This window comes from Bolinopsis microptera, chromosome 10 (genome assembly GCF_026151205.1).
Source record: "Bolinopsis microptera isolate Bmic1 chromosome 10, MBARI_Bmic_1.0, whole genome shotgun sequence".
NCBI classification, from domain to species: domain Eukaryota; kingdom Metazoa; phylum Ctenophora; class Tentaculata; order Lobata; family Bolinopsidae; genus Bolinopsis; species Bolinopsis microptera.
Window position 1 is genome coordinate 14,797,039 of NC_087081.1, and position 70,407 is coordinate 14,867,445.

General features: G+C 38.6%; 7 protein-coding genes across 9 annotated transcripts; 2 read left to right on the top strand and 5 right to left on the bottom strand.

Annotated features, from left to right (window-relative positions):
* The first annotated feature begins 6,695 nt into the window (after nucleotides 1-6,695).
* Nucleotides 6,696-8,163, top strand: LOC134821661 (uncharacterized). The gene is made up of 2 exons (XM_063832365.1): nucleotides 6,696-7,935; nucleotides 8,108-8,163. Exons 1-2 carry the CDS (start codon nucleotides 6,696-6,698, stop codon nucleotides 8,161-8,163), a joined length of 1,296 nt encoding a protein of 431 aa, XP_063688435.1.
* Nucleotides 8,164-10,508: 2,345 nt separating this feature from the next.
* LOC134822070 (uncharacterized) lies at nucleotides 10,509-14,939 on the top strand. The gene is made up of 3 exons (XM_063832929.1): nucleotides 10,509-11,392; nucleotides 12,196-12,347; nucleotides 12,548-14,939. Exons 1-3 carry the CDS (start codon nucleotides 11,081-11,083, stop codon nucleotides 13,218-13,220), a joined length of 1,137 nt encoding a protein of 378 aa, XP_063688999.1. The 5' UTR covers nucleotides 10,509-11,080; the 3' UTR covers nucleotides 13,221-14,939.
* A 2,424-nt stretch (nucleotides 14,940-17,363) lies between these two features.
* LOC134822459 (uncharacterized) lies at nucleotides 17,364-19,337 on the bottom strand. The gene is made up of 4 exons (XM_063833557.1): nucleotides 19,280-19,337; nucleotides 18,634-18,806; nucleotides 18,089-18,219; nucleotides 17,364-17,490 (listed from the first exon to the last, which is right to left on the bottom strand). The coding sequence occupies exons 1-4, from the start codon at nucleotides 19,323-19,325 to the stop codon at nucleotides 17,364-17,366; spliced, it is 477 nt and encodes a 158-aa protein (XP_063689627.1). The 5' UTR covers nucleotides 19,326-19,337.
* Nucleotides 19,338-23,684: 4,347 nt separating this feature from the next.
* Nucleotides 23,685-37,335, bottom strand: LOC134822069 (uncharacterized). 3 transcript variants are annotated; one of them, XM_063832926.1, is made up of 10 exons: nucleotides 37,197-37,335; nucleotides 36,898-37,016; nucleotides 36,201-36,373; nucleotides 35,322-35,452; nucleotides 35,079-35,200; nucleotides 33,252-33,442; nucleotides 32,952-33,039; nucleotides 32,510-32,604; nucleotides 24,858-24,984; nucleotides 23,685-24,542 (listed from the first exon to the last, which is right to left on the bottom strand). In XM_063832926.1, the coding sequence occupies exons 1-10, from the start codon at nucleotides 37,292-37,294 to the stop codon at nucleotides 24,364-24,366; spliced, it is 1,323 nt and encodes a 440-aa protein (XP_063688996.1). In that variant the 5' UTR covers nucleotides 37,295-37,335; the 3' UTR covers nucleotides 23,685-24,363. The 3 variants fall into 3 exon arrangements, with proteins under 3 accessions (XP_063688996.1, XP_063688998.1, XP_063688997.1); XM_063832928.1 differs by lacking the exons at nucleotides 36,898-37,016; nucleotides 37,197-37,335 and adding an exon at nucleotides 36,738-36,796 and having other exon boundaries at nucleotides 23,836-24,542; XM_063832927.1 differs by lacking the exons at nucleotides 36,898-37,016; nucleotides 37,197-37,335 and adding an exon at nucleotides 36,658-36,715 and having other exon boundaries at nucleotides 23,836-24,542.
* A 2,121-nt stretch (nucleotides 37,336-39,456) lies between these two features.
* On the bottom strand, nucleotides 39,457-41,678 carry LOC134821768 (tubulin beta chain-like). Its single transcript, XM_063832534.1, has 3 exons — nucleotides 41,470-41,678; nucleotides 39,964-41,169; nucleotides 39,457-39,768 (listed from the first exon to the last, which is right to left on the bottom strand). Exons 1-3 carry the CDS (start codon nucleotides 41,533-41,535, stop codon nucleotides 39,703-39,705), a joined length of 1,338 nt encoding a protein of 445 aa, XP_063688604.1. The 5' UTR covers nucleotides 41,536-41,678; the 3' UTR covers nucleotides 39,457-39,702.
* A 3,436-nt stretch (nucleotides 41,679-45,114) lies between these two features.
* On the bottom strand, nucleotides 45,115-50,422 carry LOC134822411 (sodium channel and clathrin linker 1-like). The gene is made up of 8 exons (XM_063833456.1): nucleotides 50,263-50,422; nucleotides 49,509-49,630; nucleotides 49,193-49,311; nucleotides 48,098-48,158; nucleotides 47,727-47,837; nucleotides 45,910-46,116; nucleotides 45,533-45,619; nucleotides 45,115-45,331 (listed from the first exon to the last, which is right to left on the bottom strand). Exons 1-8 carry the CDS (start codon nucleotides 50,405-50,407, stop codon nucleotides 45,218-45,220), a joined length of 966 nt encoding a protein of 321 aa, XP_063689526.1. The 5' UTR covers nucleotides 50,408-50,422; the 3' UTR covers nucleotides 45,115-45,217.
* An 833-nt stretch (nucleotides 50,423-51,255) lies between these two features.
* Nucleotides 51,256-65,872, bottom strand: LOC134821663 (uncharacterized). Its single transcript, XM_063832366.1, has 5 exons — nucleotides 65,798-65,872; nucleotides 64,957-65,656; nucleotides 64,089-64,887; nucleotides 51,628-52,816; nucleotides 51,256-51,591 (listed from the first exon to the last, which is right to left on the bottom strand). The coding sequence occupies exons 2-4, from the start codon at nucleotides 65,633-65,635 to the stop codon at nucleotides 51,676-51,678; spliced, it is 2,619 nt and encodes an 872-aa protein (XP_063688436.1). The 5' UTR covers nucleotides 65,636-65,656; nucleotides 65,798-65,872; the 3' UTR covers nucleotides 51,256-51,591; nucleotides 51,628-51,675.
* Between the last annotated feature and the right edge of the window lie 4,535 nt (nucleotides 65,873-70,407).

Sequence of the window (70,407 nt, forward strand, 5' to 3'; positions counted from 1 at the left end):
GTCTATGTCCAGCGACCGATTATCGAGTTCAGTGTAAATAGAACAAAACATGATTGAGGTCAGAAGTAATGGAATAGCCATACTCATAGGATAAGTTTCCTTAATCATAGCAAAATTTGTTATCAGTATGCTTTATTATAGTGATATAAAAGTATAAATGAACGCGGATCAGTGAATACCGTGAACAGTAAACGCTGTAAACTTAAAGTTTTGTGGAAATTATACCTTATGAGTATTGCTGAAAGCACAGTGTAAGGCCTACACGGACCGCCTCTAACTAGTCAATCCCTGTTTACATGCCGTGTAGCAGGGGACTAGAAAGAGCTAAACTAGTAAGCGGGGCATAGCCAATACACTATACTTCCATCATTGAGTATATTACCAACCAGAAGGAAAATTTCCTTGTGTTTGGAATCTACCAAGACGAAAGTTGTACAATCCAGCGAAATTCCTTATATCTTAGACTTAACCGCAAACTATTAAATATGAGCTAAGGCCCTCGAACACTTTCACGGATAATGAATGGCGAATGAAAAATAAGGTAACCGTTGAGGATTGATCAAGCCCAAAGCGCAGGACGTAATCTCGTCACATGCACGCGTTCTCCATGGCAACAGACCAGGGCGCCATGAAAAGCTTCCCTCACACGTTAAACCTCAGTTTTTTATTCGTTTCTAATACATTCACTTATAGTGCGTCCGCCCTATCGTTTCGTTTGGAAAATTCAGGAAAATTCAAAGTTAAAAGATTATCTACAGTTGTCTGACATTCAAGTTACTAATACTATGGTGTATGGGTCAGACTTACAGTACACAACTTTTTAGTGATATTGTAAGTAAGATTTAAAGCCTTTACGGCCTTTTCAATTTCATTGTTTTTGACATCAACCTTCACTATTAGTTTTTTTGGCCGTGGTGCTTAGAGTAATTATTTTGTTTAAAAACCAGTAACCACAAAGACATTTTGTAGGTTTACAACCTACCAGGACGCGCACCGAGTTGGACCCAATATATGGAACAGATATTTTGGGAAAGTCACCCGTTAAAGACATTTATGCTTTTAATCTTTTAATCGATTTGTTAAGGCCGATTTTTCTGATTAATTTTTATGAAGAGCTGTATTAGTAAACTTTTCTACGTCATACATACTACGTTGCGTCCTGCAATTATGTATTCATCCAATTTCTCATCACTTGCCATAACTTTTACTTTTCGGTTGTTCCTGTCGGTTTTAGTCTCAAATATATAATAAAACAAATATTTAATAAAACAAATAATTATTTTTACGGCACAATCAAACAATATCAATAATAAATAAATCAGGGGAGGTTTGAAGAGGTTTTAAGTACCGAAGGCCACTGCTTATCTTTAGGATTTGAGAGTGACCTGTGCTTGAAACCCCCTCAACCATCCACTACGTCAATATACTTATTATACAAATATAGAAAAATATAATAATCTAAAATTACTTATTGGTTTAGTTTGGTGACAAAGGAGAGCCCAGTTGAGTTTTAGTTTAGCTTTAGGTTTTGAATCACAGTTTAAAAGGTTAGCCATGTTTCATGGCAGAGAGAGATATCATGTGTGCATAGCCGTACCGGATGTAGAGTTTGAGATATAATATAGATTAGTTACCATGTACTAGGGTCATCTCGATTTTGGAGGGATAGCAAGTGCTTTTTAAGGTTAGATTTAATAACACCTGACGAAGCTGATAAGTCTGAATTCTTGGAAGAACCCGGGATTATTATCCCATCTACATTAGCATCACATATTTCGAATACATAGGGGCAGGGGGCTGAGGTCATTCCAAATTTTCTTAGAGGTGTACAAAAAGTTCTGTTGGGAGATATCTAACCTCAGTAATGGGACAATCAGACGAAGTTTTTCATTTCTAGGACAGAACTTGAAAAGATCTTTAATCGACTGGGGGACATCAAATTTAAGAATTTTGAATAGTTCCATAAATGTATGGTACATGTGCAGATTCTCCAGGTTCATAATTTTCTGCTCGGTGAATAGCGGTTTAGTGTGTTCTAGACAGTAGTTCTTGCTAGCCATATGTTCGTTATAAGTTCTTGAACGTGCACAGGTTAAATAGTATTCTTTATGATCAAAATTGGGAATGTTACCAAATAGCAGTCTTATACATCGTTTTTGAATTGCAAAGATTTTATTCAGCTTATGTTTAGGGATCCCACCCCAGCAACTTATACAATAGCTAAGATGTGACATAAAAAGAGCATTGTATAGTTTCAAATATTCAGATTTGGGAATGAATTTGCAAATTCTCTTAATCGATACAATACTGGAGTTCAGCTTTAAAGATAAATGATTAAGATGTGGTTCCCAGCTTAGCTGTTCGTCTATTATCACCCCAAGAAACTTTGTACATTGAACTTTTTCAAGCTTTTTGCCATCTATTAAAATCGTTAGATTCCTGTTAAAGGGCCGTGTTCTGGCACAGGTCTGTGTTGCTCTTGACAAACCTGGCTGAAAATGCATATAACAACTTTTGCCTGCATTTATATGTAACTTGTTAGACTCCATATAGTTACTGACTTGTTTCATTACATGATTAAAGCTTTTTCAAAAGCTTCCTGTGCTGAACTACCTATCACAAAAATATTTGTATCATCAGCAAACAGGACGAATTCAGCCAAGCTTGAGGAGCTCACAATATCATTTATATAAATCAGAAATAGTAGAGGTCCTAACACTGACCCCTGGGGTACACCATACTCAACTGAACACTTGTCCGACTTTTCAGTTTGAAAAGAAGTTACTTGGCTACGGTTTGTTAGATCGAATAGCTAGCAAGAGTTTTTAGTGCAATACCTCTTACTCCATAGTGTTCAAGTTTATGCAGGAGTTTATCGTGCTCAATTGTGTCAAATGCTATACTTAGATCAATAAATATTCCAATTACATGATTTTTCTGTTCAATCTCATTAAGTATTTTATTGACAGAATAGTTTACGGCATGAGATGTTGAGTGTTGTTTTCTAAAACCAAATTGTCGATCATAAATCACGTTCATAGCACTGAGGTAATTATATAACCTATTATAAATTATTTTTTCAAGTATTTTTCCAAATATCGGTAATGTAGAAACACTAAACAGGTCGATAGTTATCAAGGCATCGTGAGTCTCCTTTTTTATAAATTGGTGTAATAGAGCCCGTTTTAAGCTTGTTTGGAAAGACCTATAGGATAATGCAAACGTAGAACTCTTAAAGCTTTAAAGCATCCCCAGTGCGAACCCAAATTACCAGCAGTATTAGGGAAGCCGACTTGAGCTTGACGCTAATTTAGCCAATCAGATCACGCTAACAGCCCTCCTAAAGACGTAAAATGAACTGGCTCCAAAACACGTTGACTAAAATTTCGATTTGAAAAGTTTTATAAAGAAATATTATGCAACTACCTATTTCTTATTTATTTGCACGTGGGCGGTCGTACAGTGTACAAAAACAATTCTCTGAATTATATAAAGAAATTTCCTGGGAAAAGGGCAAGCCCCTGTTGCCACTTCCAAGCACAAATCCACTAAAGATTTCAACACAATTTATAAGGCTTGGGAAGTCTGGGATCCAAAAATTCCTGTGCTCCACGGAGTAAGGGATTTTTGACCCGAACAATTTTAGTTCGGATGATTTTATTCACCTCACCAATCACCATCCCCGTAGAACGCTTCCTCGTTACAGTTTTGGTAACCAATAACTTATAACTTTCAAAAGTCATCCCCTACCAACTTTATGGTTTATCGACCTAGTTCATCCTCTGCTAGGTAATAAACCTCAAAAGTCTAAGGCCTCATCATCCTCATTCTTAATCACAAGCATGTTGTAATGCATCGTCACCATCGTTTTACCTTCAATAGGTTGATCAACTTTATTATTGTTTATTTTGTTTGACGATGCTTATATATTATATAACTATTTAAATCCTTGCCATTTGACGTTAGTGTCACCTTTATTCAAGTATTTTATTAGTATCGAAAAAGTCAACTTGAAATTAACGACCAATCAATATTCGTAATGAGCAACGAGCAAATATTGAGCACCTCCTAAGCCGTACGGACGGCCTTACAATTTACGCATTAAGACTATAGTCCTGGTAGGACATTTACCGTTAAGCCTTATCGGAGTAAGAGAGTCACGGCGGAGAAGATAACAGACACTGGTTTTGCAGATGACATTGCTCTGATAGCAGATACTGTAAAGGAGGCAGAGATGCTGATGCTAGAGGTAGAAAGAGTTGCTGCTACAGTGGGACTTAAAATGAATGAAGGGAAAACCAAATTCATTACTCAGAACATTGAGAACCCTGATACCATCAAGTCCCTGGGTAACAACACAATAGAGCACGTGGAAGACTTTACTTATCTTGGTTCTAGAATCAGAGACAGTGAGAGTGATATCAGGGTTAGGAAAGGAAGAGCATGGGGAGCATTCCACACTCTCAAAAAACTTTGGAAAGCTAACCTTAGAAAGTCTATCAAGACCAGAGTGTTCACAGCACTAGTCGAGTCGGTGCTTCTATACGGTTCTGAGACTTGGACTATGACGAAAAGGCTAGAGAAGATGGTTGATGGTTGCTATACACGAATGTTAAGAATGGCCCTTAACATCAATTAATATCGAGACCATGTCCGCAACCACAGCCTGTACGGTGATCTTCCCAAAATCAGCTCCAAGATAACCCAACGAAGGCTCAGACTTGCAGGTCATGCTCACCGACATCCGGAGCTGACTCTGAACAAACTGATCCTCTGGAAGCCGAGTCATGGGCATACTAACAGGGGGCGACCTTACTTAACACTACTAGATAACCTAAAAGCAGATACTGGGCTGAAATCAGTAGATGAGATAGCTAGACTGATGGAGGACAGAAAGCTGTGGAGAAAGCTGTTGTCAATGGATCTCGGGAATACTACCCGCCTTAAATCAAGTAAGTCAGTAGGACATTGAGCTCCGTGACCCAGATAGCTGCACGAGCTTAAGATAGGCCATTTAAATCATAAGCTAACCAGGCGAATAATTGGTTTATTGGCGGTCCTCCTGGCATGAGGATCTGGAGCCATAATATAAATTCCATCCGCCACAAGCTCGTGCCTTGTATCGGTTTGCCCTTTAATCGTCTTGGTGCCGGTTCATCATGATCCAATCCTGATCTCTCCCTCCTTTTGGACTCAACTTCACCTCAGGTTATGTACCCTTTCTTTGTTTTATATACGTCTGAATGAGACTTAAGACAATGTCTCTAAGCAAACTAGATTTCCCAATCAATGACCATCACGTTACTTAGCACTTTAGTATTTCTCTAACATATAGCCCATCACGTTACTTAGCACTTTAGTATTTCTCTAACATATAGCCCATCACGTTACTTAGCACTTTAGTATTTCTCTAATATATAGCCCATCACGTTACTTAGCACTTTAGTATTTCTCTAACATATAGCCCATCACGTTACTTAGCACTTTAGTATTTCTCTAACATATAGCCCATCACGTTACTTAGCACTTTAGTATTTCTCTAACATATAGCCCATCACGTTACTTAGCACTTTAGTATTTCTCTAACTTCCACACTTGCATTCTACCGTCCTACTGCACTCAGTCCTAGTTAGGTGTCAGCACTACACTACATATACCGGCCTATCATCCCACATCCTCACTTCCACACTTGCATTCTACCGTCCTACTGCACTCAGTCCTAGTTAGGTGTCAGCACTACACTACATATACCGGCCTATCATCCCACATCCTCACTTCCACACTTGCATTCTACCGTCCTACTGCACCATCCCACATATCCTCGGCTTTGATCAAATTATTTGAGGCACAGTGTATAACACTATAACTATAGTTGGCATTTCTGTTGGGCAAAAACGTTTTGGCAATATATTGGCAGTTGGGATAGTGCTAAGCACTCTAAACTATAAAGGTGCATGGGAATGTTGGATTATGGTATGGTTGTCATATTGCTGGTGTGGCGTCCGCAATATTATCAGTCGCCTTTGAAAATCTACTACAGATTTTCTTTCTGTATATCACTATACAGTTCCTCTTTAGAAAAAGTGCATGTGACAAGTAACGAGACAAGGATGCTCTAGGATCAGGAGCGACAAATGATCAATTGTTCTAGACGTGAGGCTTTCTGCAGTAACGGCCCTAGCGAACAGGGGGATGGTTGTTCGCTTGAGTACTATGATGCGGTTATACAAGTCTGGCAAAACAATTTGTGACCTGCCTATTGGCCGGGCGCCGCCGTAGACTCAACACATGGTGTGTGGGGTATTTACCTCGGGCACACACCTTAATCTCTCGACCGGCGGGTCACACCCAAATCTCCTGCTCCAACTCTTTCAAAGGCTGGTACCCTACTACTACGTGGCCAGAAGGAAATTCTTGTAGGAACTCTTAATGTACGAACAATAAGAGAACAATACAAGAGGGATGAGCTGGGTGTATGCATGAGGGATAGTGGCGTACATATTTTGGGCATTCAGGAGCATCGGGTAGTACATAGCACTGAAATCGAGTATCAAGATCTTGGAAGCTCTCACCTCATAACAACTTCGGCATGGAGAACCAGCAATGGGGCGGCTGCTGGTGGGGTTGGTATTGTCTTGGACAAAAAGACAGTATTCAACTCATTGATTAGTGTATACTCACATGACAGGAGGACGATGGTAGCCAACTTTGCAGGGAACCCGGTCACAACTGTTATTGTGACTTATAGCCCGACAGAGGGGGCGACTGTCGACGAAGCAGAAAACTACTACGACAGCCTTGGTGGTGCCATCGACCAGATACCAGCCCACAACTTACTATTCGTTGTAGGAGACCTCAATGCGCATGTCTCATCATCAGGAAACTGGACATCCTTCCACAAGGGTCCAGCAAACCGAAATGGTAGACTGCTAGAGGATATGCTGTTGGAGCGACAGCTAGAAATCACAAACACCAGATTTCAGAAGCGAAGAGGTAAACTCTGGACATATCTCTCAGATATGAGTCAAAGTAAATCTCAAATCGACTTCATCATTTGCCGGAAGAAATGGCGGAACTCCGTCAAGAACTCCGAAGCATATGGTAGTTTCCACAGTATTGGCTCGGATCACAGAGTAGTCGTAGCAAGGGTAAAGCTTAGTCTACGGATAAGCAAGACGGAGAAGAGGGCTCCGGTTCTGGACTGGTCTAAACTTAAAACTGATATCGCTCTACAAGAGAGGTACACAGTGGAAGTTAAAAACCGCTTTTCCATACTTGAAAAGGATGATCAGACGGCAACAGAAAGGTACCAATGCTTTATTGATGCGAATAGGACAACTTCTCGACTTTTACTACCTGAAAAGGAGAAAAAGAAAAGATGTAAAATCTCAGCGACTCCAAGTGTTGAAATTGCCAGGCTGAAGCTGAGGGAATGTAGCATAAAATACCACTCAGATGCTACAGAAGACAACCGAATAGCTGTTCAAGAGGGCAAACAGAAGCTAGGCGATGCTTATCAAGCAGCCAAAGAGCACCTGCTGGAGGGGCAGGTCCGGGAACTGGAGGAAGCAAGTTGGCAGGGCAGACATGCTAAAAGCTGGACCATGATCAACAAGATCACAGGTAAAGCTCCATCATATACTGGCAAAATCAAGGGAAACTCACCAACGGAAAGGGTTCAGAAATGGAAGGACTATTTTGCTACTCTTCTCGGCTCACCACCGACGGTAGAGAACGCGGAAGAGGATATTGATCCAGTCCACCCACCTCTGAATATCGGAACAGAACCGTTTACGTTGGATGAGTACAGGAAAGCAAAGTCCAGCATAAAGGAAGGGAAAGCATGGGGTGACGACAACATAGCCCCAGAAGTCTTAAAACGATGCGACCTTGATCAAATTGTCTTAGACTTCTGTAACAATGCTCTATTGAAAGGTGAGAAACCAGACCAATGGTCAACTGCCAACATCATACCAATTCCAAAGAAGGGCGACCTTAGCGAACCAATGAACTATCGGGGAATAAGCTTGTCATCCCTAGTTGCCAAGTCTCTAAACAAGATGGTTCTAAACCGGTTGAAGCCAGAAATCGAGACAATTCTGCGTAGAAACCAGAATGGATTCAGACCAGGAAGGTCAACAACTCAACAGATATTGGTACTGAGACGTCTTATAGAGGGTGTCAAGAGTCGGAAACTGCCAGCTGTTCTGACATTTATAGACTTTAAGAAGGCTTTCGACAGTGTACATCGTGGGAAAATGCTAAAGATTCTAGAAGCTTACGGCATTCCAGTCAAAATCGTGCAGCTTATACGGCTCATGTACGAGAAGACAATGGCCAAAGTCCTAACTCCAGACGGAGAAACTGAATTGTTCGAGATACTTGCAGGTGTGTTACAGGGTGATACCTTAGCACCTTACCTCTTTGCAATAGTCATCGACTACTGTATGAGGCAAGCCATAGGCGATGATGCGGAGCGACTTGGACTCACCCTCGAACGTAGAAAAAGCAGAAGAGTGGGGCCCAAGATCATCACCGATGTGGACTTTGCAGATGATATAGCACTTATATCTGAGGACATGGACAAGGCTAACGAGTTCCTGCTCAGAGTAGAATCGGCGGCAGCAAGCGTGGGACTACACATAAACGAAGGCAAGACCAAGGTCATGACACTGAATATGGAGGATCGATCTAGCGACCTACAAAGTCGATCCGGGGAAGCCATAGAAAATGTAGATGATTTCATCTACTTAGGCTCCTGGATTGAGAGCACAGATAGGGAGATAAGGGTTAGAAAGGGAAAAGCGTGGGGTGCCCTACATAGACTGAAGGATATCTGGAAATCCAAACTCTCAAAGAGCCTAAAGATTAGATTGTTCATAGCGGCTTGTGAATCAGTACTGCTCTACGGATCAGAAACCTGGACACTGACAAAGGCTCAAGAGAAAAGTTTGGACGGGACATACACAAAGATGTTGCGTATGGTGCTGGGTATCTCATGGAAGGACAAGGTCAGCAATATAACTTTGTATGGTAGCCTCCCAAGGCTGTCAAACAAGTTACGAAGCAGGAGATTAAAAATGGCGGGACACTGCATCCGACATCCTGAGCTACTTGCCAGTGATTTAGTCTTATGGGAACCTACGCACGGTAGAGCACAGCAAGGCCGACCAAGACAAAGCTACTTGTCTATGTTACTGAAGGAAGTTGGGACAAACTCTAAAGAGGAACTGCGAACCCTGATGCGGGACAGGGATATATGGAGGGGGTTTTCTGGCGTAGATCGGACTTAGCTCCGACATAGTAGTAGTAGTAGTCTAACATATAGCCCATCACGTTACTTAGCACTTTAGTATTTCTCTAACATATAGCCCATCACGTTACTTAGCACTTTAGTATTTCTCTAACATATAGCCCATCACGTTACTTAGCACTTTAGTATTCCTCTAACATATAGCCCATCACGTTACTTAGCACTTTAGTATTTCTCTAATATATAGCCCATCACGTTACTTAGCACTTTAGTATTTCTCTAACATATAGCCCATCACGTTACTTAGCACTTTAGTATTTCTCTAATATATAGCCCATCACGTTACTTAGCACTTTAGTATTTCTCTAATATATAACCCAAGGCTTAAAAGGCGGCCCTTACACTTAAGTAGCTACCTCCACCTTTCACCGTCCTAACACTACCGTAACATCAACCAATCACAATTGAGAAACACGAATCACATGACACCTCCATAGCCGTCTGTGGCTTCAATTGTAAATATGTCTGTCTGATCCGATTTGTAAGGTACGAATGAACTTGAGTTTAGTTCCCATATTCTAAAAAACCTTTGCTGACTTTATACCTTTTAAGTAGTGAAACTAATTTAACGCGTTTCACTTTGAATCAGAAGTCTAAATAAGTACCTGACTAGTCCTCTAGATCCCGGTAAACACCTACCATATCATGCTCAGTTAACAATAGAATGATAATAACTTAATAAGTGAACAAATTGTTATATGTTATCTGATAACTTTTACTTTTCTCTCACATTTGTGTAAAAACATTCGCCGTGCTGAAAGAAGTGCTTATTATTGGAGGGGCTATAATAGTAATAGGACTGTAGTAGTAGTGCTACTAGGCGAGGTGCGGAACATTTAATAATATCTACACTTAAAGAAGTGCTTATTATTGGAGGGGCTAGTAATAGGACTGTAGTTACTAGTAGTGCTATTAAACACGTAACCACGTAAAGGTTAGTAACCACGGTCACTAAGTAAAGGACCTAACCCTTGTATCACATACCTAGTTCCTATACAAAAGTTATAGTGTCGTTACGCAAAATATCACAATGTTGCATCACAATTACCGCGCCCAGCCTATTGTGACACGTACTGGTTACAATTCCACAACACCTGTATAAACTTGAAAACAAACCATTGTGCCTTTATTTTATTGTAAGCCGCTACTCTCTTTGTGTTTACAACTGCTTCACAATTTGAAGCAGAAGCTCAACATTCCATTTTACTTTTAAATAGTTTTTCATATTTCCCATTCTTGACCTGGAGGTGGTGTTCATCAAAATATTCATTCCTTTTATTACTCACCAGAGGGCCTTTTAGTTGACCTTATATTATCTTTAGTAACCATGGTTACCTAGTTACCTGGTTACCTGGTTACCTTATATTATCTTTAGTAATTGCATATTGACCTATTTCGGTTCTCCACGATCGACATTGATTACTTTAACCGGTTGTTTCATTTGTATCCACCTGGTTACCTGGTTACCTGGTACCCACCTACCACTTCTGCATGATCTGGTTGTTTCACTTGTATAAACCTACCAATTACTTTCTTACTTCTACATAATCTGGTGGATTCGTGTAGTATTATTGAGTTTCACGATTTGATGTTTCTTTCATTCAAATTTCTGATTGTTTCTGAATAGACTCAGTAGAAATTTCGATAAGTTATTCAGCTATCTATTTCCATTAGAATCTTTCCTCACTGAGTCTGAAAGAATTACTTTTACATAGTTACACAGTACTTCTACCTTTCTACATAGTTTTTCCTATTCTTGACCAGAAGATGGCGTTTATCTCTGGAGTTTTTAGTGCTTACCCACAAAACTTCATCAACAAAGAGGACCTCTTGAGACTTTTCGAGCATGAATCCTTTAATTACAACCAAGAGAAACTGCAGAAAATTAAGAAGATTATATTCTCAATGAATATGGAGGGGAGACCTACATGTGTTAACTTTAAGCAGTTTTGGGAGGATCTGGACGAAGATAAATGTCCGTGTACGATAGAAAGACCCAGTCCCGAGAATCTCTTCAGAGGAGCTTCCTTTAATCCCAGTATGGGGGACAGGGCTATTATTTGGGAGTCAGCAGTGAAGGTTAGTAACCAGGTCACCAGGTAACCAGGTAACCAGGTAACCAGGTAACCAGGTAACCAGGTAACCAGGTAACCAGGTAACCAGGTAACCAGGTTACCAGGTAACCAGGTAACCAGGTTACCAGGTAACCAGGTAACCAGGTTACCAGGTAACCAGGTAACCAGGTTACCAGGTAACCAGGTAACCAGGTTACCAGGTAACCAGGTAACCAGGTTACCAGGTAACCAGGTAACCAGGTTACCAGGTAACCAGGTAACCAGGTTACCAGGTAACCAGGTAACCAGGTTACCAGGTAACCAGGTAACCAGGTTACCAGGTAACCAGGTAACCAGGTTACCAGGTAACCAGGTAACCAGGTTACCAGGTAACCAGGTAACCAGGTTACCAGGTAACCAGGTAACCAGGTAACCAGGTAACCAGGCAACCAGGTAACCAGGCAACCAGGTAACCAGGTAACCAGGCAACCAGGTAACCAGGCAACCAGGCAACCAGGCAACCAGGCAACCAGGTAACCAGGTAACCAGGTAACCAGGTAACCAGGTAACCATGTAACCATGTAACCAGGTAACCAGGTTACCATGTAACCAGGTAACCAGGTAACCATGTAACCAGGTAACCAGGTAACCAGGTAACCAGGTAACCAGGTAACCAGGTAACCAGGTAACCAGGTAACCAGGTAACCAGGTAACCAGGTAAGCCTGCTGCTTCTCCTTCTCAGCTAGATTAAATAAACGATTATTCAAATATTTTTAATCTACATTTCTCCTAGAAGCTACCTAACTATTGATCAATAACATTTCCAGGAGCTAGCACTGAGAGCCGCAAAAGGACTGATAGCCAAAACTAAAACCAGTCTGAGTGATATTGACTGCGTTATCACAAACACATCCAGCGGAGTGATGCTGCCTAATTTGAGCACTTGGTTACCTCAACAATTAGGACTCACCAACACCAAGTTAGTTTTTAGCAATGTATCTGATTGTAACATTGCCATGGTTACTAACTCCTACAATGTGTTACCATGGTTACTAACTCCTACAATGTGTTACCATGGTTACTAACTCCTACAATGAACATCATTCTCAGTTGAAATTGTCAAAGTTTTTAAACTGAAGGTGCATTCATGCTCTCACCCCCCCCCCCCCCCCCTCTCAGGTGTAACTACTCGCTAGATAACACGGGTTGCGGAGGTGCTATCACGTGTCTAGATGTTGCTAGATCTACTGTCCTCTCCAACAGAGCTGACTGCGTCCTGATCCTCACGGTGGACTGTGCCAGCACTCACATGAACACTGACCAGGACCTGGACATTGAGGGGATTCTACCTAACCTGCTGTTCGGGGACGGAGCTGCAGCCGTGCTGGTCACTAACCAGGAAGAACGTGGTGCCTGGAAGATAAACGAACCTAACTGTATTCTGATGGAGAAGGAAACCTGCAACTTGATCAATATGCGAGTAAAAGAGACTGGTTACTATCTTAACCTCTCTAAAGATCTAGTACCCAGTCTCCACAAGGGGATATCTGAACAGTGGGGAGGTGTTTTGAAGAGCCTGACAAACACATCAGATCCAGCTGAGTTGGAGTGGCTGATACATCCTGGAGGGAAAGCTATCCTGGATACGTTTACAAGACTAAGTCCGCCTCTTACAGAACACTCTATACGTCACTCTCTGCAAGTTATGAGAGAGAAGGGTAACCTGGTATCCGCTACTCTTATATTTGTACTGGAGCTCATGCTCAATCAGCCAGAGAAGGACTCAGCTTGTCTTGTAGGACCTGGTCCAGGTCTGGAGATCAAGTTCCTGTCTATAGAGCGGGTATCCTAGTTACCTGGTTACCTGGTTACCTGGTTACCTGGTTACATGGTTACCTGGTTACCTGGTTACCTGGTTACCTGGTTACCTGGTTACCTGGTTACCTGGTTACCTGGTTACCTGGTTACCTGGTTACCTGGTTACCTGGTTACCTGGTTACCCGGTTACCCGGTTACCTGGTTACTTGGTTACTTGGTTACTTGGTTACCTGGTTACCTGGTTACCTGGCTACCTGATTAACTGGTTACCTGGTGACCTGGTTACCTGGTAACCTGGTTACCTGGTTTCCTTGTTACCTGGTTACCTGGTTTCCTGGTTATCTGGTTACCTGGTTTCCTGGTTACCTGGTTACTTGGTTACTTGGTTACCTGGTTACCTGGTTAATTGGTGACCTGGTTACCTGGTTTCCTGGTTACCTGGTTACCTGATTACCTGGTTACCTGGTTACCCTGTTACTTGGTTACTTGGTTACTTGGTTACCTGGTTTCATGGTTACCTGGTTACTTGGTTACCTGGTTACCTGGTTACCTGGTTACCTTGTTACCTGGTTACCTGGTTTCCTGGTTACCTGGTTTCATGGTTACCTGGTTACCTGGTTACCTGGTTAACTGGTTTCCTGGTTATCTGGTTACCTGGTTACCTGGTTACCTGGTTACTTGGTTACTTGGTTACCTGGTTACCTGGTTACTTGGTTACCTGGTTACCTGGTTACCTGGCTACCTAGTTAACTGGTTTCCTGGTTATCTGGTTACCTGGTTACCTGGTTACCTTGTTACATGGTTACGTTGTTGCCTGGTTACCTTGTTGCCTGGTTACCTTGTTGCCTGGTTACCTTGTTACCTGGTTACCTGGTTACCTGGTTACCTGGTTACCTGGTTACTCAGAAGTAGAGAATATTAGTTTATTAGCTCACGTTAAAACAATAGGAGTCTTTAGTAGATAGTTGTAATACCTTATCGGTCATAATTAATATCACGGACAAGTTTTTCACGGATTAAATTTTTCACGGACATAATTATTCACGCTCATGACCGCCCAAAAGTGCCCAAAACATTGTGAACATTTTTGGTGATTTTTATTAAGTGTTTTACTCTTTTTCTGAACTCTGGAATGTGACTGAGGACTGAGGATTGAATATATTTTTCCTAGTATACTAATAAGCTAATATAGTAATCGGCTACACACATAAATCTACATTTTACTCACACTAAAATTAATGGAAATAATTACCGGACTTTATTATTCACGGACCTATACCACAGACATTCACGCTAAGGTATTCGGCGTGAAAGTAATGTCCGTGATAATTATGACTGATAAGGTATTAGCTGCATTTAGTAGATAGTTGTGTTGGGAATATTAGTTTAGTAAGAATAGTAGAAATCCCAATCTTTAATTGATATTTTTAGACTTTTGGGTTCAGATCACAATTATGCTTCCATGATTTTCTGTGTTTTAAATGGTATACTTTTAATTAACCAAAGAAATTTTAGTCTTTGTTTTAGCGTCCTTCGATACTTAATCTTGCAACTTATATCGAATATTTTAAAGTTTTAACTTCCTTATCAAATTTACAACTGAATAAAACAAATTGAGTTGTAAAAACAGTCCAGAGACTACAAATGTACTGATTTTGAATAAGAATCATATTCGCACATTTAGAATTTATACCCTACAAGTATCGGGGTGGGTAATGGGTATGTACATTAATCAGTTTTTTACCGCAAACGTACGAGCCGGACTCATATGATTCAATAATAACGAAAATGCAATAAATTAATAATGTCAAATGTCTGTTTTTACAGTCTCTAATCGCTTGAAGAGAAGTCAGCTTCATCTGAAGCAGAAGAAAGCTAAAATAGCAGCTAGGATAACTATCTGAAGCAGAAGAAAGCTAAAATAGCAGCTAGGATTGATGGAGCACCCATCATCGTCAGGAAGACTGCTTCTCCGTACAAGTACTCCTGACCAAGCTGTAAGATGAAGAATAAAACACAGCCGAAACTTTCTGCACTCAGCGTTAGAGCGTACTTCAAGGATATATCTCTGGAACCTGAATTATATGATATTATTGTACCAGTACAGTGTACAACAGGGAAGCTTGTTTTGGTTGGTAACACTTGAAAGTCGTTCATATTGTGCTAATCAATACCCACCAAAACATTCTTGGCATGCAACATGAAATACGAACATGGCTGTGCAAACATTCGTCCAAATCGACCTACGACCCAAATCCCCCATCCACGCCACTGCCCTCGATTTTTAACCATCCTTTACTTTTTTAAATAGTGGATGGAAAAATAGAAAACTTACCAAACAATTCTTGGCAGGCTGGAGCAATGCAAGTGAAGATACCCGCACAGAAACTCACTATACAATGTTAGCTAGATAACCCCACTTGTCCCATTTTGAGTAGTGAAGGGCTATCGTCAGAGGGCCCTGAGTGAAGGTTAGGGTTATTGAACTGTCATCTAAAATTTATTACTAATTATGGATTCACCGAAAAAGATATTTTTACATGGTTCAATAATCTACCATCGATAAAATAAACCTGTATGAAGAAAGCAACTGTGTATGTAGCACGAGTTCCGAATCTATCAAGAATTAAACCCCAAGTCACTCGTCCAAAGGCATTAGCAACAGCTCCTGCCAAATAATCAGTTAGTGACGCTCTGGCAGCTAGGTAACCAGGTAACAGTGATAACCAGGTAAACTAGGTAACAAGGTAACCAGGGAAAGGTAACCAGGTAACCAGTGAATAGGTAATAGGGTAACCAGGTAACAGGTAACCAGATAACCAGGTAACCAGGTATCCAAGCAGCTGTCATGTAAATTATAAACATGTCTTCATCGTGGTGAGAGAATATACAATCATATGTTTCTTAGTATTTTAATCAATCCCTGCTAGATTGAGTTAAAGTTATAAACGTGGTAAATTTTAGCAAATTCAAACCGCAATTCTTACCCAATGCTCCAACAAGGTTGAGAAACTTGTCGTCTTTTATCGCTTCTATTCCGATAAACTTATAGAGCTCGGTTGAGGTCAGCAACGTCTGAAGTGGAAGGTAAAATACCCCTACCATGAATAGCACAAAAGAGTAGACACAGACAGAAGGGATTGTAATTAATATATGAGCTATAATATAGTCTCGATTTACCTTCACGCAATTAATTCCACATTACCATAGAAAGGATGAGGAGATAAGGTAAAGAATGTATAATATTGGGAGAGTTCTGAGCATTTTCTTTGATCCGTATTCGTTATCCTATGGTTTTGTTTCTGGGGACAGTCAGTTCAAACACTCTCAAAAACTGTCACCAGATAGAATATCATCCTGAGTGCATTCTCCTCGGGGTGGGGAGGACGCAGAACTAAACACTGTATCAATGTTCCTGAAAAGAGGAGAGTTACTATAGTAACCAGTTATAGTATCTTAGTAACCTAGTTTTCTAATAAACACTCTGAAAAGAGGAGAGTTACGATTGTAACAGTTCTAGTAACCTAGAACCAGTTCCATTAAACACTCCTGAAAAGAGGAGATTTAACTATAGAACCAGTTTAGATATCCTATGTAACCAGTTTAATAAACACTCCTGAAAAGAGGAGTGGTACTATAGGTAACCAGTTATAGTAATTAGTAACCAGTTCTAATAAACACTCAGGAAAAGAGGGAGTTTACTATAGTAACCAGGTTCTAGTAACCAGTAACAGTTCTAATAAAACACTCCTGAAAGAGAGAGTTTACTATAGTAACCAGTGCTAGTAACCTAGTAACAGTTTTATTTAAACACTCCCTGAAAAAGATGAGATTTACTATAGTAACCAGTCTACACTCCCCCCAGTAACTAGAACAGTTCTAATAAACACTCCTGAAAAGAGGATATTTAGTAATATAATAATTTTGGACTTTCTTGTGTCAATTTTGAATGACTTCTTAATGCTTGTTTATTACAATGTGACTTGACGGTTTAATCTAAATAATGTGGAGACACAATCAATTGTTACCGACCAGGTAAGAACATGATAGCGATTAGTGCCCGGCCAGACCAGCCAGATATCCTGCGTGTCATGTGCTTAGTAACAGAAAAACCTATTAACAGTTCTATAACTAGAAACCTAGTTACTATAGTAACACTCCCTCTATAGTCTATATACTAACCAGGTAAGAACATGATAGCAATAGTGCCCGCCCAGGCCAGCCAGATGTCCTGCGTGTGCTCGATAATGTAGTCGTCCAGAAACAGCATCTCCTCTCCCGAGGTAGTGTTCACCAGATCAGGCCTGAAAAGAGTAGAGTTAGTAAGTTACTATAGTAACCAGTTCTAGTAACCTAGTAACCAGTTCTAGTAACCTAGTAACCAGAAACAGCATCTCCTCTCCCGAGGTATTGTTCAGACAGCTCAGGCCTGAAAAGGGAGAGTTAGTAAGTTACTATAGTACCAGTTCTAGTAACCTAGTAACCAGTTCTAGTAACCTAGTAACCAGAAACAGCATCTCCTCCCCCGAGGTAGTGTTCACCAGCTCAGGCCTAGTAGAGACATTAGTTAGAAATGATTGTAGAGTTACACCTACACTTACAGTAAATCCCCGATTTACTGCAGCTGCCTCCTTTCCCCAAACTCCGCGGTAAATTGGGGTTTTACTGTACTAGGGTCATGGGTGCTTGACGATATGACCCAAATGTTTAGAAAGGATTGTTGACCACATTTTATAACTTATAAGAAAGCCTTTACAATCTGGTTACTATAGTAACCAGTTCTAGTAACCTAGTAACCAGTTACAATCTGGATGTTGTTTACATCGATTGAGCATTAAACAGAAACTTGAATAAATATAATTAGATAAATCGCTGAACATTTAATAACTACTTCTGACTTACTCCCTGTTTAACGGGTTTATCACAGCAGAACACATAACAGATCCAATCAGACCAGACAACCCCATAAAGAAGCCCATAATACCATTTGCAGCTCCACTCTTCCTCGGATTCCATTCTGATAGCCTTGCAACCTAGGGGGAAGAACAAGATACAAAATACGAGGGTAACACCACCCAGCCGGTTAAAAAGTAATATCAAGTAATGGAATTAGGGCAACCTAGAGGTAAGTTATTTACCGCGGTGTTTGGGAGAAAGAGAAAAGCCGCGGTATATCGGGGTTTGCGGTAAATCGGGGTTTTACGGTATCAGTATCACTGTTACTATTACTGTAATATCACTGTTACTCGGTAATGTTGTGACAGAAATTATCTGGGCCGTGCAAAATTTCGAGGCAACAGTAAAAACTGTATTAACTGAAAGTTTTATTCTTTAATGAAGTAATGATGCATAAACAAATTATAATGGAAACATAACAAATAACCAAAAACGATAATTTGGATTTGTGGCGCTTATTTGTATAAAACTTAGTTACCATGGTTACTTACGTTGCAAACATTAATCTGTCCACCTAGTGTTCCTATGAGAACAGCCACTATTGTCAGAACTGTATAATTACTGATGAAATAAGAGCAGCCGACTACAAGCACAAAACCAGCTGACAGCAGGAAGTTGAGAAGACGCACGTTCATGTAGTACTCCAGGATACCGGATAAAGAACCTGTAAAAAATTTCCTTGTGTTTGGATTTTTCATCGACGAGTTGATATACGTAACTGGATGTAGGGAAATTTTCGTAAAATATATTAAAAATGGAAAATACTAAAAAAACCTTTTTTCAGTTGTAACTGTCACCAAAATGTTATCAGATCGAACGCAGAAATTAAATCGAACCGGTTTGATTTAGGAATTAGATCGAACGCTGGCGCGAGATACATATACAAATACATTGAAAGCCGCGTCGCGCGTTCGATCTAATTCCTAGATCGAACCGGTTCGATCTAATTTCTGCGTTCGATCTAATTACATTTTGGTGACACTTGACAGTTATGTCAACTGTTGATTTTTGATGATTGAATACTGAAAATAAAAATTGCCGCGATAATAATGCCCACCTGTCAGCGTGATTCCCAAGAGGAGAATAACGGGTTAAAGAGCCATGGCAGCCTGGCTGGTTACCTGGTTACCTAGTTACCTGTCAGCGTGATTCCCATGAGGAGAATAACTGGTTGAAGAGCCATGGCAGCCTGGCTGGTTACCTGGTTACCTAGTTACCTGTCAGCGTGATTCCCATGAGGAGAATAACTGGTTGAAGAGCCATGGCAGCCTGGCTGGTTACCTGGTTACCTAGTTACCTGTCAGCGTGATTCCCATGAGGAGAATAACTGGTTGAAGAGCCATGGCAGCCTGGCTGGTTACCTGGTTACCTAGTTACCTGTCAGCGTGATTCCCATGAGGAGAATAACTGGTTGAAGAGCCATGGCAGCCTGGCTGGTTACCTGGTTACCTAGTTACCTGTCAGCGTGATTCCCATGAGGAGAATAACTGGTTGAAGAACCATGGCAGCCTGGCTGGTTACCTGGTTACCTAGTTACCTGTCAGCGTGATTCCCATGAGGAGAATAACTGGTTGAAGAGCCATGGCAGCCTGGCTGGTGACTTTACCCGTGGTGGCGTAAAACAGAGAAGATAAATATGGTAGGAGAGCTCCGTAACTGAAACGTGGAGTTGCTATATCTCCGAAGTGTGGTCATAAGAATATTAATTATATCTGTATCTTGCTTTAAACATTTAGGACCCTTTTAAAAAACAGTTACAGCTCTTTTGTCGGTCGTTTTATAAAGATGTTTCACTTTTGCTTCCACTTTCAATTGTAACAAGTTTATTATCTCCTTACACTACTAGTTACCATGGTTACTAGCTACTAGTTACCATGGTTATACTACTAATCTAAATATGATACAAACCGTGCTGAATGCTGATTACCTGAAAAAAGGAACACTAAAAGCCATAGAACCAGCACATACACACGACATTACCAGCCAGTTGTAATGGCGTGCACAGCACGAACGAGAGGCGGGCATGGTTCTGTTTCTTATCAATTTTACAACCATGTATATTGCATTGTACTGATAAAATGTATTCTATCGGTAAAATCATGTATTTCATTGATAGAAATCAATTTTATCAATAAAAATGGGTTTCATCAATAAACTGATTTAAAGTTAAATTTATCTAAACGGAGATTATAAAATCTCGTGAACTCAACACATTATTTTAACTTAATGAAACTGACCAAAATAAAAAACGATTGGAGTAAATCGTTCAGAAACGTTATTCAATTTCAACTTCAACTTTGCCAAAATCCGAATGAGATTAGATCAGGAGAAATTAGATCGGTTGTTTGCAACAAACTGCTCTAATTCTACAGGTTCGAGTAACAAAACATCAAAATTGTAAGGCTGTATAGTGTGCCAAAATTTACCAATTTAAGCCTCAAAGTCTGCTGATAAATTGCAGGACATTTAATAGGCTAGATCGACAAAGGTAGGCCCCTTGCCAAGTTGGCCAAAAGCCATCGATTATTAAATAGACATCTAGTCTTTTGGTAGGCTATATTACTAAAAAGAGATGGGTTACCTGAAGACATTTAGTCTTTAGGTAGGCTAGATTACTAAAAAGAGATGGGTTACCTGAAGAAAGGAAGGCCAAAAGCCGTAGACCCGAGACACACACAAGCTAGCACCCACCAGTTGTAAAAACTAGCAAAATATGAACGAGAACCAGCCATGATACGAGCCATGACGATAACGAAATGTTGGCTTTTCCACAAAGAACAACTCTTTTTAAAGCGCTGATAACGGTAGTTGACAGTTCATTGGTGGGTGCTATTCTAAAATACAATTCTTATCTGTTTCTCTGCGAGGGAATTCTGTTATCGCTGATTTTCCTACCACGTCCAGTGATAACAAGTTACTGTTGACTCTACAATAAGTTATTATCAGTGTAGAGGAAGCAAATCTTCTGTTTTGAGGCAGACAGTAGTTGTCACTAGTTGTCACGAGTTGTCACTAGTTGTCACGAGTTGTCACTAGTTGTCACGAGTTGTTACCGAATGGTGGCTTCATGATGAGATACATCTATATTTCTATTTTCATCATAAGAGGAACATAATGCTATTTTTATTTTAATCTCTTCTTATTTTCACAAACATAAAACTCATCTGATTTTAAATTTTTGGAAACTAGATTTGAAAGTATTAAACTTGCACGCCGTGACTTTTTGCAACCCTGCTATTCGAGATTGTGGGCAGATGAGAATAAGGCATATATAATAAACATAATATATAATAATATGTTATCTTTTATTTTCCGGTATTCCCACCAGGCATTTCCATTTTTCAGAGAAACAGATGATAAGCAGACTTTATTAAGTTACTACATATTTACCACGGTAACCATGGAAACTCTTTTACCGTACGTACGCTTCAATACTTTTATATAACCTGAGTTATCCTGGAAACTGACCAGGATAAACATTTTTCTCAGGCCGTATTTTGAACGAGCTATGATTAACACTAACCTTCAGTGCAATGGATGATATTTATATATAATCGCGACGAAACTAATAGTTTCCACACTCATTAGTTTACACTAACACAGGGCTCCCCTGTAGTAATAAGTAACTGGTTACTAGGTTACGAGAACTAGTTACTACGTTACTAGAACTGGTTACTAGGTTACTAGAACTTGTTACTAGGTTACTAGAACTAGTTACTAGAACTGGTTACTAGGTTACTAGAACTGGTTACTAGGTTACTAGAACTGGTTACTAGGTTACTAGAAACGGTTACTAGGTTACTAGAACTTGTTACTAGGTTACTAGAACTAGTTACTAGGTTACTAGAACTGGTTACTAGGTTACTACAACTGGTTACTAGGTTACTAGAACTGGTTACTAGGTTACTAAAACTGGTTACTAGGTTACTAGAACTGGTTACTAGGTTACTAAAACTTGTTACTAGGTTACTAGAACTGGTTATTAGGTTACTAAAACTGGTTACTAGGTTACTAGAACTTGTTACTAGGTTACTAAAACTGGTTACTAGGTTACTAGAACTGGTTACTAGGTTCATAGAAATGGTTACTAGGTTACTAGAACTGGTTACTAGGTTACTAGAACTGGTTACTAGGTTACTATAACTGGTTACTAGGTTACTAGAACTGGTTACTAGGTTACTATAAGTATAACTGGTTACTAGGTTACTAGAACTGGTTACTAGGTTACTAGAACTGGTTACTAGGTTACTAGAACTGGTTACTAGGTTACTAGAACTGGTTACTAGGTTACTATAACTTATTACTAGGTTACTAGAACTGGTTACTAGGTTATTAGAACTGGTTACTAGGTTACTAGAACTGGTAACTAGAACTGGAAGCTGTGGTCGTGGTCATTTTGACCACGACCACAGCTTCCTACGAAGAAGAACAGAAGAAGATATTTTTATAAGTTTGCGTTCAAACTAAACATGCAATAAAAAACGTTCAGCAATTTAAACAACAACAAATGGTCCCTACAAGTTACTAATGGTCCTCTCCAACGCGAAACCGTTTTAAACGGACTAGCTGAATTATGGGATGGGGAGGATTGAGGAATCATCTGGATTCAGCTCCATATCTAGATAAATAAATAGGCTGGATCTCGGATTGGTTCGCACCAGGCCAGGTAACCAGTTAACCATGGTAACACCAGGCCAGACCTTATCAGATTTCTGGTATGCTAGAGAGAAGATTATTCACTAATTTAGCGTATTATATATAAGTATATACGGATCTCAAGATGCAGATCCGTTCATCACCAGTATTATACCTTATAATAAGGTTAAGAAGTTTTTAAAAAAGCAAAAAGTAAGGAAGATGGTTAAACTTAAAACGATTAATACGACCCGTCGACCCTAACAGAAACCGAGAATAATGATTCATTGTCATTAAGTTTGCGTGTTCAAGTTTTGCGAAGGAACCCTGCGTTTCTTATCTTAGCAGTCGTCTAATTTGAATTAGGTGAATGTTCCTCCGTTTATTGGTACTAGATGTATGTAGGATTATATAGCTCCTTATATGGGCATCACGTGTAGGATGATTTAAAATTTATCTCTTATTCCGTCTAAGCCAGGTGTTGGGCAGTTCATTGTAACCAGGTTACCAGGTTACCAGGTTACCAGGTTACCAGGTTACCAGGTTACCAGGTTACCTGGTCACCAGGTTACCAGGTAACCAGGTTACCAGGTGTATGTAGGATTATCTCTTATTCCGTCGAAGCCAGGTGTTGGGCAGTTCATTGTTTGAAAGGCACAAAAATGTCGATAAGTAGATCTAATTACAGCGGAAATCCATGCGTCATTATTTTATGTGTGTAAGCTAGCAGCTTTCTGCAGATTCTGATAAAGTGGTAATTACCATTTCAATAGCATTTTAAAAATATTTCCTTTCCGAATCTTTAGCCAGACCATATGGATCCGACCTCTTTTGATAACTAAGTTGTAATTGAGTAACATTATTTTTATACTTATAGTTTTGCAAAATTCACAATGAGACAACTGTTAATGAAGAAAAGGCCTTTTCTACAGCATTTAAATCTTTAGACCGAGCAACTCAATTAGTGACATACTTTTTTATAAATAAGTAGTAATTAAGTAAAATTATTTTTCAGATTTTCATGGCCATGGGATACAATAAACAATGAGACAATTTTTAAATAAGAAAATAGAATGTTTAAAAGACGTTGGGGATCTAGAACAGGATTTATATTCACACTTCACATAATGTAAAAGGTAATAAACTGCACTCAACGGCGATTTGGATCGAAACTGCCGTTCATAGAAACGGCTCAAAAGAAATCAGTAGTAACACAAAAGTAACTCAGTAGTAACGCAAAAGTAACTCAGTAGTACTAGTAACACAAAACCTATACATTAGACAATAATCAGAAAGAATTCGTGAAATAAGCAACCGTCATCAAAATAGAAAGTTCATCGTACAAAAATCGTAAATATAATAAATTAAAATGTCAGTTTGTACAGCCTAGATTTAACTAAGGATCACTAGAACTGGTTACTAAGTAACCAGTTACTATTTACTATAGTAACTGGTTACTATAGTAACTAGTAACTGGTTACTATAATAACTAGAACTGGATCTGAAGCAAAAATAGAAAGCTAAAATAGCATTAACTAAGTATCACTATCTGAAGCAGAAGAAAGCTAAAATGGCAGCTAGGATAACTATCTGAAGCAGAAGAAAGCTAAAATAGCAGCTAGGATTGATGGAGCACCCATCATCGTCAGGAACGCTGCTTCCCCGTAAAAATACTCCTGACCAAGCTGTAAGAAGAAAAACAGAATACAGCCGATACTTTCTGCACTCAGCGTTAGAGCGTACTTCAAGGATAATTCTCTGGAACCTGAATTATATGATATTATTTTACTGTGTAGCACAGGGGATCATATCCTGATACAGCAAGGACAAAAGGATTTCGCGGCATGTACGAAATCGCGAAATTTCCCATTCTCCGCGACAAATTTTATGTATAGTTTAATGTATAGCTTGTTAAATTTCGCGGTACCGCGATTTTTGGCCAAAATAATCGCGAAATCCTTTTGTCCCTGTGATACAGTGATGTAGAGACCCTACACATAAACGGAAATTTAGATCCTGTTAGTTAGGTCCATCCTGTTTCATTGAAAATTTCTTGTTTCATTGATAGAATTTAACTTACCAAACAACTCCTGACAAGCTGGAGCAATGCAAGTAAATATGCCCGTGCAGAAGCAGACTATACAAATGTTAGCTAGATATCCCCACTTATTCCACTTGGAGTAGTGAAGGGCTATCGTCAGAGGACCCTGAGTGAGGGATGTTAGTGTTAATAAACTATCATCATTAGTGAGTTAGTGTTAATAAACTGTCATCATTAGTGAGTTAGTGTTAATAAACTGTCATCATTAGTGAGTAAGTGTTAATAAACTGTCATCATTAGTGAGTTAGTGTTAATAAACTGTCATCATTAGTGAGTTAGTGTTAATAAACTATCATCATTAGTGAGTTAGTGTTAATAAACTGTCATCATTAGTGAGTTAGTGTTAATAAACTGTCATCATTAGTGAGTAAGTGTTAATAAACTGTCATCATTAGTGAGTTATTGTTAATAAACTGTCATCATTAGTGAGTAAATGTTGATAAACTATCATCATTAGTGAGTTAGTGTTAATAAAATGTCATCATTAGTGAGTTAGTGTTAATAAAATGTCATCATTAGTGAGTTAGTGTTAATAAACTGTCATCATCAGTGAGTTAGTGTTAATAAACTGTCATCATTAGTGAGTTAGTGTTAATAAACTGTCATCATTAGTGAGTTAGTGTTAATCAACTGTCATCATTAGTGAGTTAGTGTTAATAAACTGTCATCATTAGTGAGTTAGTGTTAATAAACTATCATCATTAGTGAGTTAATGTTAATAAACTGCCATCATTAGTGAATTAGTGTTAATAAACTGTCATCATTAGTGAGTTAGAGTTAATAAACTGTCATCATCAGTGAGTTAGTGTTAATCAACTGTCATCATTAGTGAGTTAGTGTTAATAAACTGTCATCATTAGTGAGTTAGTGTTAATAAACTGTCATCATTAGTGAGTTAGTGTTAATAAACTGTCATCATTAGTGAGTTAGTGTTAATAAACTGTCATCATTAGTGAGTTATTGTTAATAAACTGTCATCATTAGTGAGTTAGTGTTAATATACTGTCATCATAAGTGAGTTAGTGTTAATAAACTGTCATCATTAGTGAGTTAGTGTTAATAAACTGTCATCATTAGTGAGTTAGTGTTAATAAACTATCATCATTAGTGAGTTAATGTTAATAAACTGTCATCATTAGTGAGTTAGTGTTAATAAACTGTTTTCATTAGTGAGTTAGTGTTAATAAACTGTCATCATTAGTGAGTTAGTGTTAATAAACTGTCATCATTAGTGAGTTAGTGTTAATAAACTGTCATCATTAGTGAGTTAGTGTTAATAAACTGTCATCATCAGTGAGTTAGTGTTAATCAACTGTCATCATTAGTGAGTAAGTGTTAATAAACTGTCATCATTAGTGAGTTAGTGTTAATAAACTGTCATCATTAGTGAGTTAGTGTTAATAAACTGTCATCATTAGTGAGTAAGTGTTAATATACTGTCATCATTAGTGAGTTAGTGTTAATAAACTGTCGTCATTAGTGAGTAAATGTTAATAAACTGTCATCATTAGTGAGTTAGTGTTAATAAACTGTCATCATTAGTGAGTTAGTGTTAATAAACTGTCATCATTAGTGAGTTAGTGTTAATAAACTGTCATCATTAGTGAGTTAGTGTTAATAAACTATCATCATTAGTGAGTTAATGTTAATAAACTGTCATCATTAGTGAGTAAATGTTAATAAACTGTCATCATTAGTGAGTTAGTGTTAATAAACTGTCATCATTAGTGAGTTATTGTTAATAAACTATCATCATTAGTGAGTAAGTGTTAACAAACTGTCATCATTAGTGAGTTCGTGTCAATAAACTGTCATCATTAGTGAGTAAGTGTTAATAAACTGTCATCATTAGTGAGTTAGTGTTAATAAACTGTCATCATTAGTGAGTTAGTGTTAATAAACTGTCATCATTAGTGAGTTAGTGTTATAGTTAATAAACTGTCATCATTAGTGAGTTAGTGTTAATAAACTATCATCATTAGTGAGTTAATGTTAATAAACTGTCATCATTAGTGAGTTAGTGTTAATAAACTGTCATCATTAGTGAGTTAGTGTTAATAAACTGTCATCATTAGTGAGCTAGTGTTAATAAACTGTCATCATTAGTGAGTTAGTGTTAATAAACTGTCATCATTAGTGAGTTAGTGTTAATAAACTATCATCATTAGTGAGTTAATGTTAATAAACTGTCATCATTAGTGAGTTAGTGTTAATAAACTATCATTATTAGTGAGTTAATGTTAATAAACTGTCATCATTAGTGAGTTAGTGTTAATAAACTGTCATCATTAGTGAGTTAGTGTTAATAAACTGTCATCATTAGTGAGTTAGTGTTAACAAACTGCCATCATTAGTGAATTAGTGTTAATAAACTGTCATCATTAGTGAGTTAGTGTTAATAAACTGTCATCATTAGTGAGTTAGTGTTATTAAACTGTCATCATTAGTGAGTTAGTGTTAATAAACTGTCATCATTAGTGAGTTAGTGTTAATAAACTGTCATCATCAGTGAGTTAGTGTTAATCAACTGTCATCATTAGTGAGTTAGTGTTAATAAACTGTCATCATTAGTGAGTTAGTGTTAATAAACTGTCATCATTAGTGAGTTAGTGTTAATAAACTGTCATCATTAGTGAGTTAGTGATATTAAACTGTCATCATTAGTGAGTTAGTGTTAATAAACTGTCATCATTAGTGAGTTAGTGTTAATAAACTGTCATCATTAGTGAGTTAGTGTTAATAAACTGTCATCATTAGTGAGTTAGTGTTAATAAACTATCATCATTAGTGAGTTAATGTTAATAAACTGTCATCATTAGTGAGTTAGTGTTAATAAACTGTCATCATTAGTGAGTTAGTGTTAATAAACTATCATCATTAGTGAGTAAGTGTTAACAAACTGTCATCATTAGTGAGTTCGTGTCAATAAACTGTCATCATTAGTGAGTTAGTGTTAATAAACTGTCATCATTAGTGAGTTAGTGTTAATAAACTGTCATCATTAGTGAGTTAGTGTTAATAAACTGTCATCATTAGTGAGTTAGTGTTAATAAACTGTCATCATTAGTGAGTAAATGTTAATAAACTGTCATCATTAGTGAGTTAGTGTTAATAAACTGTCATCATTAGTGAGTTAGTGTTAATAAACTGTCATCATTAGTGAGTTAGTGTTAATAAACTGTCATCATTAGTGAGTTAGTGTTAATAAACTGTCATCATTAGTGAGTTAGTGTTAATAAACTGTCATCATTAGTGAGTTAGTGTTAATAAACTGTCATCATTAGTGAGTAAATGTTAATAAACTGTCATCATTAGTGAGTTAGTGTTAATAAACTATCATCATTAGTGAGTAAGTGTTAACAAACTGTCATCATTAGTGAGTTCGTGTCAATAAACTGTCATCATTAGTGAGTAAGTGTTAATAAACTGTCATCATTAGTGAGTTAGTGTTAATAAACTGTCATCATTAGTGAGTTAGTGTTAATAAACTGTCATCATTAGTGAGTTAGTGTTATAGTTAATAAACTGTCATCATTAGTGAGTTAGTGTTAATAAACTATCATCATTAGTGAGTAAGTGTTAATAAACTATCATCATTAGTGAGTTAGTGTTAATAAACTATCATCATTAGTGAGTTCGTGTTAATAAACTATCATCATTAGTTAGTTAATGTTAATAAACTGTCATCATTAGTGAGTTAGTGTTAATAAACTGTCATCATTAGTGAGTTAGTGTTATAGTTAATAAACTGTCATCATTAGTGTTAATAAACTGTCATCATTAGTGAGTTAGTGTTAATAAACTATCATTATTAGTGAGTTAATGTTAATAAACTGTCATCATTAGTGAGTTAGTGTTAATAAACTGTCATCATTAGTGAGTTAGTGTTAATAAACTGTCATCATTAGTGAGTTAGTGTTAATAAACTGTCATCATTAGTGAGTAAGTGTTAATAAACTATCATCATTAGTGAGTTAGTGTTAACAAACTGCCATCATTAGTGAATTAGTGTTAATAAACTGTCATCATTAGTGAGTTAGTGTTAATAAACTGTCATCATCAGTGAGTTAGTGTTAATCAACTGTCATCATTAGTGAGTTAGTGTTAATAAACTGTCATCATTAGTGAGTTAGTGTTAATAAACTGTCATCATTAGTGAGTTAGTGTTAATAAACTGTCATCATTAGTGAGTTAGTGTTATTAAACTGTCATCATTAGTGAGTTAGTGTTAATAAACTGTCATCATTAGTGAGTTAGTGTTAATAAACTGTCATCATTAGTGAGTTAGTGTTAATAAACTGTCATCATTAGTGAGTTAGTGTTAATAAACTGTCATCATTAGTGAGTAAGTGTTAATAAACTGTCATCATTAGTGAGTTAGTGTTAATAAACTGTCATCATTAGTGAGTTAGTGTTAATAAACTGTCATCATTAGTGAGTTAGTGTTAATAAACTGTCATCATTAGTGAGTTAGTGTTAATAAACTGTCATCATTAGTGAGTAAGTGTTAATAAACTGTCATCATTAGTGAGTTAGTGTTAATAAACTGTCATCATTAGTGAGTTAGTGTTAATAAACTGTCATCATTAGTGAGTTAGTGTTAATAAACTGTCATCATTAGTGAGTTAGTGTTAATAAACTGTCATCATTAGTGAGTTAGTGTTAATAAACTGTCATCATTAGTGAGTTAGTGTTAATAAACTATCATCATTAGTGAGTTAATGTTAATAAACTGTCATCATTAGTGAGTTAGTGTTAATAAACTGTCATCATTAGTGAGTTAGTGTTAATAAACTGTCATCATTAGTGAGTTAGTGTTAATAAACTGTCATCATTAGTGAGTTAGTGTTAATAAACTGTCATCATTAGTGAGTTAGTGTTAATAAACTGTCATCATTAGTGAGTTAGTGTTAATAAACTGTCATCATTAGTGAGTTAGTGTTAATAAACTGTCATCATTAGTGAGTTAGTGTTAATAAACTGTCATCATTAGTGAGTAAGTGTTAATAAACTGTCATCATTAGTGAGTTAGTGTTAATAAACTGTCATCATTAGTGAGTTAGTGTTAATAAACTGTCATCATTAGTGAGTTAGTGTTAATAAACTGTCATCATTAGTGAGTTAGTGTTAATAAACTGTCATCATTAGTGAGTTAGTGTTAATATACTGTCATCATAAGTGAGTTAGTGTTAATAAACTGTCATCATTAGTGAGTTAGTGTTAATAAACTGTCATCATTAGTGAGTTAGTGTTAATAAACTGTCATCATTAGTGAGTTAGTGTTAATAAACTGTCATCATTAGTGAGTTAGTGTTAATAAACTATCATCATTAGTGAGTTAGTGTTAATAAACTGTCATCATTAGTGAGTTAGTGTTAATATACTGTCATCATAAGTGAGTAAGTGTTAATAAACTATCATCATTAGTGAGTTAGTGTTAATAAACTATCATCATTAGTGAGTTCGTGTTAATAAACTATCATCATTAGTTAGTTAATGTTAATAAACTGTCATCATTAGTGAGTTAGTCTTAATAAACTGTCATCATTAGTGAGTTAGTGTTATAGTTAATAAACTGTCATCATTAGTGTTAATAAACTGTCATCAATAGTGAGTTAGTGTTAATAAACTGTCATCATTAGTGAGTTAGTGTTAATAAACTGTCATCATTCGTGAGTAAGTGTTGATAAAGTGTCATCATTAGTGAGTTAGTGTTAATAAACTGTCATCATTAGTGAGTAAATGTTAATAAACTGTCATCATTAGTGAGTTAGTGTTAATAAACTGTCATCATTAGTGAGTTATTGTTAATAAACTATCATCATTAGTGAGTAAGTGTTAACAAACTGTCATCATTAGTGAGTTCGTGTCAATAAACTGTCATCATTAGTGAGTAAGTGTTAATAAACTGTCATCATTAGTGAGTTAGTGTTAATAAACTGTCATCATTAGTGAGTTAGTGTTAATAAACTGTCATCATTAGTGAGTTAGTGTTATAGTTAATAAACTGTCATCATTAGTGAGTTAGTGTTAATAAACTATCATCATTAGTGAGTAAGTGTTAATAAACTATCATCATTAGTGAGTTAGTGTTAATAAACTATCATCATTAGTGAGTTCGTGTTAATAAACTATCATCATTAGTTAGTTAATGTTAATAAACTGTCATCATTAGTGAGTTAGTGTTAATAAACTGTCATCATTAGTGAGTTAGTGTTATAGTTAATAAACTGTCATCATTAGTGTTAATAAACTGTCATCATTAGTGAGTTAGTGTTAATAAACTATCATTATTAGTGAGTTAATGTTAATAAACTGTCATCATTAGTGAGTTAGTGTTAATAAACTGTCATCATTAGTGAGTTAGTGTTAATAAACTGTCATCATTAGTGAGTTAGTGTTAATAAACTGTCATCATTAGTGAGTAAGTGTTAATAAACTATCATCATTAGTGAGTTAGTGTTAACAAACTGCCATCATTAGTGAATTAGTGTTAATAAACTGTCATCATTAGTGAGTTAGTGTTAATAAACTGTCATCATCAGTGAGTTAGTGTTAATCAACTGTCATCATTAGTGAGTTAGTGTTAATAAACTGTCATCATTAGTGAGTTAGTGTTAATAAACTGTCATCATTAGTGAGTTAGTGTTAATAAACTGTCATCATTAGTGAGTTAGTGTTATTAAACTGTCATCATTAGTGAGTTAGTGTTAATAAACTGTCATCATTAGTGAGTTAGTGTTAATAAACTGTCATCATTAGTGAGTTAGTGTTAATAAACTGTCATCATTAGTGAGTTAGTGTTAATAAACTATCATCATTAGTGAGTTAATGTTAATAAACTGTCATCATTAGTGAGTTAGTGTTAATAAACTGTCATCATTAGTGAGTTAGTGTTAATAAACTGTCATCATTAGTGAGTTAGTGTTAATAAACTGTCATCATTAGTGAGTTAGTGTTAATAAACTGTCATCATTAGTGAGTTAGTGTTAATAAACTGTCATCATTAGTGAGTTAGTGTTAATAAACTATCATCATTAGTGAGTTAATGTTAATAAACTGTCATCATTAGTGAGTTAGTGTTAATAAACTGTCATCATTAGTGAGTTAGTGTTAATAAACTGTCATCATTAGTGAGTTAGTGTTAATAAACTGTCATCATTAGTGAGTAAGTGTTAATAAACTGTCATCATTAGTGAGTTAGTGTTAATAAACTGTCATCATTAGTGAGTTAGTGTTAATAAACTGTCATCATTAGTGAGTTAGTGTTAATAAACTGTCATCATTAGTGAGTTAGTGTTAATAAACTGTCATCATTAGTGAGTTAGTGTTAATATACTGTCATCATAAGTGAGTTAGTGTTAATAAACTGTCATCATTAGTGAGTTAGTGTTAATAAACTGTCATCATTAGTGAGTTAGTGTTAATAAACTATCATCATTAGTGAGTTAGTGTTAATAAACTGTCATCATTAGTGAGTTAGTGTTAATAAACTGTCATCATTAGTGAGTTAGTGTTAAAAAACTGTCATCATTGGTGTTCTACTCTTTTCATCCCTGAACAGATATGTTATGTTAGACAATATTCCTCGCTAAAATCAATTTTCTTTATTAATTATTTGTCAAATAAACCTGAATGCAGAAAGCAACGGTGTATGTAGCACGAGTTCCGAATCTGTCAAGAATCAAACCCCAAGTTACTCGTCCAAAGGCGTTTGATACAGCTCCTGCCAAATAATCAGTTAGAAACAGTTTGCTGGTTTGCAACAATTGGTTAGCAACGCTTTACCAAACTGTCTATATATTTATGCGTAGCCGCAAAATATAGAAGCAAAATATCGATAAATTCAGACGTAAGTAGACATTTGTAATCGTAAAGTTCTGATGAATTAGAGATAGGTTGTGGTATTTAATATCTAGGCTGTTATATTGCATTTTAACACAAGAAGAGTATACTTTACTCCAGTACTAGTACTTATTACCTACTACTTACCTAGTTACTACTAGTACTCTAGTTACTATAGTAACCAGTTCTAGTTACTATAGTAACTAGTACTTATTACCTACTACTTACCTAATGCTCCTACAAGGTTAAGAAACTTGTCGTCGTTTATTGCTTCTATTCCAATAAACTTGTACAGCTCCGTCGATGTTAGCAAGGTCTGAGGAAAGAAATATTATCAAACTGTTTCTAAATACCAATCAAATTAAAAATCTTCATTCGGTGTCATTGAATAATACATATTTTGTAAGTAAATGTTGTAACTTACTTTTGACTTAATGGCTGGGGAAAGGATACCATTTCACGCTTGTCAAAGACATTAGAGAAAAATAAAGATGAAAATGTTTATCATGAAGTTAAAACGGTGCTCACCAAAGAAAGGATGAGGATGATGAGGTAAAGAATGTAAAATTTGGGAGTTCTGAGCATTTCTTTTATTCCGTAATCGTATCCTACTGGTTTTGTTCTGGGCAGCAGTTCGACACTTTCAAAACTGTCACCAGATAGAATATCATCCTGAGTGCATACCTCCTCGGGGGTGGGAGGACGCAGAATAAACACTCCTGAAAAGAGGAGAGTTACTATAGTAACCAGTTCTAGTAACCTAGTAACCAGTTTTATTAAACACTCCTGAAAAGAGGAGAGTTACTATAGTAACCAGTTCTAGTAACCTAGTAACCAGTTCTAATAAACACTCCTGAAAAGAGGAGAGTTACTATAGTAACCAGTTATAGTAACCTAGTAACCAGTTCTAATAAACACTCCTGAACAGAGGAGAGTTACTATAGTAATCAGTTCTAGTAACCTAGTAACCAGTTCTAATAAACAATCCTGAAAAGAGGAGAGTTACTATAGTACCCAGTTATAGTAACCTAGTAACCAGTTCTAATAAACACTCCTGAACAGAGGAGAGTTACTATAGTAACCAGTTCTAGTAACCTAGTAACCAGTTCTAATAAACACTCCTGAAAAGAGGAGAGTTACTATAGTAACCAGTTATAGTAACCTAGTAACCAGTTCTAGTAACCTAGTAACCAGTTCTAGCAGAATAAACACTCCTGAACAGAGGAGTGTTACTACAGTAACCAGTTCTAGTAGCCTAGTAACCAGTTCTAATAAACACTCCTGAACAGAGGAGAGTTACTATAGTAACCAGTTCTAGTAACCTAGTAACCAGTTCTAATAAACAATCCTGAAAAGAGGAGAGTTACTACAGTAACCAGTTCTAGTAGCCTAGTAACCAGTTCTAATAAACACTCCTGAACAGAGGAGAGTTACTATAGTAACCAGTTCTAGTAACCTAGTAACCAGTTCTAATAAACACTCCTGAACAGAGGAGAGTTACTATAGTAACCAGTTCTAGTAACCTAGTAACCAGTTCTAATAAACACTCCTGAAAAGAGGAGAGTTACTATAGTAACCAGTTATAGTAACCTAGTAACCAGTTCTAATAAACACTCCTGAACAGAGGAGAGTTACTATAGTAACCAGTTCTAGTAACCTAGTAACCAGTTCTAATAAACACTCCTGAACAGAGGAGAGTTACTATAGTAACCAGTTCTAGTAACCTAGTAACCAGTTCTAATAAACACTCCTGAAAAGAGGAGAGTTACTATAGTAACCAGTTATAGTAACCTAGTAACCAGTTCTAATAAACACTCCTGAACAGAGGAGAGTTACTATAGTAACCAGTTCTAGTAACCTAGTAACCAGTTCTAATAAACACTCCTGAAAAGAGGAGAGTTACTATAGTAACCAGTTATAGTAACCTAGTAACCAGTTCTAGTAACCTAGTAACCAGTTCTAGTAACTAGTAACCAGTTCTAATTACTTTATTAACCAGTTCTAGTAACCGAGTAACCAGTTTTAGTTACTGCAGTTACCAGTTACAGTAACCTTAAACCTAGTTACTAGTTGTAGTTACTATAGTAACCAGTTCTAGTAACCTAATACCTAGAACCAGTTCTAGTTATTATAGTTACCAGTTCTAGTTATTATAGTAACCAGTTCTAGTTACTATAGTAACCAGTTCTAGTAACTATAGTAACCAGTTCTAGTTACTATAGTAACCAGTTCTAGTTACTATAGTAACCAGTTCTAGTTACTATAGTAACCAGTTCTAGTTACTATAGTAACCAGTTCTAATTACTTAAGTAACCAGTTCTAGTTACTAAAGTTACTTTCCCTCTGTAAACTTACCGGGAAGAAACAAGCACAAGATAGTACCAGCCCAGGCCAGCCATATGTACTTGACGTTACCCACAACTTCGTCATCTAGAAAGAGCATGTCCACTCCCGAGGTAGTGTTCACTGGTTCAGGCCTATTGTAATGTTACAATAAATTGAAAATACTGGAACAGATGATAGTAACCTAGTAACCAGTACTGGTTACTATAGCTCGAGGCAACTAAAACTTAATAATGTCCGAGCACAAACACTTACTCTTTGTTAAAGGGGTTTATCACAGCAGAACACATAACAGAACCAAGGAGCCCCGACATTCCCATGAAGAAACCCATAATACCATTTGCAGCTCCACTCTTCCTCGGATTCCATTCTGATAGCCTTGCAACCTAGGGGGAAGAACAAGATACAAAATACGAGGGTAACACCACCCAGCCGGTTATTGTGGAACAATGTTTAGTTGCGTTCTTCAGAATCATAACTGATCAATTAAATAACTTTAGTTGTTTAATTGAGTAATGGAATTAATAGATTTTCATTGGGCACTTACGTTGCAAACATTGATCTGTCCTCCTAATATTCCAGTAAGAACTGCCACTATCGTGAGTACAGTAAAGTTACCTAGTTACCTGGTTACCTGGTTACCTGGTTACCTGGTTACCTGGTTACCTGGTTACCTGGTTACCTGGTTACCTGGTTACCTGGTTACCTGGTTTCCTGGTTACCTGGTTACCTGGTTACCTGGTTACCTGGTTACCTGGTTACCTGGTTACCTGGTTACCTGGTTACCTGGTTACCTGGTTACCTGGTTACCTGGTTACCTGGTTACCTGGTTACCTGGTTACCTGGTTACCTGGTTACCTGGTTACCTGGTTACCTGGTTACCTGGTTACCTGGTTACCTGGTTACCTGTTTACCTGGTTACCTGGTTACCTGGTTACCTGTTTACCTGGTTACCTGGTTACCTGGTTACCTGGTTACCTAGTTACCTAGTTAACTGTGGGCGTGATTTCCATGAGGAGAATAACTGGTTGAAGAGCCATGGCAGTCTGGCTGGTTACCTGGTTACCTGATTACCTAGTTACATGGTTACCTGGTTACCTGGTTACCTGGTTACCTGGTTACCTGGTTACTTACGTTGCAAACATTGATCTGTCCTCCTAATATTCCTGTGAGAACTGCCACTATCGTGAGTACAGTAAAGTTGCTCACAAAGTAAGAGCAGCCGACTATAAGCACAAAACCAGCTGACAGCAGGAAGTTGAGAAGACGCACGTTCATGTAGTACTCCAGGATACCGGACAAAGAACCTGTAAAATATTTCCTTGTGTTTGGATTCGTAGAAATAACACGAAAATCTACAAAGTTTCCATACTGGATAAAATGGGCAGCACAGACATCAGATTGGTGGTGAGTTCTAGTAACCTAGTAACCAGTTCTAGTAACCTAATTACCAGTTCTAGTAACCAAGTAACCAATTCTACTAGAGTTATACTAGATGTCCTTCTAGTTGAACATCAATTCTTTTTGATAATTCCAAATGAGTAACGGTGGTTGCTTACAAAACTCCATTACAATGATAGATAATGCCCACCTGTCAGCGTGATTCCCATGAGGAGAATAACTGGTTGAAGAGCCATGGCAGCCTGGCTGGTTACCTGGTTACCTAGTTACCTGTCAGCGTGATTCCCATGAGGAGAATAACGGGTTGAAGAGCCATGGCAGCCTGGCTGGTTACCTGGTTACCTAGTTACCTGTCAGCGTGATTCCCATGAGGAGAATAACGGGTTGAAGAGCCATGGCAGCCTGGCTGGTTACCTGGTTACCTAGTTACCTGTCAGCGTGATTCCCATGAGGAGAATAACTGGTTGAAGAGCCATGGCAGCCTGGCTGGTGACTTTACCCGTGGTGGCGTAAAACAGAGAAGATAAATATGGTAGGAGAGCTCCGTAACTGAAATGTGGAGTTGCTAAATTAATTGAAGTTTTGTGAAACTATTACTTGAAGTATAACCTACCACAGTTCAAAACAATAAGTATCAAGTAAAACACCAATAAAAATAATTTAAACTACTTTGTTAGTTAACTTTACATGAGGATTTGAAACAAGTATTTAGAGCAAATAAATCTGTACCTGAAGAAAGGAAGACCCATAGCCATAGAGCCGAGACACACACAGGCCAGTACCCACCAGTTGTAAAAACGAGCAAAACATGAACGAGAATCTGCCATAATACTACTGACAAGGGGTTCAATAAACAAACCCGTATGTAGGTGCTAGTACAAATAAAATAAAATGAAAAGCAATTGAAACATAGAAAACGTAGCAATATACGATTTAATCATTCGAAATTTGGGTTTTTGTCAATTTGTAGACGAAAAGGATACAAAGATCAAAATAATACAGCTGTAACTGTAGAAGGAGAATTGTCACAGCCTTAGTAACTAGTAGTAGTAGCTAGTAACCATGGTAACTAGTAGTATTAGCTAGTAACCATGGTAACTAGTAGTAGTAGCTAGTAACCATGGTAACTAGTAGTAGTTGCTAGTGTGAGTAAGTAAGGACTGTAGTTGGTACTACTACTTACTGTACTATAGCTGCTGTAGTTGGTGCATAATAATTAGAAGTTTGACGGGTGGCTAATTATTAATTAATTATTAATTAATGGAACGACTGTGGCTGTGCAACCCAAATCATACAGAATATCTACAATACTACAAGTGATGCCGCGATTATTAACACAGTCATGTCATCCATACAAAAACACAGCAGCATTGATTACCGTGGTAACAGGTAGTGGTAAACTCACTACTGTGTAGTGGTATTAATCATGGTTAAATAATACATTCACAGTAACTTTCTGGTCGTTAAAGTACGGAAATCTAGTTTAATAAAGTTATAAGAATAACAATGAATACATTACTAGAGTAGCAGAGTATAGTACTACATTCTGCTACTCTAGTACATACTTACATACTGTGTACTTTACTCTCCTCATATTTCAATGACGACGACTAAATAAACTTTTTAATGCAAGCTATTCTGGCGTTCTTATAAATTGAAGATATTTAGACATTTAAGATTTAGACATCCCATGAACTGATGACCCGTTTTGAAACAGCTGTAATCTCAATCCCTAGTTACTATGTTACTAGAACTGGTTACTAGGTTACTAGAACTGGTTACTAGGTTACTAGAACTGGTTACTAGGTTACTAGAACTGGTTACTAGGTTACTAGAACTGCTTACTAGGTTACTAGAATCTCAATCCCTACATTTGAAATAAAGAAATATTAAACAAATTTAATTGCTGACCAACTGCAAAATGTTTTTAAGCTCATTATCAATCGATGTATCGTAAAGTTGTTTTTATCATATTGAAGCCATTGAGGAGCAGTTATATATTTAGACATTCTAAATAACCCACATATTATATGTAACCAGAATATTCTGCATTTTTGTGCAATAGAAAATCTAGGCTCTACCGAATAATGTTTTGACTCTCTCCCCAGTTTCCATCTGTCATGTTACGTTAACCCTACAATTTTTAATGCCAGCTCCTTCACAAATTCCGTTTATTTTACTGACTACCAAGAAAAAGATTGAACATCTCCCAAGGAATCAGAAGAAGAGTTTGATAGCTCAGTGAGTCAGTGATATCAGGTAGTTCTGGTGACGCCCCTCGAACAAGCTCACGCGCACGTTAGTAAAATATATGCGTCCTCTTCATTAGCTTTAGTGCTAGTTTGAACACTGCTCCCCCAAAAATGAAATTGTTAAAAAAGATGAGCACTATGTAATTGTACCTAGTGCGATCTAACTATTTAGATCCTAGATGTCGTATTAGTTATACTCCATAAGCTTATTAAGCATAATCAAGTAATGAGAATAAAACACAAATACAACCGTGAACACAGTCCTAAAACTAAAACCCATAAGACAACACAACATTTCTCAACTGATGTTATAAAGCGTTTAACTCCGCGAGACAGGCTAGGGCAGGCTAGGGTGGCATGTTCACAATGAAACTGAACAGAGAGTGTTTAGTGGATGTGATAAGGAGCAGAAGAAGAACTGCCGGCCGTTACTGGAGCTGATTAGAGATTGGGGACTGATAACAGTGCTAGAACAGACAGAGGGAGAGATTACCACCTACTGATACTAGTACGTTTAATTGTGTGCACAGAGTTTGGCTTCAACCTCAGCTGATACCCTTAATTAAATTTGCAGATGGTCGGGAAACCTCGCTACTGGAGATGATTCCGCGATACAATTTGTTTTTATCAAGATTACTGAGCTGTGGTATTTATTGATAAATTTAATTTGTCTTCGATCGTTTCCTAATCTAGTGGACAATTGCCAAAATTATAGAAATAACAAAGAAATAAAAGAGTTTGATGAAATTGCAAGAATTTTAATAAAGTTACGAATGAATATGAAATTATAATGAAGCATCTTGATTCCCAGAAAAAAGACCCAGAAATTTTCCCCATGTGCTGTTTTTAGGAGCCCACTTAAAATCGCGTTACAAAGTTACAAATTAAACATCAGTCCACGTTATCTTCTATCATAACCCATAATTGAATATTGAAGGTAGGTAGCGTGGTGACGTCACAAATTAACCCATGACGTCATTAATCTATCCCTCTTCCTCTTCCTCCTCCTCGTCGAATTCTCCCTCCTCTTCGGCGGTGGCGTCCTGGTACTGAAATATGGACCGTGTTAGTCTAATTGCTAGATTATTACAGAAGCTAATGCATATCGAAAAAACAGATGATAATTGAAGATATGGCGTTCAAAGATAATTTCGTATTGAAGAAAATGTGTACAAAGATAATATCGTATTGAAGAAATGCTGAAAAAGATTATATCTAATTAAGAAAATTAAGGATCAAATTACCTGTTGGTACTCAGATACGAGATCGTTCATGTTGCTCTCAGCTTCGGTGAATTCCATCTCGTCCATACCTTCACCAGTGTACCAATGGAGGAAAGCCTTACGCCTGAACATAGCAGTGAACTGCTCGCTAATCCTCTTGAAGAGCTCCTGGATGGCGGTGCTGTTTCCGATGAAGGTAGCAGACATCTTGAGTCCTCTGGGAGGAATATCACAGACGGCGGTCTTGACGTTGTTGGGGATCCATTCGACGAAGTAGCTGCTGTTCTTGTTTTGTACGTTCAGCATCTGCTCATCGACTTCCTTCATGGACATACGTCCTCGGAACATGGCGGCAACTGTGAGGTATCGGCCGTGTCTGGGGTCGCAAGCGGCCATCATGTTCTTGGCATCGAACATCTGGGCGGAGAGCTCAGGGACGGTCAGAGCTCTGTACTGCTGGGATCCTCGGCTGGTCAGAGGAGCGAATCCGGGGATGAAGAAGTGGAGACGGGGGAAGGGAACCATGTTGACTGCGAGTTTCCTGAGATCAGCGTTGAGCTGTCCAGGGAACCTCAGGCAGGTGGTGACACCAGACATGGTGGCGGAGACGAGATGGTTAAGATCTCCGTAGGTGGGGGTGGTGAGTTTCAAGGTCCTGAAGCAGATATCGTAGAGAGCCTCGTTGTCGATGGCGAAGGTCTCATCGGTGTTCTCAACCAGCTGATGGACGGAGAGGGTGGCGTTGTAAGGCTCGACAACTGTGTCGGAAACCTTGGGGGAAGGTACGACGGAGAAAGTGGTCATGATCCTGTCGGGGTATTCCTCACGGATCTTGGAGATCAGGAGTGTTCCCATGCCGGATCCGGTTCCACCTCCGAGAGAGTGAGCCAGTTGGAATCCCTGAAGGCAATCACAGCCCTCAGCTTCCTTCCTGACTACATCCAGAACAGAGTCGACGAGTTCGGCTCCCTCGGTGTAATGTCCCTTGGCCCAGTTGTTTCCAGCTCCAGACTGCCCGAACACGAAGTTGTCAGGTCTGAAGATCTGGCCGAAAGGTCCGGATCGGACGGAGTCCATGGTTCCGGGTTCCAAGTCCACAAGGACGGCACGGGGGACGTACTTTCCACCGGTAGCCTCGTTGTAGTAGACATTGATCCTCTCCAACTGCAGGTCGGAGTCTCCGTGGTAGGTTCCAGTGGGGTCAACGCCATGCTCGTCAGAGATGACCTGAGATGGAATATTGTGTCACAAATAGTATTGGTCAGAGTCAACGTCATATATCAAACTTGAACGTTTTCTATGCAGATGTTTTGAAAGAAGCTGTAGTCATTCTCAATCTTAATCTTATTTCTGCCTTTTGTTTCTTTCAAAGTACGGTTAAACTTACTGAAGAAAAGTAAAAATCAAAACTATCTATGATTCAAATAAATGTAAATTGTAATTACTTGGAAATAGTGGGCAAACTTAGACTAAGATTAAGATTGACACTACCAAAAAGATAATAAAAGATAAACGAAGATTGCAAACCTCCCAGAATTTGGATCCGATCTGGTTGCCGCATTGGCCGGCCTGCAAGTGAACAATTTCTCTCATGGTGAAGAATTAACTGGAACAATCAAACTTAAGTTGATGAAAAGTTGAAGAAAAGTAATGCCTAGCATATTATTCCATGTCTTATATATAGTCCAGATAGCCGTTACCATGGATTAGAGTAATTGTTAGTTGCAGATATGCTCCATTGCATGCTGCTGCTTGTCTATAGTTTAACGTGAACTGTTAGGTCACGTGACCATTATCACTGTTAGGTCACGTGACCATTATCACATGCTAATAGTCACGTGGTCATCTAAACATGCTTGCTTTGCTCCTGAGAATCGGTTTAAATATTAATCTTTTAATCTTAATCACAGCTCCGGTTAAGTTAATTGTCATAGCTATGCTTGATTGAGAGGAAAAAGTTTAATAATGAAGAGTTTATATTGTTATTTTATAATTTGCGGTCGTTATATTTGAATATTAGACAAATAATCGCGTGATAGATATTAAATCTTATCTTCAACCTTGTGTAATAGGGAGGAAAGCACAGTGGGGAAGCAATGCCGTTCTTTCGAATAACTGAAACCTTAATTCCCCTCCAATATCTAATCGGAATTAGAACTGAATATTTCCAAAGAATTATTTAGCCAAAAATTGCATTTTAACCAAGTGGAAAAAAGGTATCTTGCCCCTTTATCGTATTCGGCAGTGCATCAGAATTCCAAAATTTCCGCTTGTTGTAATCTCATTTTTAAAGAAAAAGCAACAAGGTTTATCAGTATGGGAAACAGCTGATAATCTCACGGCTCGTTGCCAGATAATCTCATGGCTCAGTGCCTATCTCTTCTCACGTACAGAGTTACGGAAGGAGGTTTCTAAATGCGGAGAAAACATTGAAATGATAAAATTAAAATTGTTGTGTCGATATATCATCATATCCCTAGATCCAGGTCATCCTGACATTACTCTAGTAGCAGGGCATAGTACTAGAGTACATATTGTGATAATATGATTATGAAGGTAAAGAAATCGGAGATCGGAGTCGTCACATTCGGGTTTCCATTCATCTACTTGAATGGAAACCCAAGCATGGAAAGAGATCAAGAGGCAGGCCTAGGAAGTTGTGTATTACAAAGTGATGACACAGTTGACGCAGACTAATCCTTTTGGATGGAGATACAGTAAAACCCCGATATACCGCGCCCCGATTTACCGCAAACCCCGATATACCGCGGCCATTTCCTTTCCCCAAATAGGGCTAAACTGAAACATACATAATGTAAACCAAACAAAACCCCGATTAACCACAGATCCCGATTAAACGCGAATGTTTCCTTTCCCCAAACTCCGCGGTAAATCGGGGTTTTACTGTACAATGCAGTATATGTAACATGTGAGACCCACAAAAAACCTCACCGAACCTCCACGCGGTGTGGGGTGGGTGGCTCGAACGGGAGGTGCATGGGTGTTTCTAACCTATGCAAAGGAAGGGACTAGCCATCTCTACAACAAGGACAGGCTCTAATAGCCTCTACTAACATTAGAACCGCAGCATAACCGCTTTTCCCACAGGCAAATAACACCTTCCGCAGGAAACTAACACGCTCACAGGCTCCCAAGTGACGTATAACCCCAGGATTTGGTTTTGAATCGGACACTGAAAACAACGATAGAGGAGCGGTCTACACGCTCACAGGCTACCATGTCTCGTGTAACCCCATGATTTGACACGTTCACAGGCTACCATGTGTCGTGTAACCCCAGGATTTAGCACGCTCACAGACTACCACGTTTCGTGTAACCCTAGGACTCTAACAGTAACACTTAACAGACTCTACACGTTCTCAGGCTTTTACACGTTCTCAGGCTACCACGCCTCGTGTACCCTAGGATTTTGTTTTTGGTCGGACACCCAAAACAACGATAGAGGAGTGGTCTACACGCTCACAGACTACCACGTCTCGTGTAACCGCAGGATTCTAACACTTAACAGACTCTAACACGCTCACAGGCTTCCATGACGTCTCGTGTACCCTAGGATTTGGTTTTGGATCGGAAACTCAAAACAACGATAGAGGAGCGGTCTACACGCTTACAGGCTACCATGTCTCGTGTAACCCCAGGATTTTACACGTTCACAGGCTACCACGCCTCGTGTATCCTAGGATTTGGTTTTGGATCGGACACTCAAAACAACGATAGAGGAGCGGTCTACACGCTCACAGACTACCACGTCTCGTGTAACCCCAGGATTTAACACGCTCACAGGCTACCAAGTCTCGTGTAACCTTAGGATTTAACACGCTCACAGACTACCACGTCTCGTGTAACCCTAGGACTCTAACACTTAACAGACTCTAACACGCTCACAGGCTTCCACGTCTCGTGTACCCTAGGATTTGGTTTTGGATCGGACACTCAAAACAACGATAGAGGAGCGGACTACACGCTCACAGGCTACCATGTCTCGTGTAACCCTAAGATTTAACACGCTCACAGGCTACGAAGTCTCGTGTAACCCTAGGACTCTAACACTTAACAGACTCTAACACGCCCACAGGCTTCCACGTCTCGTGTACCCTAGGATTTGGTTTTTGGATCGGACACTCAAAACAACGACAGAGGAGTGGTCTACAGTGACGTTACAGGAACATTGCATACTCCTACGAGTTGCACGTAGCAGGCCATGACCGTCCCTGGAAGTCCCTGTCTCCTCATCGTTAACCCGTAAGGGGTTGCACCAGGGGCGGTGGTAACAGAAATTCAAGACTCTCGGAGTCTGTTGTCGATATCTATGTATAATATAATTATGGTATATAACTTGGGAGTCTCTCTCTCTCTAGCAGCAGGAGTTGGAGAATGGGGACGCGTTGTGAAAGCCACCGCAAGGAAGGCTTACAGTCGACGCCGACCAATCAAAAGAAGACATAACATGTAACATGTAGTCGTCACAAATCGAGTCGTGAGTAACAGTCCAATGATCCTACCGATTACACTTTTACAGATCGTAACTTAAGAAGAATTACACGATTATACCTATAGTGCTAGTAGTACCCATGGTAACACATACCTATAGTGCTAGTAGTAACCATGGTAACACATACCTATAGTGCTAGTAGTAACCATGGTAACACATACCTATAGCTCTATAGTGCTGTGAGATAACTGTTGTCAGACTTCTGGTTTTGCCTTTTCTCGCTGGTACATTTAAATGGCAGGTTATTTATAGGCATAGATTTCACAGGACCATTTTCAATTCTAAGCTATCAGAAAACATGATGTGAGCTTTTTAAAGATGATACGTTTGGGTAATATTTATTTTGTTAAACTAAATTCAGCGTAAGCAATAACAGAGAGAAATTTTCATAAATCAATTTGTGATAAATGTAATAAGATAAACCAGCAATCATACACAATCGATAAAATCAAACAATAAACAATACATATAAAGATATGATAATCCCAGGGTTATTTCAGTGTAGTAACCATGGTTACTAGTAGTTACCATGGTTGCACATACCTAGTAACCAGTTCTAGTAACCTAGTAACCAGTTCTACAATAAACAATACATGTAAAGATATTATAATCCCAGGGTTATTTCAGTGAAAGATATGTGTGTTACCATGGTTACACTACTAGTTACCATGGTTACTACTATTATAACTGTGACTTTCTTTACTCTCGCTTATAGTCTGATTGGTTATAAAGATCAGGTACTGATTGTTTTTCTAACATTGTTCACTCGGATTTAACATCTGCTGAATTGTACAGAGCCTGCTGCTCCAGTTCACCGATCTGTCTTTCTAACATCTCTATCTCACTCTGAGCGTTCAACTCAAACTCTTTTATTCGCTGCAGGTGTTGATAAACATGATTAGACGCTGGAATTTATGTTGAGGCCTATACTAAATAATAAGGGCCTATACTACTAGTACTACTAGATAATAAGGGCCTATACTAGATAATAAGGGATGCAATATTTGGGGTTCATAATCCTATAAGTATAATCGTATAATCGTATGGGCTATGTTACCATGGTTACTATGGGGGTACCTTGAGATACATCTGATCGACGATCTTCATTTGTTCTTTGTGCTCTGCAACCAGCTGTTCTCTTCTTATCTCTTGTGTGTTTGCTAACTGGGGAAGATGATGTTTTTAACGTTAACCTAGCTTATACTCTAGTAGCAGGGAGTAGTTGAGTGTTAACCTAGCTCACAATCTTTCTATTCTGGGAAATGACCTTAACTAAAACCTAAGTAGAACTGTTACTAGGTATGTGTGTTACCATGGTTACTAGGTATGTGTGTTACCATGGTTACTAGGTATGTGTTACCATGGTTACTACAAATATAAGTACTATAGTATTTACTACTACTACTAACCTTCGACACTTGCTAATTCTAAAAAATAAGTAAAATTCCATTCACCTGTTTCCTTTTTGTTAAAGCTTCCTTGTCCAGTTTCTCTTGCAGTTCAGTGAGCCCCTCTCCATCTTTCATCTCAGCTGTGAATTTGAGGATCCTCTCAACTTGTTTAGCTTGTACCATTTTGGTCAGCTCAATAACTTCGTTGCTCTGGTATTGCTCATATTCACGAATCTGTATTTCGTGCGCATCCTTCTTCACTTTCTTAAACTGAGTTAGCGGGTCAGTCATAAACCGAATATATAATTAGCAAAACAAAGGGTTGATCTTACAGTCTTACCAACACTAGCGGGTAAGGGTTGATCTTACAGTCTTACCAACACTAGCGGGTAAGGGTTGATCTTACAGTCTTACCAACACTAGCGGGTAAGGGTTGATCTTACAGTCTTAACAAAACTAGCGGGTAAGGGTTGATCTCACAGTCTTACCAACACTAGCGGGTAAGGGTTGATCTTACAGTCTTACCAACACTAGCGGGTAAGGGTTGATCTTACAGTCTTGCCAACACTAGCGGGTAAGGGTTGATCTTACAGTCTTACCAACACTAGCGGGTAAGGGTTGATCTCACACTTCACAGTCTTACCAACACTAGCGGGTAAGGGTTGATCTTACAGTCTTACCAACACTAGCGGGTAAGGGTTGATCTTACAGTCTTACCAACACTAGCGGGTAAGGGTTGATCTTACAGTCTTACCAACACTAGCGGGTAAGGGTTGATCTTACAGTCTTACCAACACTAGCGGGTAAGGGTTGATCTTACAGTCTTACCAACACTAGCGGGTAAGGGTTGATCTTACAGTCTTACCAACACTAGCGGGTAAGGGTTGATCTTACAGTCTTACCAACACTAGCGGGTAAGGGTTGATCTTACAGTCTTACCAACACTAGCGGGTAAGGGTTGATCTTACAGTCTTACCAACACTAGCGGGTAAGGGTTGATCTTACAGTCTTACCAACACTAGCGGGTAAGGGTTGATCTTACAGTCTTACCAACACTAGCGGGTAAGGGTTGATCTTACAGTCTTACCAACACTAGCGGGTAAGGGTTGATCTTACAGTCTTACCAACACTAGCGGGTAAGGGTTGATCTTACAGTCTTACCAACACTAGCGGGTAAGGGTTGATCTTACAGTCTTACCAACACTAGCGGGTAAGGGTTGATCTTACAGTCTTACCAACACTAGCGGGTAAGGGTTGATCTTACAGTCTTACCAACACTAGCGGGTAAGGGTTGATCTCACAGTCTTACCAACACTAACGGATAAGGGTTGATCTTACAGTCTTACCAACACTAGCGGGTAAGGGTTGATCTCACAGTCTTACCAACACTAGCGGGTAAGGGTTGATCTCACAGTCTTACCAACACTAGCGGGTAAGGGTTGATCTTACAGTCTTACCAACACTAGCGGGTAAGGGTTGATCTTACAGTCTTACCAACACTAGCGGCCAAGGGTTGACCTCACAGTCTTACCAACACTAGCGGGTAAGGGTCGATCTTACAGTCTTACCAATACTAGCGGGTAAGGGTTGATCTTACAGTCTTACCAACACTAGCGGGTAAGGGTTGATCTTACAGTCTTACCAACACTAGCGGGTAAGGGTTGATCTTACAGTCTTACCAACACTAGCGGGTAAGGATTGATTTGATTCTCTAGGTTCATGATGAGACGTGTATGAATAACTAAATTAGTTACTTACTCATTGCTTGATGCATGTTACTGCTACTATAGCTGGTTGCTATAGTTACTGTGGCTGCTATGGTTACTACGTGTGAATGTTACTGTTACGTATGGAAATTGGAACATACTTCCTAAACTTACGTATTCATGGTTTTCCTTCCTCTCTTGGCGGTCGTGTTCAAATTTTTCGCATTTGTGGATTTTCTCGACCGTCAAGGTTTCACATTTGTGATGCATAGTTAACACTTCAACCTGAGGAGATGGTTCCAATTAGGTGAAGAATATACAGCCCCCCCCCCCCCCCCCCCCCCCCCTGTAGGTAATATGGTTTATAACTTGATTTACAATTGGGTTACTAAACTGAGCCATACTTTGCGAATCAGAACAGTAACTACTAACTATGGTAACAGAACAGTTAACAGCTAGTTTTTAGCAAAGGTAATAACAAATTGACTCACTGATTTAGCCTGCATAATCATAGTGTAACTATGGTAACTAGTAGTGTAACTTACTGATTTAGCCTGCTTTTCATCGAATACACTTATCAACTGCTGAAACTCTTCCTCTGTCTCCCTAAATTATGACAATAATAGTGAAGTAGTGATGAAAAACTGAAACAATATCAATACTTCTTTAGCAGTTAAGAACTGCAAAAACTTTATGATTTCCATAATTCTGGGAGAAGCCGGAGTTTATAAAAACTCGAAAATAAGTTTTTTTTAAATGAGTTTGTCTTCTTTATAAAATTAAGTTTGTCTTTTTTATAAAAAGCACGCGACTTCGAACAATGGAATGGCAAGTATTTCAGAGGCCTGATTGCTGAACAAATGAGCACTTAAAATTAGTTAGTGACCATTATGTGATCACCACTTGTTTGCGCCCCTCCCTTAAATTGAACAAATTAGGTGATTTTAGAGGATACGCCGGTAAAATCTCTAAAAAAGTGTGTTTCTAGAGCAGAACGCGCACCTACTTTGCTAGTACCTCAGTTAAGTTTTTCAAAATTGTCCCACATTCAAACGACGATTTTGCGCCCCCCTATGATGCCCCCTCCCCCTATGATGGCGCCCCCCCCTATGATGGCGCCCCGCCCCCCTCCCCCTATGATGGCGCCCCCCCATGATAGCGCCCCCCTCCCCCTATGATGGCGCCTCCCCCCGCCCCCTATGATGCCCCCCCCCTATGATGGCCCCCCTCCTCCCCCTATGATGGCGCCCCCCTCCCCCTATGATGGTGCCCCCGCCCCCTATGATGGCCCCCCCTCCCCCTATGATGGCGCCTCCCCCCGCCCCCTATGATGCCCCCCCTACCCCTATGATGGCGCCTCCCCCCTCCCCCCATTAAAGGCCCCCCCTATGATGGCCCCCCCTCCCCCTATGATGGCGCCCCCCTCCCCCTATGATGGCGCCCCCCTCCCCCTATGATGGCGCCCCCGCCTCCTATGATGGCCCCCCCTCCCCCTATGATGGCGCCTCCCCTCGCCCCCTATGATGGCCCCCTCCCCGTATGATGGCGCCTCCCCCCTCCCCCTATGATGGCGCCTCCCCCCTCCCCCTATGATGCCCCCTCCTCCCTGCACAGCGGGGTCAGCTTCGTTACAGGCTTACCACGGGTTGTTAGTATGGTTCTGAGTTAATTTCTTTAACTCGTTTGTCTTCTCAATATTATTGTCCTTCAAAAGTCGCTCCATCTGCACTTGTTGGCGTTTTGAGAGCAAGTGCTTTTCCTAAACGTAACTAGTGGTTAGTGACTAATGGTTAGTGACTAGTGGTTAGTGATTTTCTGTCAATGCAGTTTTAAAATTTATCCCAGAGTTATTTTTTAGAAGATGTATTTTTGCAAATATAAAGTGTTTTTGAAAATAACGCATGTTTAACGCATTTTTAGGATAGGACCTAGAACATACGTTGATTGTACACTAACCTTAGCAAATTTCTTAAGAACCTCAGCAGTTTTCTTTTCTTTTTTCTGATAGAATTTAAGCCACACTTTTCCTTTTTTCAAAGTCTCTTCAGTGATGTCGTTAAAATTTACTCCAGATAACTCTGAAATAGTAGTGTAACTATGGTAACTAGACTCGGGGGGGGGGGGGGGGGTCTAGTTACCATAGTTACACTACACTAATAAAGTTATAGGGGGGCCGGGAGAGGGGGGCCGGGGGAGGGGGAGGGGGTTCTATATTGCTACTGCTACTCGATAATGTACTAGATATACGATATATGATCAATGAACCTTCAAAAGCAATAAGATTTGGGCAATACTCAATAACAGCAACAAATACAATACAGCGTTAGAAGTTAGCAATAATATAGCTTTGCAAAAGAAATAGCTCATTATTTCAGTATTTCAGATAGAGGTAAAAGTTTTACTTTTACTATTTCAGACTGAGTGTTCTACTTTTCACACTGACGATTTAATTAATTATTTTGAGTACTACACTAACACTTACTACACTAAATACTACACTATGTCATTAGTTATTATAAAAATACTCGAAAACAAGAGTATAACTAGTCACTAACCACTAGTCACTAACCACTAGTCACTAACCACTAGTCACTAACCACTAGTCACTAACCACTAGTCACTAACCACTAGTCACTAACCACTAGTCGCTAACAACGAGTTACAACAAGAGTACAACTTGCACTACAGGCACCTACAAGACAGTGTTCACCTAAAAAGAAGGTGTTCCGTCTGTTATCAGCTAGCCACATATTATTGTTCCGCTCCATGACCGACATCTCCCCCTCTGACCCTCTCAGTTTCCTTAGAACCCTTGCTGAGGTTGCTACAGGCATTGAGTGAGTTCTGCTCATCATCTCTACTAGTTTGCTGCTGGGTGCAGGTGCACAAGTGTAACCTAGCAACAGAAGAAGTGTAACCATGGTGACAACACAAGTGTAACCTAGCAACAGAAGAACGCTGATTCGATTCAGATATGGTTAAAGCTCTGAAATAGGCCAAAAGTATTAACATAAAGTCTCAAACGTTGAGATCACATCAAAAAACTATTGTCCGTTTCACTACCGAAGTAGAAAGAAACTTGATCTTACAAAAACATTCGGTGAACACGGAATTATGCATACGCATATTGTATACCATGGGTATTGGGTGAGCTACAAAACGACTGAGGTTTCCCAGCTCTTGGCTGGAATGATTAATTCTACAAATGGTATGTAGTTAATTGTACATCCTTGGTAAAATGTCACAAGACTTAGATTGGTGTAAATTATATCCTGAACAGATAGGTCACATATTAGGTAGGAACTGCAAACTTGAAGTGACAAAAGGGAGGACTACCTTCATCTAGCAACTGTATCCAAAGTAACTGTAGCCAAAGTAACTGTAGCCATAGCAACTGTAGCTATAGAAACTGTAGCTACTCAACGATAAGGTTTGTCTACATTCTACAATGAGGAGACGTACAGTTTAACAATTTGAGCACATTAAATTTTATATACTTTAGTTAAACACACTGTTAAATCAGACATACTCATATTTGATCAAAATTTTGTTTCCGAATTTTCGATGTCAGTTTTCATTTTGGGTTATTTAAATTCGTACAACAAAAAGATCACGAATTTACAAAATCGAAATATATTAGTTTGAAATATATATCAATGATTTTTAAAGAATTTGACACAATGTTGAATGAACATATTCAGCCTTGTGTGGAACAAAAACAAGCACATAATCAAGATGTAAGTAAATATCATACCTGTCACTAACTGACAGTTCAAGTGACAAGTGACTCGGTATTATTGTATTGTGGTAGTTGCAGTTCCACAGTTCAACACTATCATGATGTGTGCGAGATACTGGATACTCAGATACTGCTGAAAAGCTTTTGTTTTCTCGAGATGATATCAAAATTCAAGTTACCATAGTTACACTACTAGTTACCATAGTTACCAAGTTGCCTCAATCTCCTCAGCAATTACCTCCGCTTAATCATGCTGTGTTGGCTCTATCTATTATTATTATTCAGCTGAACACTAGTCCACTAGTCACTAACCACTAGTCACTAACCACTAGTCACTAACCACTGGTCACTAACCACTAGTCACTAACCACTAGTCACTAACCACTAATCACTACACATCCCCTCACAGTTCTCAGTAAACATGTCTCCAGTAATCATCTCATGAGTCACCCTAAAGGAGTTCTCACACCCCATATTATAGAAAGCGAACCTCCTCACTCCCCCGTACCTCTCCGCGCACTCCGCAAGCAACTTCCTTTCGTAAACCACAGCTCCTTCCACCCAGATCTTCACTGCTCCCTCCTTCAGAGTAAAGCTCCAAGTAGTGAGCCCCCTGAGTCTCCTGACCGAGGAGGGGGGAGAGCACTGGATACACCCCCCAGTCAGGATCACACGCGACCTGCTCCAGTGGAACTTACCGATAGCACTGCCAGCTTCGTCGTATAACACGAGTGTGTTTACCTTCCTCCACCTTACTTTGGAGGTCACCTGGACTCCGTGATCAGAGGAGGACAGGTCCTGTTCTACCGTACACTCCGGGTTAGAGCAGTACCCGCACCTGGGGTGCCAGCAGTCACATGTAGGGAGGGTGAGGGGGGCAGGGAGCCTTAACTCACCCAGTTTAGGAATTGCTCTTAACTCACCCACTTTAGGAACTGCTCTTAACTCACCCCCTTTAGGAACTGCTCGAATATAGCAGCCCTCCATGAACTTCAATATTATCCTGTCAACTGAAGCAGCTCCCAGTTCCTGGCATTTCTCTGGTAACCCAGGTCTCCTTGGGTCAACGTCCCCTTCAGAGAACAGCTTAGAGTACTGCAGTTCTCCGTCACATGTCAGCTCTATATCCTCAGGGTTGAAGTGCCACGCCCAGATCTGCTCCTTCTTTCCGCCGGCAGGAAAGGAGCGGTATGGTTGGTAGTTATTAGCACACTGCTCGATGTACACATCCCGTCCCATATCGTACTTAATAGTGTTCCACACCATCCTACCTACCCTACTCTGCCAACTCCCGTCATGGAGTTCCAGAATCATAGAGGTACGAGCTGCGGGGAGTTCGTTCCAAGACGGGTTAGTGTTATACACGTCTGGACGGAGGGATTTCACTTCTAGGATGTAGTCCTTGATAGGGAACATGAACTTCTCTACAGGTCGTTCTATTAGTTTCCAGTCCGTTGAAGGGGGTTCTTCCCCGGTAGAGGGAATCGGGGCAAACAGCGTTACCAGGAGCAGGGATAACATGACCCTGAGTTAAAAACGAGTCAGTGAGTAGAAGTGTTACTTCAAAAGTACACTACTAGTTACCATAGTTACACTCCTAGTTACCATAGTTACACTCCTAGTTACCATAGTTACACTACTAGTTACCATAGTTACACTACTAGTTACCATAGTTACACTACTAGTTACCATAGTTACACTCCTAGTTACCATAGTTACACTACTAGTTACCATAGTTACATTACTAAGTTACTAGAACTGCATGTAATATAATGAATGCAAATCTGTCACTCTTGACGCCGCGAGGTTAACTAAAACGATCGGATCAAAGTAACGCGTGGTTACACCTAGTCTATAATAAGGATGCTAACAAATGTTCCCTTTAAAATCCTGGTCGAAGTTCAACTGATTTTCACTTGTCATGATGCCTCACAGTGCAACATTAACTAGTAAAATAAAGGTTAAAGTAAATAAAAGAATCTTCAACCCCTAGTATCCAGTCCTAAGTAAAGTAAAACCCCTATTTACTGCAGAGTTTGGGAAAAATAAAAAGCCGCTGTAAATTTAGGTTCGCGGTGAATCGGGATTCGTAGTAAATTGGGTTTTGATCGTTCACGATTATACATGTTAAATACAATTTAGTGGAAGAAAATGACCGCGGTAAATAAATTTTACTGTAACCGTGCTTTCAGCCAATGTGAAGTGCCCCAGGATATAATGCCGTATCCTTAAGTGCCCTAATGCCAATGGGCTAATGAGTTCGGCTCCAGGACTTCAAGCCCTTTGAGTAGAAAATAGCGTATATTTTATACGGCGGGACGGATGCAAAATTTCTAGCTTTTGAAAAAAACGAAGAAGTTTATAAAATTAAATACAATGAATGCTTCGCGGTAATAGCATAATTCAATCGCAGTTGTATTATTGCGCTTCTGTTTGGGGTACTAAATCTTTAAATTCCATTCAGTCTTCATTTTCAGCTTAAATAAAATTAATTTGCGGTATAAAATGTCATTATCATTACTAATACTATTTCTACGACGAAGAAAAATGTAAATTTCCGTCTCACAACAAATTCAAAAGCTATCTAGTTACCATAGTTACAAAAAGCTATCTTCAACAAAATAGGAATTCTTGCTCTCCCTAGTCTTATTGCTAAAAGCTGTCTAACTTTGATACACCAGTAGTAGTGTAACTATGATAACTAGTAGTGTAACTATGGTAACTAGTAGTGTAACTATGGTAACTAGTAATGTAACTATGGTAACTAGTAGTGTAACTATGGTAACTAAGTAACTAGTAGTGTAACTATGGTAACTAAGTAACTACTAGTGTAACTATGGTAATATATCTGAAAGAGCACCACTAAGAGTAATACAAATTACAAACGGCAACGATGAATCCACAGTATTTTGAAATTAACTTTTAACGACTGTCTCACATAGGACCAACAACACGATGAACGAGATAAATAGAAACCTTCTCTTTAACGTGTCTGAGTTACATGATAACAAAATAATATAACAATTGTAAGAGTTTAGCTCAAACGTTACCACCTTGATGGTATATAAAGATTATTGTTAATTTGCATAATATTACGATTTTAATATCTGCTGTTATGAGAAAGCATATTGAATTCCACAAGATGGGAAAATAGATATGACAAGTGCTTTCGACACCATCAAGAGAAGTACTAGATTACAGTTTTTAGAGGGCTGTTCTAATGACAACCTAAAAATGGCTAGGTTACCATAGTTACACTAGGTTGTTACCATAGTTACACTAGGTTGTTACCATAGTTACACTAGGTTGTTACCATAGTTACACTACTAGTTACCATAGTTACACTAGGTTGTTACCATAGTTACACTAGGTTGTTACCATAGTTACACTAGGTTGTTACCATAGTTACACTACTAGTTACCATAGTTACACTAGGTTGTTACCATAGTTACACTAGGTTGTTACCATAGTTACACTACTAGTTACCATAGTTACACTAGGTTGTTACCATAGTTACACTAGGTTGTTACCATAGTTACACTAGGTTGTTACCATAGTTACACTAGGTTGTTACCATAGTTACACTAGGTTACCATAGTTACACTAGGTTGTTACCATAGTTACACTAGGTTGTTACCATAGTTACACTAGGTTGTTACCATAGTTACACTAGGTTGTTACCATAGTTACACTAGGTTGTTACCATAGTTACACTAGGTTGTAACCATAGTTACACTAGGTTGTTACCATAGTTACACTAGGTTGTTACCATAGTTACACTAGGTTGTTACCATAGTTACACTAGGTTGTTACCATAGTTACACTAGGTTGTTACTCGCAACAACAGCTGTAGTAGTACGAGTGAATAACGAAACTTTGACGCAAAGGTTTTCATCGGCACTAAATGTGCTTTAAGCTTTTCAAGGAGACAGTTTGTCAGGATTACCATGGTAACATATTATAACAGTTTGTCAGGATTACCATGGTAACATATTATAACAGTTTGTCAGGATTACCATGGTAACATATAACAGTTTGTCAGGATTACCATGGTAACATATAACAGTTTGTCAGGATGTTTTTCCACTTTTATTCGCTAGCAGGTGGACTGAATCTAGTGAGAGTAGTTACCATAGTTACACTACTTGTTACCATAATTATACGTAGAACGCCCTGTTATACCAGTATCTATCAATGAAATGCCATTATAGTGAGAATATGCAGATAAAGCTGATGTTGTGGATGATGATGTGGCCTGGCTATACTATACTGTCCGTATAAGCGTATAGTAATACTGTCCGTATAAGCGTATAGTAATGCAGTGTTGAAGAGTGGACTGGAATCTTGATGTGAATAAAAGTAAGACCTCGTTTATAAGCTTATAAGGTAGACCACACGGTATCACGTGCTAAGGTGTTTAGATATGTAAGGGGTTTCCGACCACGATTTGTTTGTTGAACCTCCAAGGAAGGATGGTGGAGATTATTTGATTAGAGGCTCTCATGAAATGACTCCTTTATCAAAACATTTATGATAACGTTTTATTCTAGCTTTATTCTTATACATATTTCTAAAAGTTTAGTTTATAGTAGTCTTTACATCAGGTTGAGACGGTTATATTTTACCATGGTAATCCTGACAAACTGTTATATGTTACCATGGTAATCCTGACAAACTGTTATATGTTACCATGGTAATCCTGACAAACTGTTATATGTTACCATGGTAATCCTGACGAACTGTTATATGTTACCATGGTAACGGTTATCTATTTAGTCTTTCACGCAGGACAGAGTAAATATTTGGGATGCTATTTTACTAACGAAGTTTTAGAAATTTAGAATACAAGAATACAGTGTTATATATTATATATTTATATACATATTAAAATGCAATTCAAAATAAACAGGAGAGGAGAAATGAGAAAATTGATATTTATAATACAAATTATTGATCCCTTGGTGTAGACTAATTTTATTTTATATTTAGTGTGAACGATCCATAATAACATGTATCGATATTGTTTAAATATATGATCATCAGGCTAAAAAACCGTAAAAACAGGGATATTATTCATAGGGAATTAAGTTTGTAAATTAAGATTAACGGAGCTCAAAGCTAGTAAAATTTACATGGGTAAAACAATGGATTAACAAAGAGTTGAAACTACTCAAATTCTTAAAAATGTTGTTTAAACAAAGCGCAAGATGATTTTATTATCGTCACTTTTTGGAAATAAATACTTGAATACGGTTATGCTGGATGCACAGCGGGGTCGGATGCAGCAAGAAACTCTAACCTCAAAAACAGATAATTTGAATCACCGGAATATTGTACGACAGCAAGGCGATCGGTGATATCCTTTTTTAGTGAAAATTTGATTAGGAAGAATCCAAATTAACGGATCAGGTAATACTAAATAAAATGTAGTGGATTTAAATCTTATAAACAGTATGGCTAATTTATATGTAATCATTCTCGTAATCATTATCATTATGAACTACAGATTTAAATCATATTTAAATCATATACTTATGATCTTTAACACCCATCTGACCGTAGAGGACGAGTGTTAGCAATATAACTATAAGTATTGGTTAAAATCGCGACAGTTAATATGACTCTTTTATCAAAACAGTTAATATGACGAATAAAATCAGCCAGACGGCAGGGCGGTAACTGGATAATAATTGATAATACGGAGTAAGGATCTGATATTAAAATTAGAAACACCTAACACTCTGATATAATGCCGGTATACTGGAGCTAGGGACTAGGTTACATGACTAGGCGGGACTAGGTTACAGATGTATCACGTGATACCTCTGTAACCTAGAGTAGTATCCTAGGTTATACACGTGGTTGCCTAGGTTACAGAGGTATTTTAGGTTATACACGTGGTCACCCTCAAAATTGGAGGGAGTGGGACAAGGTGAGGTAGATATACCTGCTCTGCGGTATTGAGGGGGAAAGGAAGGTGGGCTGGGGAGGAGGGGGAAGTGCGAGATCAATATTATGTGCTTCAGATCTTTGATCTAATTTCTTACATGGAAATTAAATTGCTCAATAACCCTGGAAGGGGTGCCTTCAACAAAGGTGCAGTCCTACACCCCTGTGATGTTGGCTGTTAAGGCCCTGAAATTGAATCACGGACTTTATAAATCACAGTTGACTTTTCAGACTATGATCTAACTAGTCTGAATTAACGGTGAACCCGAAGTTTGTAGGAGTTCTATACGTTCTATAATGAGGTTCTATATGTTCTAAAATTAGTTCTATATGTTCAATAATAAGTTCTATATGTTCTATAATAAGTTCTATATGTACTAAAATAAGTTCTTTATGTTCTAATGTTCGAACATTCAACAGGTTCCAGGTCATCACGCCTCATTCCGACCACACTGTGCACCATCATTCCTGCACTCTGTAATTAAATCTGAGCTGCTGATTAGTTGATGGTGCTGCGACCAGCAGTAATCACGACCCCGCTGTACACAATCAACTAATCACGCACCACCATCAACTAATCACGCACCACCATCAACTAATCACGCACCACCATCAACTAATCACGCACTACCATCAACTAATCACGCACCACCATCAACTCAACTGAACGGACTTCAAATGCGGTGAAAGTTATTTACTAAATTTAAAGGGGTTCACACATTCAATAAAAGATAGTTCTTCAGACTTGTTTGTTGATTGGTGTTCAAGGATCACCACTAAAGCACTAACTAACTACACCACCATATACATCAGGGTGAGACGGTTACAGTACGGTGCTCGTAGTACCACTAAAAATAGCGGCTGCGCTCGAAGGCTTATGTTGGGTAAATTCTAAAGAACTGATGACAACACTAGAAAACTGATGATACCAGAGCAACTGTGCTTTGTAGTGCTGATGATCTTAGTTATCTGCACACTACAGTACAGCTAGTAGTTGTTATCTGCAGAGTTGAGCCTCCTTGTGTGTTTAAAAACATAACAGGAAAATTCCAGGGTTCGCCTGGTTCGGTTGGTAATCTCTTCAACGAAATAATTAAACATTTAGTTATTAAACATCTAGTCATTAAACAGTTAGTTATTAAACAGTTAGTTAATAGCATAATCTCTCTTATAATTGTAATTAAACATCTAGTTATTAAACTTAGTGACATTTGGAGGTGTGACTTGTTGTATCGGTATTTCTGGATTGTTTAATTAAAAAGCTTGCATAACTAACATGTCATACGTTGTAATTGTTAGTTAACATTTATTTGTAACATTGTAGCCGAGCCACTGTCTGCATATCATCACTGTGAGTATAACTACTAACATTACTACTAATAGTTTTAGTTATTACTAAAGAACAAATGATAAGTCAGCCTCTGTAGGTGACTCTGGGTCGCTTTATTTGTAAGGTAAAAGAGCCTCCTAGTTTATATTTGGTGTTAAACTACATAGCAGAAATATTCCTGGGTTCGGTCAATATTTGATAAGTTAATCCGTGCAACAAAATTGTAATTAAACATTCGATTATCAAACTTGAGTTAGTGACAATTGGAGGTGTAACTTGTTGTATCCATATTTCTGGATTGTTTAATTAAAATACTTGAACAAGCATTGAAGCGCGCGAGCCACTGACAGTGACTGTATATTACAACTAGTATCAGTATTAAACAAGTATCTCAGTTAGCTGTGTTTTGTAAGAAGATTGAATGTTATTCATAATCTGTTTATGAACAGAAAAAGCCCGAGGTCCCCAATTGCCAAGTAAGCCAAATTAAAATGTTGGACTTGTCGACGGTCTTGGAGCAAATATTTTACGAGTATCATTTGTATCGATGCAAGGATGAATGATAAATGAATGAGATTCAAAGCAAAATATCTTGGCCATGGCTTGTCATTGTTAATGGACTAACCCGGCGCACGCACGCTACTTCGTAGCACTTGCCTCGGGCTATTATGTAGTATTTCAAGAAGAAAGCGGCGTTATAGGTACACCTACAGCCACAGGATAAAATAATCAGCCGGGATAGAATAATCAATTCTGATAATCCCGGCTACCGCTGTTAGTGTTAATTTATTCCCGCTTAACAAATAATCCCAGCACAGTTCTACTTTTTATAATCCCGCTTTGGCGAGTTTGCTAAATCACTCTACTGCTACAGTCTGTTCTTAATAGGACCCTCGACAGTTGGAACCAACTTAAATCGATGTATTTCCGAACGCTGATTTCGAATCACCCCCATGACAATATGACATAGGGCCGAGTTAAAATGCTCCCCTGCAGATATTGGCGAAAAGCTGTCTTGATCACGTGATATGACCGTATAATGAAGTTTTAGTTAGTCTAATTTCTCGTTAGGATTAAGATTTCAGCATATTATGCTAAATGCTTTTGTGAGGGATTGGGATCGATTAGAGGGTAATTAGGGAATTCGAATAGTCATTCAGGGCCACCTAGAGTCTAGAGTACGGGTCAAAAAAGTCACGTGACTGTAAAAACATGAACAGTAACTGTCACCAAGATGCATCATGCAGTTAGGCCTAACGCCTAATTTAGGTCTGTAATTTAGGCCTAACTGGCCTGGTTAGGTCTAATTGTTGATTCACAATGTTAATCCTTCGCATCTCGCCGATCTGCATGTGGTCGCGAGAAGCATTATTGGATGCGCGGCGCGGCCCAGAAGTGGGCTACAAGTCTAACTGGTTATAGACCTAACTGCATCTTGATGACAGTGACAATCAAGTGTTATAAAGTAATCAATTGTCATTCCCGCTTTGGCTCAACTTGAACTAAATTTGGTTTGTTTTAATATTCCCATGATAATCTCATCCGTGTTTTGATGTTGACGGATGTTACTCGTCTAAATTTCTTCGAAGTAGCGCGCGCTGCTTTCTTCTTGAAATGTTAAATGGCCCGACGGCAAGTGCTACGCGACGAAGTAGCGCGCGCCGGGCCAGATCATTAACAATGCACAATGGTCAAGTTTTTATGACGCGCATCACGTAATTAACTACTATTATTATTATATATACTAGTATATAAGTATATTATTATTAAATATTATTACTAGTACTACATGACAACGCGCATTGAAATTGGTCAAAAATGTTACGTAACTTTTTAATTTGACCGAATTGCACCTTTCAACAATTAAAATAATATAACACTAGTATTACACTGGACCTGATAGATCGGTAAATATGCTTATCACTTATGCTACATTCAACATTATTTCAATTTGAGCACTATTAGCAAAGTTTTAACTTTCATTCTCATTATTAACTTATACTTATAGTTAAAGTAGAAGAGAAACATCTCTTGGACACTGTGACTGATTACGCTGATGACATGGCCATGTTAGATAACTCAAAAGAGGGGCTGCAGGAAACCACTGACCTTTTCTGCAAATACAGTGCCTATGCGGGTCTGAAGATTAATGCTGGAAAAACACAGAGCATGGTTGTCAGCAAAAGTGCATCGCAGAGGCCGTATTCTAAAGACGACACTATGGACATCAATGTGGAAGGTCTCCCAATACAGCAGGTCAGCAATTTCATTTACTTGGGTGCAATCATCAGTGCAAATGGAACAATTGACAAAGAACTATCAGCTCGAATTCAAAAGGCCTCTGGGGCATTCTATCAGCTTAGCAGTATATGGTACAGTCGCAGCATCAAGACTCCAACAAAAATCAGGATTTACAAAGCGGCTGTTCTCACTATACTGCTCTATGGAAGTGAGGTATGGAATACCACACAGACGCAGATGAAAAGATTTGAGGTGTTCCATCATGATAGATGTCTGAGGAGCATCCTGAAAATCAAATGGTTTTATCATGTATCTAATGCTGATGTACTTAAGCGGGCTAACATCGCCCCTGTTGATACTTTCGTACGAGCAGCTAGACTCCGATGGTTTGGCCATGTGGTGAGGATGCCAGAAGAAAGAATACCAAACTATCTTCTGCACTGGATCCCAAAGCATGGTAAAAGGTCAAGAGGTAGACCTAGGAAAAACTGGTTGTCATGTGTCCGGGAGGATGCAGCAATCTTCACAGGTGTCGATAACATCACGATAGAAGATGCAGAACAACAAGCTACAGACAGGGTTCACTGGAGAGGTCTAATACACCGGAGAAAGGAGTTACTATGTGGTGCAGGCCACTCCAACGACTAGGAGGAGACCTTTCCAAGTACAAGTAAGTAGTATAGTTAAAGTTATACCCGTTTTTGGATTTTGATTTAACGGTAATACTCGTAAAATATTTGTCCCAAATATTCGTCCGTCGACGAGTTCAACTTGGCGCGCGATTTGGTAGGTTTTTACTTGTTATAAACCTACAGGATTTTGATTCGCATGACCATATATGGAATAAAAGCACTTCATGAGATACGCCACAGGAGGGGCTAAGTGCAAAGAAACTGCTGCTCACTGCTGCTCACTGCTGCTCACTGCTACTAACTGCTGCTCACTGCTGCTCACTGCTACTAACTGCTGCTCACTGCTGCTGTCGCGCGCGCGCCCATAGCAGCAGTGAGCAGCAGTTAGTAGCAGTGAGCAGCAGTGAGCAGCAGTGAGCAGCAGTTGCGCGCAGCGTGCGTTGCCCAGTAAAGACACGCATATAACTGCTGCTCACTGCTACTAACTGCTGCTCACTGCTGCTCACTGCTGCTCACTGACAGCAGCAGTGAGCAGCAGTGAGCAGCAGTGAGCAGCAGTTTCTTTGCACTTAGCCCCTCCTTTGTCATACGTTGTATGACCCGCCGCGCACGAAGTGCGCGGCTCCCCCTGTATCCATAGTGAAACGACCGTGGGGGTCGCAACGTGATACAAGCCCCTCCTGTGACGCGTGCATTTTTGGGAGAATCGCGCACGCATATATATGAACAATTTAGTTGCGTTCTGTTCTCGTCATCAGTCATGCGCGACGTTGAGCCGTGATCTACGATTTTTTTTCTTCAGTGCACAATTGTGAATTAATTTTATCGCTTTTCTAAGATGGCTATGTTCTTCGAACAAATGTTTTGCTATTTTCAAAATTAAGTTTCACGTTTTGTTCTTTATAATTACTAGCAGGAACCCGTCTAACCCTAAAGTGGTGTCAAGACTGAGAGACTGAGAGACTAAAATAATTATTACCTATTTAATTCGCGTTTTTGACACCACTTGGGAGTCCAAATTTTGGGCACTTAAATTCTTATTCCTTGGCCAATTTTTTATTTTTTCATGCTGATTTGAAGGCCATTAAAGCATTTGACCCAGTCAAAAAAGTTTCAGTTGCATATCTTTTACGGTTTTTGCGGAAAGTCGCGCTAAAGTTGATGCCGTGGTGTCAGTAAAATGGCACGGATCCATATATCCATATATATCGTCTCGCTTCATATATAGTAAGATAGTAAACAAATTAGACTATATTAGTATTTAGAATCTATTTTTCTGCTCTTATAAGTGAACTATATTAATAGCCAATAGGTTATTAGGCAGACTAGTCCCGCTTTTACTTTTTGACATTCTTCATAATTTGGGGTAATTTTGGTGTTTCCAAACCACGAATGACAAATGTAATTACTATGTTTATTCTGGCGCATTCATATTATTGTATGAAACATTTCGATACAAAACACTGTAATATTAAGCAATAAATCAGAAAGGAAGCACAATTAAATAATAGTAATACTTAGGTTAGTGGGTGAAACTATTTGCAAGTTTTAATTACTAGCCTTAATTACTAATATATTTGTACAAATGTCACCTCAGTGGCACAATTGGTTGATAGTCTTGGGCCTTTAACCCGGAGGTTGCGAGTTCGAATCCCGGCTGGGTCAAAATTTCAATAATCGTCAATTAGTTCATGCATTAAAGGCTTGTGTATACATGTTTCTGAAAAATAGAACTAGTCACCCACCAACGTTATTACACAGTAATATAAGATTTAATACCGTATTGTAGGTTTACAACCTACCAGGACGCGCGCCGAGTTGGACTCGTCGACGGTCCAATATATGGAACAGATATTTTACGAGTATCACCCGTTAAATACCGTATAATGTGGGCAAAGCTACTCAGTTTACGTAACAAATGTAACATGTGAGGTGTATCGTCTAATGTTTCACCCTCCCATGGGAATATAACAACAGAGCAGTAAACACGTGCTCTGGATAACGCTAAGTAAAGGTTAGTCAGCTCAAACTCAGCCCTGCACCCCTTCACACTGTACAGTACTATTACAGCTGGCCACTGAGCAGAATAACTAGACCCACTGCGACACACTGCTATCTTACTATCAGTGTAAACACATCTCATATTAACACTGTCCTTAACAAGTGACAATACACTACTATCGACATAAGTAACTATACCTATATCAGAATAATTTAATTCATGCATAGCAGTACACAATCTATCTAATTCATTATCAAATACACGCATAATACTAGTAACATTGTAATCAGTAAACACATGCATGACAGGTAATGTACCGTGTATAAAATGTCCTTGTAATTGTGTAGGTAAAATCATATCTAATACATTAGGTTTTCCTGAAGAATATAATTCTCTTAATTGTTCTCGTATTACACATAAGATGTCAGATAAATCACATGTGTTTCTAAGGCTCATTGATAAATGTACAAACTGAGTGGATGATAGTTTGAAAGTTATCATTCTTAGTTTGTCAATAATTCCCGTTTTATTCAAACTCCAATAACCCTGTGCCATGTCACATGCAACCATGACAGAGTACTTTAATAATAACAACTTGTCCCTCAGTTCACTACACTTCACAATTGAGCTGCAATATAATAACTCCTGTATATCATCAATAAATATGTGACAGTTGGTCACAGCACTGATTGTGTCTGTTAACTTCTGTATATCCATACGTGTTATCTCTACAATGATAACTTTACACTTACTCTCTGATATTAGAGTAACTAGTTCTGTGACGTCAGACATGCTGGTATCTTCGTATTCTACACCAGCTTTCTTTAATGAACGCTGATAAAGCTGACAGTTATTACCTTTACCACCGAATTTGAATAACACAACCTTATTGTCCTCATTAAATTGTTGTACAAGTTTGATTATTCGACCGCAAAGTATTACACTTTTTCCCGCTCCAGCGGGTCCATTAATCCACAACAGATTCTCGCTTGATTCGAACGCTTTACATTGTTCTGCTGTCAGGTTATCCACTTCAACATAGTTTCTTATAACATCAGGAGCTGTTACAACTCCAGGATTCTGTGCACGATTCTTACCTTTTTTTGGTAAAAATATAAATTTTCCTGATCTGAGCTGTTCATCAATGTTTAATATGCAGTTTGCTAAACTACATTTCGATTGATCGCAGTTAGCCCATATAACAAGTAAGATATTTCTTACTTTTTGAAAGGCATCACAATTAATTATTGTATCTTCAGCTATTGTTGCATTGTTATTCCACCAAGAACCAAAACTTGATAAGTCGTCGTCTGATGAGATGTCATCGCTGGATAAGTCATCGCCTGATGAGATGTCATCACTGGAGATTTGTCTTTCTGTATCTCTGACTCCGAGAAAGCAGCCCCTCAAACAACTTAAAAACCGAGAGAAATAACCTTGCTCTTCTTCAGGGCTGGTTTCTCTGGTTTCTCTGACTTCTGTTGATGTTCCTGAATTTATGAGTTCCCCACTATCATTATCGTTGATTTTGTTAACATCTACAATGTCCTCATGAAATATCACGGTTGATAATTCTGAATCGCTTAGCCGAAGTTTTGTATCTTCACTAGCCTGGAACTGTCCTTTAAATTGTTTACTGAAATTAGGATACGCAGTGAACTGACGGATAGTTGTGTCCTTTTCTATACATTGAATCAGAGATTCTATCTTCTTTCTCTGCTCAACTGACTTTTTGAACGTACCATATAATGCTCGGAAGTGCTTTTCCTTGTCAATCGCAATATCATCGATGTCAATGTGAGACATGTTCTTAACTTCAATTATAACAATGGAGCCTGGACATAAAATTAAAAAATCACATTCTCCTTCAATTACCGGCTTTTTAGATTTACATTTAGGACAACCCCTTCTCACATGATTTTTATCACACGTACGGTATTGATGGTGCGTGTATTCAAAGTTATGAAGAACGACGATCTTACCGTCCGGTAATTTCTCTAATGCCCTATACACCATAACTTCAGCCTCATAATCAGACTGACGTTGTCGTTCGTCTTTGAAGTCACTACTCTCCGGGTACCTGTCTATATACGTCTGATCTGGAGCTCTCGGCAGCATAATAGGTCGTTCGTGATCAGAGGTGCAGAAATTGAGGAATATTTCTTCTCCGTTCTTTTCGTAGTTGTCCATTGTTCTGTAAATTAAGATATTCTGAAATAAATGAAACTTTATAAGTTTAAAGCTATATGTAGTAATCATAGTTTGTAAATGAGATAGCAGGTGTTCAGGATAAAGAACGAATTTTGATTAAGGGGAGCTGTGAGGGGTGGAGTTTTACATTCATATTATTACCTTGATATTTAAGATTAATGTTAATCTTTAGTACGGAAATATTTGAAACGCAGCTGAATCTCTGTCCGGAATCTGCAGGTACTTAAAATATATTATCTTGTCAATTATTGCGAGCAAGGTAGACCATTTTTTGATAAGATATCATGGACTACTGCAAATGTGCGGGGCGGAATATTTTAAATTATTGTTTAGGATGAAGAATGAGTCATGAAAGGGAGCTGTATAGTGTATAATAGCTGGATAACTATAATTAGTCTAGATCCAAGACATATGGCTATATTGGAATATCAAGCCAATTAGTGGTAGTAAACATACATATTCTTACCTTGATATTCAAGATTGATGTTGTTCTAATTTACGAAGAAATTGGAGCACGCTGCTTGATCGCTGACCTGAGTCTAGTACCTAAAATACAACATCTTGTTAGTCACTGAGCACTGATATGAGCAGGTTAATCATATTGTGATTATCCTGTCAATTTTCGCGAGCAAGATATCATGATTCATGGACTACAAATGACGTGTGGGGCGGAATATTTTGAAATATTGTTTAGGATGAAGAATGAGTCATGAAAGGGAGCTGTATAGTGTACAGGGACAAAAGGATTTCGCGATTATTTTGGTCAAAAATCGCGGTACCGCGAAATTTAACAGGCTATACATTAAACTATACATAGTGTAGTCATTCTGGCAAAATAACGTGAACAATTTTTTTACAAAGGATTTTTGATTTCTACTTGTAGATATAGGTCTCAGCTAACTTCTCTCAAAATTCCCAAGAAAAAAAAGTTGTGCAATTTGCGTGGAGGCCACGCCCCTTTTTTAATATTTGCTCGTAATCGGAAACTATTGAAAATCGTAATTTTCGTCAATTTTCACAAGTTTGATGGCTAAATCTTTGTATTTTTGCACGAGAAATCGATTCCCGTTGATGTTTTTGCTCTATAACGAGTTTTTAGGCGACAACGCCCTTTTTGAACAGACGCATGTGCCGATTTAATTTGAAAATCGAAATTTTGGACAATTTTCACATAGATGAATCTATGGAACTTCTCCCGAAGAGGAATGAACATGAGCCAGTGAAAAGTATCCTTAAGAAGGAAGATGTTGCAATATCAAATTCAATCGGTAATCACTAATTCTCAGACTCTCTCTCCTACCTCGCAGACATGTTACCTTACCTTGCGGCAACAGGACACAATCTGTACACGAAGGATGTTTGGTTGTACCTTCAAATAATGCAAGAGTTGAAACAAGAGGATTCTGAAGGTTACAAGATGTTCGCCGAAGGGTATGCCACCATCAGAAGGACTGAAAAGCAATACGGTGGCATCCCTTCCGATCAGATTATTGAACAACTGCTCATGAGGGCCCTGAAAACACGAGTTGGACTGACACGTGGAAGGGGGTTAACAGAAGTGCAGCAGGCAGTGTGGTTACTGTCGAGAAATGTGTGTGCAGAGGTCACAAATGCTGTGCACGACGATCTCTTGGGTCTCAAGGGAGGATCTTCTGAACAGCATGTGAGAATGGGCAAAACGTCCGACAAGAGGAATAAGGAAGATTATGAGAACACACTCACCTTCATCAGATTGAGAAATCCCTTCGACACATCTCACAATGAACTCGAAAACATAGTCACGGGCAAACAGGCCAGTTCTGCTGTGAATATCTATGATGCAAAAGCTATACTTAAGAAAATGGAGGGAATACCTGTTAAGTTCACATTCAAGCGTAAAGAGCAAGCAATAACCATGGGTTCTAAAGTCCGTAGGAAGGATGGCAGTATCATGCAGATAAATCCTCAGAACCTCTTCGACCGATTGATTGCTCTGGCACTAGTCAGCTCACATGAGAAAGAGACAGATCTGGACGAGATGCTCTCGTATGAGCTGGCACCATTCCCTCCCTCCCTGTTCGAGGGTGAGGAGCTAATGAGAGAAGCAAACAAGCCGCAGATAACAGAACTACTGAAGAAGCACTACAGTCCAAAGATGCAGAAGCTTGAGGGTACTGTGGTTCTGGACGGAGGCAGCTTGTTTTACACGATAAACTGGACGAAAGGAACTAAGTTCCAAGAAGTTGCAGGTTTATACACTAAGTTCGTCACTAAGAACTACCTGAAGCCTGACTGCGATGTTAAAGTCGTTTTTGACTCTTATCCCGAGGAACCAACAACGAAGGATTCGACCCATCTAAAGAGGACTCGCCAATCCTGCACCAAGATAAGAGTGGCTGATGAAATGGTCCTAGATATTTCGAAGCAACAGTTCCTATCGAATAGTAACAACAAACAGAGCTTCGTCGAGCTTGAAGTTGACCGACATCGAAGGATTACAGGTTGTGAGCGCATGAAGTGATGCCGACTGCTTGATTGTACTTGTAGACACTGCAATGACCGCACTAATCGAATGCCCAGCTAAGTGTGTAACAGTGGTTGGTGAATGGTGATGATACCGATCTCATAGTGCTACTCCTACAGCGCACCAAGATGCATGTGCCTGCAGCAGGAAAGCTGTACTTCCAGACCAAGAAATGGAGCTGGGATATAGCCCTCCTTACTGATAGCATCAAGGAAAAGCCCTTCATGAAGCATTCGATCATCAGTCTTCGTGCCAACTCCGGGTGTGATACAACCCCTCGAATATTCGGTAAGGGGAAGTCCAAGTTTTTCCTTGTCGATGAGAGCGTTGTGGATTATTGGGCAGCTGTCGATATGTTTGAGCGGAGCAGTGCAACCAAAATAGACATTGCCGAAGCAGGAAGAACAATCCTGAGAACAGTATAGTCGACTACGAAAGACATAAGAGAACAACTCACTCTGAACAAAATGAGGGCAGCGAGATACTCCGATAAATCCCTTGCAGCAGCCACAGTAGTTACTGCCGAGTCTCTTCCTCCTACTTGTGATGCCGCCGATCTATATGCTCTACGTGCATATCTCCAGGTCCAGCAATGGCTGGGGAATGAACTTGACCCTACTCGTTATGGATCCTTTTTAACAAACGGGATGTACATGCCATTGGCGATGTCGAATCAAGTAGCCCCTGATTTCCTGTTGGATGGAATATTCTGCAAATGTAAAGGTCTTTGTAATACAAACAGTTGTAAATGCTATAAGGCACAGTTGCATTGTAATAAAAACTGTGGTATCTGTGAGGGTACAATATGTAATAATAAGGAACCAGAAAGGGTAAACCCTTTCCAAGATGATTAAGGGGGCATACACCAAATCTGTCCAGACCAAATGACCTAATAGGCAGTTCAGTGACCTTCTAGGGCACCGTTTCCACACCAAAAAAAATAATTTTGAGAATACCTATTTTTGTAATCGAGCATTTCCTGGTTAAGAGTGCAATTTTCGGAAAAAATAATTTTTTGGTTGAGACGCTACAAGTTAATCATTTCTTGCGGTATCGGGTTGAAATTTTGCTCGCCGTTTATTCACATCTATTTCAAGGTGTGTGTAAAATCTTGATATCGTATCTAAAAAGGCTGGTGTGTTATAAATTTTTAAAGTTAAAAAGCTAAAATTTTCCTTTTCAGGCTTATTTTAACAAAAAGTCAGTCAGGGAAGATTGGATTGATTTGACGGTTGACATCAACTTGTTCTCTGAATTCTGGCGCAGTTTTTGATGCCCTCAAAAATGTTTTTACTCATTTATCTTCAGATCTATTGGACCTCAAAGCCAAACAACAAATTTAGGCACATTTTTCGTTTTTATTATTTACTGATTTTTCTAAAACTTTGATAGCAATGTGCTAGTGACTTTTTGAAGGGCGCAAAATAACCGCAACTAGCACATTTATATATGAGTTATGAACAATAAAACACCCTAAAATGCTTCCCTTTGAAGTTATGGGAGAAAATGTGATTTTTTATCAAAATTTTTAAAAATAAATTTTGACAACAAAAAATCTATAAAAGTGTCTAAAAACTTGTTATAGAGCAAAGAAACCAACGGGAATCGACTTTTCGTGCAAAAATACATAGATTTAGCCATCAAACTTGTAAAAATTGACAAAAATTGTGATTTTTAATATTTTCCAAATAAAAAAGGGCGTGGCCGCCACGCAAATTGCACAAGGTTTTTTTCTTGGGAATTTTGAGAGAAGTTAGCTGAGACCTATATCTACACGTAGAAATCAAAAATCCTCTGTAAAAAAATTGTTCATATTTCTGTGGATTTTATGCCAGGACGACTACACTAACATAAAATTTGTCACGGAGAATGGGAAATTCGCGATTTCATACAAGCCGCGAAATCCTTTTGTCTCTGATAGTGTATAATAGCTGGATAACTATAATAAGTCTAGATCCAAGACATATGGCTATATTGGAATATCAAGCCAAGTGGTAGTAAACATACATATTCTTACCTTGATATTCGAGATTGATGTTGTTCTAATTTACAAAGAAATTTGAATACGCTGCTTGATCGCTGACCTGAGTCTAGTACCTAAAATACAACATCCTATTACTCACTGAGCACTGATATGAGCAGGTTAATCATTTTGTGATTATCCTGTCAATTTTTGCGAGCAAGATATCATGATTCATGGACTACAAATGACGTGTGGGGCGGAATATTTTGAAATATTGTTTAGGAT

Excerpts from the sequence above, each read along its gene's own strand:
- LOC134822070 (XM_063832929.1), top strand. The coding sequence starts at position 11,081 with ATGGCGTTTATCTCTGGAGTTTTTAGTGCTTACCCACAAAACTTCATC. Across the intron at positions 11,393-12,195 it reads TTTGGGAGTCAGCAGTGAAG|GAGCTAGCACTGAGAGCCGC; the intron begins GTTAGTAACCAG and ends TAACATTTCCAG. Across the intron at positions 12,348-12,547 it reads TTAGGACTCACCAACACCAA|GTGTAACTACTCGCTAGATA; the intron begins GTTAGTTTTTAG and ends CCCCCCTCTCAG.
- LOC134822069 (XM_063832926.1), bottom strand. The coding sequence starts at position 37,294 with ATGGCAGATTCTCGTTCATGTTTTGCTCGTTTTTACAACTGGTGGGTA. Across the intron at positions 33,040-33,251 it reads TCATCCTCATCCTTTCTTTG|ACCTTGCTAACATCGACGGA; the intron begins GTGAGCACCGTT and ends TTCTTTCCTCAG. Across the intron at positions 24,543-24,857 it reads AGCTTGTCAGGAGTTGTTTG|GTTCCAGAGAATTATCCTTG; the intron begins GTAAGTTAAATT and ends CATATAATTCAG.
- LOC134821768 (XM_063832534.1), bottom strand. The coding sequence starts at position 41,535 with ATGAGAGAAATTGTTCACTTGCAGGCCGGCCAATGCGGCAACCAGATC. Across the intron at positions 41,170-41,469 it reads TCGGATCCAAATTCTGGGAG|GTCATCTCTGACGAGCATGG; the intron begins GTTTGCAATCTT and ends ATTCCATCTCAG. Across the intron at positions 39,769-39,963 it reads TCGTATCTGAGTACCAACAG|TACCAGGACGCCACCGCCGA; the intron begins GTAATTTGATCC and ends TCCATATTTCAG.
- LOC134821663 (XM_063832366.1), bottom strand. The coding sequence starts at position 65,635 with ATGGACAACTACGAAAAGAACGGAGAAGAAATATTCCTCAATTTCTGC. Across the intron at positions 64,888-64,956 it reads CAAAATCAACGATAATGATA|AGCAAGGTTATTTCTCTCGG; the intron begins GTGGGGAACTCA and ends GCCCTGAAGAAG. Across the intron at positions 52,817-64,088 it reads TTTATTGATGATATACAGGA|GGTCATGTTATCCCTGCTCC; the intron begins GTTATTATATTG and ends TTTTTAACTCAG.
- LOC134822411 (XM_063833456.1), bottom strand. The coding sequence starts at position 50,407 with ATGATGAGCAGAACTCACTCAATGCCTGTAGCAACCTCAGCAAGGGTT. Across the intron at positions 49,631-50,262 it reads ACGGAACACCTTCTTTTTAG|AGTTATCTGGAGTAAATTTT; the intron begins GTGAACACTGTC and ends CTACTATTTCAG. Across the intron at positions 48,159-49,192 it reads AACCATACTAACAACCCGTG|GGAGACAGAGGAAGAGTTTC; the intron begins GTAAGCCTGTAA and ends GTCATAATTTAG.
- LOC134821661 (XM_063832365.1), top strand. The coding sequence starts at position 6,696 with ATGGTAGCCAACTTTGCAGGGAACCCGGTCACAACTGTTATTGTGACT. Across the intron at positions 7,936-8,107 it reads TAACAATGCTCTATTGAAAG|AAACCAGAATGGATTCAGAC; the intron begins GTGAGAAACCAG and ends AATTCTGCGTAG.
- LOC134822459 (XM_063833557.1), bottom strand. The coding sequence starts at position 19,325 with ATGGCTCTTCAACCAGTTATTCTCCTCATGGGAATCACGCTGACAG. Across the intron at positions 18,807-19,279 it reads CATGGGAATCACGCTGACAG|GTTCTTTATCCGGTATCCTG; the intron begins GTAACTAGGTAA and ends AATTTTTTACAG. Across the intron at positions 18,220-18,633 it reads GACAGATTAATGTTTGCAAC|GTTGCAAGGCTATCAGAATG; the intron begins GTAAGTAACCAT and ends TCTTCCCCCTAG.